General features: G+C 27.9%; 2 protein-coding genes across 5 annotated transcripts; one reads left to right on the top strand and one right to left on the bottom strand.

Moving 5' to 3' along the window:
- The first annotated feature begins 2,637 nt into the window (after positions 1–2,637).
- Positions 2,638–26,687, top strand: LOC122713776 (G protein-coupled receptor kinase 2). 2 transcript variants are annotated; one of them, XM_043934535.1, is made up of 8 exons: positions 2,638–2,884; positions 6,727–8,209; positions 18,945–19,040; positions 22,259–22,616; positions 23,125–24,031; positions 24,241–24,378; positions 24,685–24,813; positions 25,139–26,687. In XM_043934535.1, the coding sequence occupies exons 2-8, from the start codon at positions 8,158–8,160 to the stop codon at positions 25,232–25,234; spliced, it is 1,776 nt and encodes a 591-aa protein (XP_043790470.1). In that variant the 5' UTR covers positions 2,638–2,884; positions 6,727–8,157; the 3' UTR covers positions 25,235–26,687. The 2 variants fall into 2 exon arrangements, with proteins under 2 accessions (XP_043790470.1, XP_043790471.1); XM_043934536.1 differs by having other exon boundaries at positions 5,706–8,209.
- Positions 26,688–35,199: 8,512 nt separating this feature from the next.
- On the bottom strand, positions 35,200–63,881 carry LOC122713784 (Y+L amino acid transporter 2). Of its 3 annotated transcripts, XM_043934552.1 has the most exons (12): positions 63,491–63,881; positions 54,118–54,365; positions 52,579–52,825; positions 41,608–41,733; positions 39,660–39,798; positions 38,836–38,959; positions 38,275–38,475; positions 37,859–37,933; positions 36,806–36,965; positions 36,632–36,724; positions 36,217–36,272; positions 35,200–35,433 (listed from the first exon to the last, which is right to left on the bottom strand). In XM_043934552.1, the coding sequence occupies exons 2-12, from the start codon at positions 54,358–54,360 to the stop codon at positions 35,431–35,433; spliced, it is 1,467 nt and encodes a 488-aa protein (XP_043790487.1). In that variant the 5' UTR covers positions 54,361–54,365; positions 63,491–63,881; the 3' UTR covers positions 35,200–35,430. The 3 variants fall into 3 exon arrangements, with proteins under 3 accessions (XP_043790487.1, XP_043790486.1, XP_043790485.1); XM_043934551.1 differs by lacking the exon at positions 36,217–36,272; XM_043934550.1 differs by lacking the exon at positions 35,200–35,433 and having other exon boundaries at positions 36,190–36,272.
- Between the last annotated feature and the right edge of the window lie 1,729 nt (positions 63,882–65,610).

The raw sequence follows: 65,610 nt of genomic DNA, 5'->3' as shown, positions 1-65,610 counted from the left end.
TCGAGAGAAAAAGATCCGCAGCTTAGAAAGCCTCTGCGGCCTGTGGAACGTGGTCCACGTTATTCGATACACCGGTCTCGTATGATTGACTCGTTGCACAATACTCACTCTGATCGTTTATGACCCGAAAAATCTAGTTCGATATCGTACACGGAACGATTTAACGAGGGCCGATTTTTTTTAAAAAAAACGAGTTTTAACGATATCACTTTTGAGAAAATCCAAAGTTTATTTTGTAATTTTGTAAAAATTACGAGAAAAAACGAGGATCGAATTGTACAATTGTATACTAAAAATATATACTTGGAAAAATTAAACTACTTTACTCGAACAATTTTATTTCTCGTATTTTACAAAATTTGCTCACGATTGCTCAACAATTCCTTCCATTGCTCCGCTCTACTAAAAAAATTGAATTGATTGAAAAAAAAGAGAGAGAGAAAAAAGAGGAAAGACCTTGAATAGATTGAAATTAATCCGAAAAGTCAACAGAGGTCGGCAATTAAATTACCGGAATCAATGGACGCGTGAATGGTTCGAGGACGTTGCTGATAAATTCAGAAATTTCCATCGCGGAGAAACGAAGAAACGAGAGCTCTGAATTGAAGGAAGCGTGGGGAAGCGCCTCTTTTTCGCCGTTCTCCACTTGATCATGACCTCACCGCCGCCGTCACGAGGATGCTGGCAAAAAAAAAAAAAAAAGGAAAAGAAATCGTATAATTCGAGTAACAGGCAGCTTTTGACACGGTTCATTTACGTGGCGTAATCGTGGCAAATACGAACGAGCAATTATCGTATGAGCTATTAGTGAAAATGGCCCAGGCCTAAATTCTTGACATACTTCCGATACGAGCCACCCATCCGCCGAAGGCGGGGACGGGATGGGAGAAGAGGGACTTAATTCGCTGGCTCGATCTCGCGGCCAAATTTCCACGATATTCCCCCTCCCCTCCCCCTCCCCCGAAAGTTCAACACTTCACGATATTTTACGCGAGAGGAATTTCCTACTTGAGAAATTTCCACTGATCAACGTTTAATTAACAACTTTGGCAATTTGGCGAAACTATCACGCCGTTTCGAGTACACGGTCTGATCATTCCATTTCACGCTTTCCTGATACCTCTATAAAAATCGCGTAGAAATGGTGATTTATTTTACTCGAAATTAAACAATATTTTAAAATTGATCAGAATTATTTGAATTAAATTTCCGTATTATTATTCGTCGTTATATTTGTTATTTTATCTAATAATTATAAAATAATATTTTATCGAATAATTATAAAATCATTTAAAAAATTTACTATTCGTATTTTGCGAGAAATATGAACGAACCGATGTCGAAATAACCAGGGCTGAATTCGTGGTAAAGACACGGTAAAGTTGCATAAGATAGATTAGGAAATAATTGATCTACATCACCGAATAAAATGTAGAGCTGTGTCACGATCATCTTCGAGAACTTTGTCTGTTTCGAATATTTTCCACTTGTAACTTATAAAAATCTCTCCTCGAATTCCATTTCCCTTTTTACTGCGTGGAAGGATTATAGCGAACAGAGATTTTCTTATCACGATGATAAATTACAAAATTGCAGTAGAACGAAGACCGACAGGTTCGTGCAAAAATGAAACGGTCTTTTTTTGTATCGTCGGCGACAATGGACATCGTAAATCGCGTTTCGCCACGTAATGCGCTGTATCACGGGTACACCGACCCGCCTGAATTATAGTTCTCGATGCCTTGTAACCGCAACCGCAACCATTAATGACATACGTGATTGATACTCCAGATGCATTGTTGCAAGCGACGTCTGGTCGGATTGCTCGTTTTATTTAGTTTCTTTCTCTTTTTTTCGTCGGCCTGCCAAGGGGGTAATTTTCGAGGGCTCTGAAAGAATCGAAATTAGAGTCGGTCCGTAAAGGCGTGAAAAATACCAAGCATCTTTCTCGCCCGGTAATAGACGCCGCGTCATCGCACCTTGGAGATTTCAACGAAAAGCCGATTACGCTAGTATATTATGATTCGATCATCATTTGTTATTTCTTTTTCGAATCGCGTCTCGATCGATTGCATTCACAGAACAGTCGCATTTCAAAGGATCATAAAGACAAAGAGTAGCGCCGTAATGACGTTGGTTTTCGCGCGAAATCACTTTACCGACCTGTATCCATGTGCAATGATAAATACAATTTTTATTTCTATTATTATTATTGTATAACATTATTAAATAATTCCTGATTGATTAAGTATATCGTATTATTTATAATAATTTCGATTAATATTTTTGTTTTACAAAATATCAAATACGAAAATTTGAAATTAATGAAACACGTGTTTAAAATTGCCGCGCGAGCGATTAAATCAATATGGCGTCCGCGAGGATCGCACCCGCAGTCGGTATTCAAAGACGAGCCTAGGGACTCTACCACGCCCAATCGGAGTCGTCCGCGCGTCTATCTGCGTCTCTGTCACACCTCCGGGTGGAGGCGTCGTCCTCGGTGCCCAACCATGTCCCCTCCACCTAACCTTCTCATCCGTGGCGGTGCATCGCGGCTCGAGAAGGAGCATGCCAGTCAGTCGGTTTTTATCCAGCGGACGGGACGGTGCGTGGCGGTCTGGTGCGAGTGGCAGCGGGTTCATACGATCGGACAGTACGAACCGTCCCTGGCTGCGTTCGTGAAACGGAAAAAAAACATCCACGGATTTTAACGGTCTCAGGGACTCGGAGAAGGCGTATCGTGCGCGCGTGACGATCCCTGAACGATCAAGTGTGTACGAAGTCCTCGTGGCCAGGAAGGATCGAAGCTACCAGCAGAGGTGCAGCGGTCGGCCATTGCGCTTTCTTCGTGTCGCCGTTACGACCGCACGGTGCTCTGCTATCGGTGTGTGTTACATTATATCGGGTGTACCAAAACCATACGTGTCTTTCTTCTTCGCTCAACCGGCCTATCCCCATGAAAAACATCGTAAGATCGTTTTCGCCCGTCTCGTGTTTCGCGAAATGATATTGTACTGACTCGTGCCCATGACGTGCGAGACACGATACGCTCCGTCGGTAACGGCGTCTCTCATTCCCATCTTTCTTCTTCTCTACTTTCTTCTTTTTCCTTTTTCGTATTCACGAAAATTTTAATTGTACATTACACACCCATGTGCACATTGCATGCTATATTTTTGTCATAAATTCGTCTATTCCGAGATTTTATATACCGTTCTGCATGTGTTACCTCGTGTGATAGATTTTGAAAGCCGGCATCTCGTGATTGTTCGTAGTAAAGTCACGTTTCAATCACGAGAATATTTAGGCGGGCTTTTGTGTGTCATCTAGAATATTTCTTATCGTCTATAAATATTTCCAAGTTTATAATCAACGACCTATTCTTATTTCCTTGATCGTTATGCATTAAATCCATCTCATTATTTATTTTGTCATTAATATCATCAAACTCTTCGGTCTTTATTATTCTCTCGTGAGTGGAACAACAATGAAAGAGAGATAGAAAAGGAAGAAAAACATACAGTAGTAATACCGACAGTGTCAAATTAAGTTGTTCGCTCGAAGTGCGGCGACGGAAAGTGTTTTCAGTCTGCGACGGACAAAGAGCCCCCTCTGTTTCTCCCTATTTGATTCTTCAATTTGATGCACGCGCACAAGAGGCATTTTGTGCACTGGGAAAACATGTGTCTGCCATTCTATAATACGTCTCGATTCGCGGGCAAAAGTTCCATCTCCCTTTCAATGAACTCGCCCGCGCTGCCATCGATGTTCATTGTCTTTTATTCAATCGCCCCTTTCATTGGCGAGTTACGAGCTTTCCGCGCCTTCTCGCGTTGTTACATTGCCGCGTGCTTTTTCATCGTGTCTCCTCTGTCGCATCTCCTCTCCAATTGTTCCTTTTTTTTCGTCTTAAAACAAGGATATTGTGAAAATTCACTTGTTCTTGGGAAAAAAAAACATTAAAATTATTACATTATTGTGATCTTTCCAATGGCTAGATATATAAGATTCTTGTCTGGAACGTATCGATAGTGTTGCATTGTTCGCTATTTATTTCTGCAAATTCTCTGACGCAAGCAACCATCAAATATAGGTAAACAATTTGCATCTTGACAATGGTAATTCGCGATTAAAATTTTCCATTAAATCATTTTTTTATATGTTATTATATTATTCGTAATTCGAACATAAAAAAATATATAGATATAAATCAGTGACATAATTATTGTTTCTCTTTCTTAAATACAATTAAATTTCGTTTTAATTAAAGAAACGTGTGTTTTTTCATTTTCTGATTTTTAAATATACATGTGCGATAAGAAATTAAATTTACACTTGAAAAAACCTTTGTTTCCATAATTGTATATTTTCTGTGTATGTGCCATTGATATTTTTGTTACGTTGTTGATAACTTTTTTCTATTCTTTTTATTCTTTCAAATCATTTATATATATATTTTTTGTAAATTTCTTATTTATTCTTTCCTTATTTTTCTCTTCAAAGATTTCTTATTAGTCTTTTTTGAATTTTCTCTTTCTCAATTTTCTCTTTTCTCTTTGCTCTTTTTGCTTTTCTTAATTTCCTGTGTTATGTCTGTGGTATAATCGTTACGTATAAAACGCATTACTGACACGTCGTAGATGTTTTTAACAGATATCAATGTTTCCCACGTATATGAAAGAGACATATATACGTATATATATATGTGCAACGGTGCCCACCACGATTGATCGATTATTGGCAGTTTCTATTTCCACATATAATCCCCTGCGAATCAATCGACAGAAAACAAATATCCCTTCGTAGCTTTCTTTCTCATATTCATAACTATATCTAACCATACATGACAACAAGTATTTTATTTTCTTTTAACACAACGATGATAGTTTCAATAGTTAGTAAGGGAGAGTGATAGAGAAGTAAAACGTTATGTGAATACATCATTTTGGAAGGATATATAAAATTCGGAATAGAGAAAATTTATTATTTATAAAATGCGTGGGCAATTTCTATGTTTCACGGTTAGAAATACCAGTTTCATTCTTCATCGTTCAAACGATCAAGCAAGAATAATCTGTTCGATGATTAATGCGATCGAAGTTTTTTCTGAGACACCTGCATTGGGTAGTTGTGTGATATAGGACATGTGACATCATTTATAGGAAAGGAATATTAATATTATATCTAATTCAAATAATCAAATTGTCGATTCACTATTTAGTATTAGAATTTTATTCTAATACTAAAATAATACTTCTAATACTAAAATGTTATTGGTAATTGTGTTATTTTTCTAGAAAATATACTATATGTATACAGATATCATATTAATTTGTTTGAAATTCATTAATTATTGATTAATAGTAATAATAATAGATTTTAATAATAAATTAAAAAAAAATAAAGAAAGGAGAAAAAAATTTTAATTAATCAAAAAAGATAGGAAAATCAGGAAACTGATTATCGTTATTTCTCTCACAATAATATTATTATTATTAGTGTTTTTTTTTCTTCGTTATCATCATTGTTTACCGCTTCCTAATCCGGTTCTATAGTACCGGAATCGCGTCATCGAGAAAAAGCGTTTAAAACCTTTAACGATCTTCGTCGTTCCTCTTCCGCCGCCACCTTCTGCCTATTCCCCACTTCCCCTTTTTTCGCCTGTTACTTAATTTAGAGTCCGTGTCGGGTTACCCATTCGTTAGCTGTTGCAGTTTAATAGGATTTACCGGTGTAATGCAGCAAGCCATAAGAGCCACTTTGATGAGAATCCATCTAGTTTGAATCTAATTCCACTGGAACTCCATTCGATGACTATGATCATGACTGGGTTATATCAAGTAGTGTGGGGATATACAGGATATGATAATGAAGTTTGTTTTTATTAGAATCTTTATATTCTATATTTTTACATTTTTAATATCGCATATTTTTTTGATATTTTATCTCTTCAATGTTGTGATTAACAATCAATGATCAAAAATATTATGTACAATAAATAAAAGATTTTTCAATCGTAAAAATTCTGAACATTTATATCCTAAGATTAAATTCTTGTATAAGAAAAATGTCTATTATATCCTCGATTTAAATTTCCTTCTCCATGTACTTACATATTTCTATCATCGTGATGTACAAAAGAGACGTGTAAAGAGAAAGGATGAGAGAGATGATCGGTGGGAATCGAGCTCTGGAAAAAGTTATTAGATTACCGCGTAGAATATTACGCCGACGATGCGGTTAGTCTCGTCGTTATCTTTATCCCCGTAGCGCACCTGCTGCGCAAAGTGTTCACGCACATGTGCGCGCCTATAGTTTCGCATGCAGAACGCGCAACGATAAGTGCGTGTGTCTGTTGCGCGTTGTAGATAAATCGGCAGAGGCGCGAGGAGCATAGTGATTTTTTAAAATTCACTCACGCCACGCAAAGAAACGAACGACCGGCGCAGACGATCGAGATATCCTCTCATTCCTGTCGCAAGGAAGCAGTGGCGTAGCAAACATTTTAAATAGTAATCATCTTTTGATCATCGTATACAGTCGGCCATGTCTGTTTGAGAGGTTAGGAATATTTCGGCAGGAATGAGGATTATTATTCTTAAGATTCAATTCATGTTATAAATTAATAAAAATTTCTAATTTTGTAATAATGTTGTTGGCTACGCCACTGTGAACGCCCGCAAATCCTTTCACACTAATAACGGCCAATCTGAAATCTCATTCTAGAATGTACATCAGGGATCGATGTAAAGAGGAATACATTAAACGCTTCACGGAGCGGCATTCACACGAAAGGAAACTGGAAATTTACAAATAGAAAGGTATTCGTCAAAAGCACCTTGTATACAGAACATAAAATCTCGATCCGTTTGCTAGAGCGAAGATTAAATTCGTGTTTTCAATACACGGAATTACAACAGTTTTTCTGTATTCCATTGTACTTCGATATCGGTAATATCACTGTGAGATTCAATGGAGAGAAAGGAAGAAATCTGTGGGTGATCAGTCTTTCGACATTCACGAATCGACAATCGAAGACACGATCTGTAAAGAGGAATCTAGCGGATGCGCAGGCATCTCCCGCGCCGTCGTTAAAGTGAAAGGCGCCTTGCTACGTGCATACGAGTGTCGTGTTTGTACGTGAATCCGCAGAATACACGTGACATTTTTATGATGGCATGCTAACGTGTCACTAGGACCTGCTGTGGTAACGATTATTGGAAGCAATCGTTAGCGTGTCTTGTGCACGATCTCCTCTGCTATTTAAAGAGGACAACACGAAGTATTGTCAATTCAAAGAAAGAAATAGACGAATAACGACGAATCATAACGACATTTGTGATTACAACTATAGTCTTTCTTCTCTTAACGTGAATGCGTATTACAATTGTGTATCATCTTCAGTCACGGGATAAGAAAAAGAGTAAGATAGAAAGGTTACACAACATATAAAACAAGACGAGCGCTGAGCATTCTGATTGTTTGGTTCCGTAACGACTTACCGATTGCCGCATCTCCATGAAGCTTCATTTAATACGTTTCTTTTTTGTGGATTAGAGAGAGTTACGGTGCGAACACACGTAAATGCAACGATCCACCATTGATACGGAAGAAGTTCGCTGGCACAAGTGTTTTTCGAGAAACCTGCTCCTTGACCCTGGGATTACCGTGGATCAAGGAAATCAAGATAAAGTGTGACAAGTGAAAAGTCCGGTTTCGTGTAACTCGTTTGCGTGCTTGCTATATATATATTCCGTGGCGCGCGGGAAACGTCGGCTTTTGACCGACAGAGGGGGCCAACGAACTCGAGTTCGACCGATAGGTGGTTCCTACGGTGTCAGCGCGAAACGGCGGGACTTACGCCGGACAATCTCGAACCTCAAACTCGAGTTGAGTCGATCAAGCCGTCCAACAGCTTGTCGGCGTCCTTCCTGTTGTCCTTGGTCCTCGGTGAAGGGGGACTGATCGGCCCTGGTGGTGTCCTGGGGCCGCAGATGGGAGCTGGTCTACTGGAGCCCGACAGGGTGATCAACCCCGTAAAACGACATCAGCCATTCCAACTTCCGCTCGAGGCCTACGCTCTTCCCCTTCTTGCTCGTCGCTCACTAGGTTTCTCCCCGTTGATTCGGCCGCATAAACTCGATCAAGCTGGAATTGATGGAGTTGGAGAACATTGTAGCAAACACTGTATATCTCAAAGCGAGAGAAGGTAAGTGATGTATCATTATTTCCCGTATAGATAATTATATGTATTTAGAAATGTTATTCATATTATTTATTTGTCTCTTTCTTTCGCCATGTTTTTCTTTTCACATCGTGTGAATACTAACCTACCTTTACTACGAGCGAATAGCACCTGTGATACTTGATTGGCAGTACTGTTATTACCGGAACTACTATTTGCGTATACACTATCTTTCCAATGAGGTTCTTCGTCGATTTAAGCGTCGTATGTGTTTGCTTTTAGATGAACTTACGTTTATTTATAGCCTTCTGCAACTTTCAGGAAGCAATTCATATAAAAGTTCTATTATTCTCGATATCTAATCTTTAGTTCAACTTGGAGGTTAGCTTTTGTTAGTTTAAGTAAAGTTAGTTTAATATAAAGAAGGATTAATTTTTTTTTATTATTCAATATAGAAATTAAAATCTTAATATTTATTCAATTAAAATCTAATTTATTATCATTACAATTTTGATTATCGACGTAGATATATCAATTTTTAAAAAGTTAACAAACATTGAGAATTTTTATAGTCGTGTAAGAAAAAATATTGGTTAAACATCGCATTGAAAGTTACATAGATAGGGTTTCACTGTATGAAATCCACGTTCCATATCATCAGCACAGACATTAAATTTCCGGTTCTTGTTCCATACATAACTTGTTCCATATTATCTTATGTAATTGTTTTGTTATGTTGCGAATATTGTTCTCTTGTGCACTGTGTTCCTTGTTATACTAAACACCATAATATCTTTTATGTACTATTGAAATAGCGAGCAATTATCATATGTAAATACAATCAAAAATATTTTATAACGAAATAAAAGAATTATTAAATAGAACTATAAATTATTAAATAGCATAAATTTAATGATGTTAAAAATATATTTTGAAATTTTATTCGATATTAAAAGTTTATAATAACGTAAATTATAAAAATTCAATGTAAATAAAAAATATACAAATGATATTTTATTCTAAATGAAATAAGTTGAAATATTTTTTTATTTTTATTATTTAAAAGTATCAGTTCTATCTGTTGCAGTAAGTTTCACAGGCGGATAGCTAAATTTTCATAACATAGCGTTTCAAATTATCTTTAAATCAGGAGATGATTCTAGGATAATAAATTCTAGAATAGCTTTGTAGAATTTTATGAATTGTTTTGGAATTATTTTACACTAGGCGCTTTTAATAAATCTTTATTATTCAAATTTAAAATTTTTTAGTGTCAATGATATGTAATTAATTAAAAAATCTTTATTTAAAAAATTCTTATTCGATGATTCATGAAAATGAATTCATATTTTAAATTAACTTAACTATAATAAAAATTTCAATAAAAAATAACGATCGTTTCTTGGTCGCGAATTTTCAATAGAGCAATAAAGTAATACGCTTTCAAACTTTGAACATAAACCGTGAATAAGCAACCAAAAGAAAACGAAACAAAAATATATGGTAAAACTTTATATGAAAACTCATTTGTTTTATTCGCGACAAACAGACCAAGTCGATGTTCCCACGGATATTTATTCGCCACACTCGAAATTACGTTACTATTAGAGAGGCTACTCCACGATGAATGGTTTACATGCAAATGGCTTAATGGGAACCCGCGCTGGCACAGGATCCTAATTAAACTGTATACTTTACCTTATTATGCTTTTGCCCTTTGTATCGCGTGCAATAAAGTGCATCGAGGATTGACACGAGTTCACGAGCGTGCTCGCGCCCGTGCACTGTCGGTAATTGTAGATTTCATGCGGGAGCCTCGAGGCGGCGTTGTTAAGGAAGCTAAATTTTCCTTTACCTAAAGCGTCTTACGATATCGTCGCGGAATACTAATTAGACTAACACGGCCGCGCGAACTGATTACAAAAGTTTTCTTTTGTCGGTGTGACGAAACTGTTTTGAACGAATTCTACGTCTGTTTTGGATTAAAAAAGATTTTAGATTTGTGTTTATGATAATCAAATATAGTAGAAATATTTTTGGTTAATACGGTTAGATTAGATTTTTATTGTTAAAAATATAAACTATTAATTGGACGTTTATATTATACTGTGAAATTGAATATTAGTGTAGTAGAATTTATTTTTTTCTCATAGATCAAATAAATGTGTTTCTGATTGTTACCGATCAAATATGGCGGTAGAAATGTTTTTGGTTAATCCACATGATTAGGTTAGATTTTTATTATATAGATATTTGTACAGTGAATTATATTGAAGCATAATTGATTATCATTTTATTTTAGAATTTATTTTTCGTTTTAAATTCAATGGATGAATTTGAATAATCAATCATGATTATTAATCAAATATAGTATATTTGATCATTGATTTAGATGATATTGTTAAGAAATGTTTTTACATTTTTTCATTTTTATCGTTACATATATTTTTATTTCATATTCTTTATTATAATTGTATAATTATTTTCAGAGTTAAGTTATCATTGTTTATATATTCTACTTTAAAGTCATTCGCATATCATTCATTAGTCAAATTTCTTAAAATTGATAACACATAGCAATTTTTCAAAAATTTCAACGTGAAGTTTGTTCAGTTTAAAAATTTCATAAATTTTTCATGTAAGATCAATATCAATTTTCGTTCATGCAATTATCGATAAATTATTCTTTTCAAATATTGTATGAAATTATCATTTATTTACATCATAATATTTTTTTCTCATAATAAAATTCAAACATTTAGATATAATTTTTAAATTATCAAAACATTATGAATAGATTAAAAATACAAAAAGAAGAAAAAAAAAACTTAATGAAAGACAGAATTCTCTAAACCAGAAATCATGTTTTCATTATACGAGCAAGCAATCCCTTACAAGCAAGAATCCTATCAGAATCTCGAGTCAAATTATCAAACCTCGATCCAATCCCATCAAACCTCTTTCACCGTGAAGGAATCTCCGCGAAGGGGAAGTGTGTTCCACCTTTCATCCGATTGAAATGCGATAAACCGCAGGCAAGGACGGGAATAGCGAGGATTCCATCGATTCGTTCGCGGGGAATGGGCGTGTTGCGTGGCTGCAGACTCGAAGAAGTGGCGAATTTTAATTAGCGTAGTGCCAGCCGCTTTCTCACATCCTGTGACAAGGCTTTTTGAACGGAAAGGGAAAGAAAGAGAGAAATCGTAATAGATAGAAATAAATGTATATTCTATAGTTGTCAATTGAATTTTGAATAACACAATTTTTTTCTCTCTTTTTTTTATTTAGTATATTTTAAAAATGTGCTATTTTCAATGTGTCTATATTTTCTATCACAATAAATAATTTATAAATTATTAATGGCTATAGTAGTATTTATATCTATCTAATTATTCATTGAAAAAGTAATAATAGTATAATAAAATCAAATCTTAGATTTTTCAGTTATTATATTACAATTTTTATCATTCATATATGAATATTGAAAAAATCAACTAAAAAAATAAGGACATATATCTACGTCAATGAATTTGAATTCTACTTAACATTGCAAATAATGTATGCTAATCTTAAAATAAGGTTTTTTTTATTTTATCTTATATTATTCTAGATCATATAAGAAAAACGCAATAAAACTTATTAAGTTACTTTTTTTAATTTTTACCATTTTAAAGAGCAATATTAAAACTATGGCTATAAGGTTCAAGGTATGAACCTTGATAGCCTATCATGTTCATCTTTTTAACTTTGAAATATTGAACCACTCCCAGTTAATTACTGGAAGAGATAAAAAAAAAAAACCATAAAATCAACAAAATGAACATATTTATGTGCTTTTTATATGATAAAGTAACAGAATGAGATTTTCGGTTAATAGTAGGATATTGTCGTTAAATCTTTGAGAAATAAAATATTATAGACAAATGTACATGTGTACAATATGAAAGAGAAAAAGAGCTTGTTGCGTGGCCAAGGCAAAAGTAGGTAAATGGGCTCGCGTGATGCGCCAACGACGTCAATGGGCCTATAATCGCATCGTCTCACTGAACTTTATAAATATTATACATGTGTTTGTTCGTGCACGAAGGAGTGGAGTGAACGTTTGGGAGAATTACGTAAGAAATGCGCTCGGGTTAATTGCTAGCCGCGAGGGTGTCATTTTCGCAGTACTAGTAATCTCTGTGGGACGATAGATTGGGTTGTTGAAAATTGAGGTCAGAGAGTTGAAAAATGTAAAGATTTTGCTTTAGGGTGATTTCTTACGGTATTTTATGTGAAAAAAGGAAAATGAATGGTGCTATTCTGATTAGAAAGCTGATTTAAGATTTTTATAAAATTGGTATCTAGGGAAGAATTAAGAATTATTTTATATGGAAAAAAGAAGAATGAATAATTGATTAGAAGAATAATTAAAATTTTAAAATTTAAATTTTTCTGAAATTAATATCTAGAAAATTTTTAGGATTTGAAAAGATTTTATTTTAAGGTTCGTTTGCTGAGATATTGATGATGTGCAAAAAAAAAAAAAAATAATGAGAAATGTTTATATTTCTTTGAAGAATTGATATTTGGAAAATTTTTAAAACATTCAATTAATGGGGCAATTCATTTAATGAAGATTAAATGGAATAAGAAGAATTGCACTGTGTGGAAAACAATGACGTTAAAATTTATAAATAAGAAGTTATGAAAGAAGTTATTTTCTAAAGGAAATCTTGTATCCTTGTATATTGAATATAAAAGAGAATTTTTAAAATACAAGGAAAAATGAATTTGATGAAGATTGAATAGGATAAAAGAAAATAGTATATAGTTGTGCATGTGAAAAAGAATATATATACAAGATACAAGGAAAAACTTTATTTTTTAAAAAAGATTTTGTGTCTAGGGAATTTTTAGGTCACAGGAATGTTTGTTTGATACAAAAGATGAACAAGCGTATCTATCAGATAAATTTAATAATATTGAAAATAATTGCATTATGTAAAGAAAAAATAATAATAGAAAAAAATATGAAAAAAGTTTTTTAAAGAATTTTTGAAACTCTATAAGTATAAAACTTGCCTTCAATAATTCTGTTTGTGTAATTTCTCCAATATATACAGATATATATATTTATAAATGATGACTATTGCAATAATTGGTAATAATCCGTTATCTTTCGCGAAACTTTTCTCCTTATTTAGACCTCTTCTCAGAGTTGGTCTCGAATTTTTTTAAATATACTCTGCAAGATATAGTGCTCATGATGATAAACTTGAAATGTGAAGTTTGAAGTAATATTCCGTGCTTCCTTTCCTGTAAAAATACAAGGCCAATTAATATGTTGATAATGAATTGAAAGCTTCCTGTTGGCACCGAGTTTTAATAATTTAATTAACTTTCTAGTTGCATTATTTATAATAGGAACTCGTGGAAATGGTAATTAATTTTCAAATAATATGTTTCAAGAATTTCAAGATCTCTCTAATTTACAATATACATAATTGCAATTTTAAGAATTTGTTATAAAATAATAAGTTCATTATACATTGAGTCGTAGAGAAAATATATATATTTTTTACAAAATATACATAAAATTCATATTCATGAATTTTTAATTCTTTTTGAAAATAAGTCGGATAACTAAAAAATTTGAAATTCGTAATTTCTATTAATTTACTAGTTCAGTATCTTATAATTATTACACATTAATTGTAAAAATAGATATTAATTATATTTTTATATTCATTAAACTCTTGAAGTTACAATTCTTTTTTTTTTCTTTTTATTTTATTTTTCCTATTTTCCGCTTTTATTTTTATATGTTATATAAAAATGATCAGAGAGAGAAACAGAGATAAACGATAAATTTCTTTGTACCGTTAGTTACAAACGTGATATGATTGCATTTGCAGATCCGAAAAGGGACAACGATTATTTTGAAACGTCACGTCGTTTCTCGTTGACGCACGTTGAGTTGTACGAGAAATATTAAATCTACGTAATTATACTGTTTGCTACCATTCAATATCATTACCATTCATATCATGACTATATACTTGACTATATTCTTTCATTTCTTTACTTTTATAATTAGACGTTACTTTGTTTAATAATTTTATAAAATAAAATTTGTATCTATATCTGTATTAAATTAAATCACTTATTCATATCATATTTCGTTTATAATATGCCAAAAATAATTGTCACATAATTTTTTTTTCAATCAATTAACCACCATTTTATAAAATTTACAAAAATTATCAAATTCAAAATAGGAAAAAAAATCATGAAATAATATAGTTACAATTTTTCCAAATATTAAATTAAAGTAATCTAATTGCAGTTTTTTTTTTAAATTTGATTACATATAAAGAAAGTTTCACAGAATATTCTAATTATCTTTTAATATTTTAAATCTCATAAATATAATATGAATTTATAATAAAATATTTAATACACACCAGCTTAACTAACACTATACTTTACTAATACATTACTTATACATTATACTTTATTCAATTCAAAAAGATTGCAATAAATACATTATATCTTATAATTCAAAAGTGATAAGAATTGGAATCTTTTATTCAAAAGCTTAACATCAATGATGTTCCCTTTCCACTGAGAAAGAATATCAAATTCATCCTATCCAATACTCCAAGAATCGAAAAGAAAGGGTAAGGTATTTCACAATGGGAGGGTCTCCTGCTAATTACCATCGTTATACGCAATACCCCATTCACCGACCTTCATCAATGAAATTCACCGAAAAAGAAGAAATCCCCTCCCCTCTCCACTGTACAAAATCACTATGCGATCATTAATCATAACAACGAATTTCATCGCGTTCGAACAACGAAGTTCCTCTGCTTTCTGGCTCGCAACGTGGGCCACGAAATTTAGTTCCACTTTCATTAATTTGCAAATGTATTCCGCCGGTGCGTTATTAACCGCGACGTTGTAACGCGTTTATGACAGTTTTGAGATGAATGAACCGCTCGACCTTGCCTCGATTATTTTCTGAAATTTACTTAACCGTTTCCCAAGCTTTGTACCGAAAATTGAAAACCGACCAAAATGTCGGAAATGCATTATCATTCGTTAAAGTGAGATGTTGAAGATTGATCGAAAAAAAAAAAAAAGAAAAAAAAAAGATAATAAAGAGTTATGAAATATCGAAAATTAATAATAAAGAATATCGGAATATTGAAAAGTGATGGAAATTTTAAATATTGGGAAATATAAATAAAAATATTGGAACATAATAGTAAGAAATTGAAATATCGGAAAATGATAATAAACTGAAATATTGGAAATATTGGTATAAAAAATTTAAATATTGAGAAAATTAATGGAGATTCCATTTCGTTTTCATCGCGTTTTATTTGATTTTTATGTATCGATTATTAAATTCTATATATTTTTACGCAAATTCTTATATTGTATGTATTATAATAATAATAATAATCATCGAAGAAATGAAGATCACTTGTTATATCGTGTATCATTTTGCGATTTAAATTTTCAACGAATGCGTAAACATTCTGGATTTATATTAAACATCCCATTTTTTCAATAGTACATTTACATTACATAACACATGGAATGTTTATTCATATTCTCGATTTGTTTGTTTACGATCTCTTGTTTTCATTATTGTTAAATAATTTCTTCGCTAATTTCAATTTGATCATGGATCAAATATCCGATCTCTTCTACAAAATGAAAACATATTATATATATATATATATATATATATATATATATGTATCTTGTTTTCAACGTTTGTTTCACGTTGATCAAATCGTTCTTGGAAAAGTGGGGATCGTGTTATCGCTGTTTTATTGAAGCCAATAACGAGGCAAATACAATAATAATTCTGGCACGATAATAATACAGAGATAGCGAAAACAAAACAAAAGAAAAAAAAAAAAAACGAGGAAGGCTGCAGCTTGTCTTGCTTTATCCGCTTTAATGGCCAACTGTGATGATAATTATATCATAGACGATATGATTTTAACGTAATAAATTAATGAAAGAACACGCGAATTATTTCCATTATCCCTAGATTTCATTTCTGATTAATTAAAATAAATAAATAAATAAATAAGTCTAATCGAAGGAAAAATTTTTAACGATAAAAATAAATCTCTGCAAATCGTTTACTACTTTGATAGCAATTAATCTTTAATAAATTAACATTAAAAATTCGAATCTATATATTGCATATAGAGGAGATCTAAATATTTCCCCAATAATTACTCAATCTAGATGCGATCCAAAATTCGAATTTCGTCTTTCGAATCGAAAAAAAAAAAAACAATCGTGGAAATAACACGTGGAGAAATTCGATGGAGGAGGGGGGAAGAGAAATTCTCTGTCGATGGAAGCAGTCCTCTTTGATTTATCGCACGGCGTATATCTTACGAGTTCTCCGATCCCGCGACTCGACTCCTCCACTTCCGCCTCCACGAGACCCTCGAGTGCACGGTGGCGGAAACACGATCGGATCCCGGTCGCAAAAACCACCCTCGATTCAACCCCTATTCGAAGTCTTTTCACCGAAGATCGATTCGACTGAATTTCCTTCGCCCCCTTTTCTTCGATTGCAGGAAGAAGAGGTTCCTTTTGAAAGTCGAAAGTCGATTGGAGGACGCCACGGTTGAATTATTGTCGAGAAGAGGATGGTTAATTTCTTGGTTTATCAAATTTCTTCCATTTTTTTTTTTTTTATTTTTTGTTTTTGTTTCGTGTTGTGTATAGGGGAGATTGATGATGGTATCAAGTAGTAAAAATATTTAATTCAACAGATAGGTAATAAAATGTGATAGAAGATGTGAATATATATTATTTTAATAAATACATATTGGTAGAGGTATTCGTTAATTTTATGTTTCTTTCGTAGAATCTCGTTCGTTTGAAAAATATTTCATTATATTTTAACAAGTTTAATCATTTTTACCCACTCTCTTATGAATATTTATTAGAAACAGTTTTATCCTGGATGAGTAAATTAAATTCATTTCTTCGAAAAAGAATATTTTAAATTGATTACTTAGTAGTATTGGAATACTACTATTAAATTTTTCCATTAATGAAAATTGATTTTTTTTAATTTATTACCTGTTGATTCTAATAATGATTTAATCATTTCTCTTACAAGATGCAATTACCAATATGATTAAACTATCTTTTGTTGATATTGTATAATTATAATGCGTATAAATTCACTGCTTTTCCCCAGAAAAAAAAGGAATTTTTTTCGTTGGAAAACTATTAATTACCGACTGGTAAAACGGAATTGTCCCACTTGAATCGCGGTTTTCCAGCGGAAACTCTATCTCTGCGCTCTCGCGTATCGATTATCCGCGAAATGGTTCCACCAGCATTCTTGAAAAATGTTCGAGAATTTCCGAATTTCATCTCGATATATACCTTTATTTCTTTAAAAACAATTTTTAAATTTAGAATTTTTATTCCAATAATATTTTTCAAAATTTCCAAGCAATCAGAAAATTAAAAATATAAATATTGTTAAGTCTTTGAATCTGGTAGATTCGCTTTTTTTTTTTTTTCCTTTATCTTTTTATGCGCATTTTTTACATTTTTCACGCTCAGAGATCGATCGATCGAGTAGAATTATCGAGTAGCTGTTTACAATTTACATTTCTTCATTATTACGCGTAAAATTTCATGAATAAAATATCTCGTCAAAGTTTGCCGAGGAACGTGAAGGAATTTCCCTGACGTCTATTCGCGAGATACGTAGAATTTCTACAAATTACCAACGACAGGTTCAATCTGATATCATCGTTGATATGCATGATAGAATATGGTACATCGGTCGAAAAAAGGGGGAAGGGGGCTGTTCGAAATAGGACGTGTGGAGCAGGGTAAAAGAGACACGCGAGTGACACGAGAGGGATGGAAATTTAAAAAGATTGTGGACGTCAGAAACATAATTGCACGGTAGAGAAATTTTTCCATGAAATCTTTCCATCGATTCCTCTTATGGACGTAACGCCATACGTACAACCGAGCATAATTGAATCTTTTCCAATTTAGAAAGGAGACGAAAAAGATTATAGAGAGAGAGAGAGAGAGAGAGAGAGAGAGAAAAGAGATAAAAAAATATGATATCGTAGAATTCTCCAATCTTATTTTTATAAATCTTTCAAAATATTATTATTTCCAATTTTTCGCGGGTAATTTCGTGGATAATATTTAAAAAAGAAAAAATTGAAAAAAATAAATACTATCATTGAGCAATTTTATTTTCGCAATTTTATTTTTATTTATTGATTTTTGATCCATTTGTGTACATTTTCTTTTCTCTTTTTTTTTTTTTTTTTTATTCGAAATACCTTTTCACAAGATTTCGAAATTGTTTTCCACGGTTAAAGTCAAATTATCTAGCAACGTTCGCCAATTACCAACGCTTAACTTTGTAAAGTTGAATCGCAGAAACGGATCCTCTATTGCAGTTTTAATTAGCGATCGTTGCAAGACAGGAATCGTTGCATAATTGAAACGTTTCGAGCCAGGAAAATCGCTGCTCGCCTCGCCAATTTATTTTTCCTTATGTAGTGGTAATCATTGATAAAATAACAGATCTCTTAATTCTTCTGAATTATTATACAAGATTTATTTCTTGATTCATTGACTTATCTGATTAAAAAAAAAAAAAATTATACACACATATATCGTATTTCAAAATTTTTAATCTTAATTTATTAATCTTAATTTTGTTGTTATTATTCTTTTTTTTTTTCAGGCGGTGGTGACAGCAACAAGGGTAAGAGTAAAAAATGGCGGAAGATACTCCAATTCCCGCACATTTCCCAATGCATAGGCCTAAAAGATAAATTGGGTGAGTATTTCTCTCATGAATATGTTACATTATAAGCGATAAATTTGATTTATTGGGGCAGAATTTTTAATTGACGTATTATCGCTGATTGTAAATTTGACTTGTATGGATATGGAATTTCTATTATGCGTTTAAAACGAAAAATGGAATAATATCTTCAATTTATTTATTTATTGGAAAATAATTCTATTTTTTACATTTAAATTTATTAAAAAGAATTATATTTTTTATTGCTTTGTTTTTTTTTAAATAATAAGTAAATCTTCGATAGAATTCTACTTGACTTTCATTTATTAGAACAGTATTCTATACATCAATGATTTCTACATCAATAAACAATAGAATTCCATTAGAATTTCGAGATGTCAAATCAATAATTTACATACTATCGATTCCATTAGATTTTAAACAAAAACAAAATTTAAATTTTACTGTAATAAAATAATAATATTGTGGCATCAAAAAAAAATTTGTCGATCAAATTTTAACATCTTAAATATTATTACAATCTCTTTCACTCGGTTAAACTTTTTTCACTCACTTAATCTTACATTTCCCTTTTTTTTCTCCCGCCATTACTGCCAAAAGCTGGTTTTTGAATTGTTGCCGCCATTATTATATTTCGATCCTGATGAACACTTATTGCTCGAGCAAAGAAGTCGTAAAGTAACGAAGAAAATCAATGAACTCTTATTACATGAACATTACATTAGGTTAATTAGACCTTCATAGAGTCGGATACTAAATGGAGTTTCACTGTATCCTCTCCTCCTCTCCTTTGTCTATATTCATTCGAAACGATCGGTGAACCTTCAATCCTCTTATTCTAATCCGGCAACCGATAACGATAATAAGATGACGCCGATAAGAGGGATAAAGGAGCAAGATAGAGATGGATAGTTTTATATATATATATATATAAAGAGAGAGAAAGAGGAGAGATCTGGAATAGACGCGCCAATTAAAATCTTTGACTCCTCTTTGTGTGTTTGTCGCGGGTTCACGAACTTTCGATCTCTCGATCGTTCCAGTTTCGATCTCGCTCTCGATTGTAGAATGTTGTGATCGAGAGTAAAAAAAAAAATATACATTGCATCAATTATAAATAATAGGATGTATATAACGTAATTTATACGAGTGTTTTTCGAAAAGAGAAATATTCTCTTTTAAGAAATAGGGATAATACAAAAATTATTATATATATTCTTTCCTTCCACTAAATTTTGAAATTCTGAAAGCAAATAAAAATATTCTCATAAAGTCTCTAACTATGTAATAATCTTTTTGAGGGTCGAGAGATGTGAATAAATTCAAAAATTATTATTTTATTATTCGCTTATATCATTTTATGTTAAACAATCAAAAATATTTTCATAAAAGTGTCAACTCGTTCAATATTCAATCTGGATTTTTTTTTAGGAACTAGAACACGATATATGTCGTATACTTCTTCCCTGGGCTTTTCCCCCCCCATGAATCTCATGATTAATCAACGCGTAACCCTCCGGCGACCTCGCGCCGGATTATTGAATCTCAGGCGAAAAAAACGTCACGACGAAGAGAGAGGTTATATAGGAAGATAAGAAAGTGTTCTAGCCACGTTGTCGCCGGTTAATTAAGCCGTGATGAGTGCCCAAGGCGGTGAAAGTGTCTCTTTTCATGGCACAAGTGCCCCACGCTTCGAATTACATGGTCTTAGGGGGTGAGATATTACGGTTGATTGATGAGCCATGGTTGATTGATCGTGGAACAACGAGTTTCGTGGGGTGTTTTGTGATTGAAATTGGATGGATCGCTAAAGGATTTGGGGGAGGGATTGCTGGAAGAGTTTCCTGGTTATTGAGCAGAAGATTTGTTGGATTAGGTGTAATCCTGTAGATTGTGGTTTCGTTGGTGTATGATATAGAGATGGATTTCATCTCTTTTTATTGATAGATTAGGGATTTTTGTTTCTTCAAATTTATTTCTCTTGTGAAATTGATGAGTTTCTTGAATTAATTAAGATATAAGTTGAATAGCTATATATTTGTTGTTATATTTTATTATATTTGTTATTTGAGAATTTTTATTTTTATAGATAATTTGATAATAAATAATAATTGTAAAAATATATTTGATAATTAATTAAGTCATATTTAACAATAATGAATTTTAATTTATATTTATATGATTTAATAATCAGCAAGTCAATTTATAAAATATCATGCTTAATATGTTATAATATTTTAATATATTATAATATAATATATATAATATTTTAACCATTGAGAAATAAATTGCAAATAAATAATTAAAAAATTATTTACTTTAGTTATGAATAATTTAATCGATAAATATATATTTTTTCTTTAAAAATTAAAAAAGTATCATTATAAAGAATTAATCAATTTGTAAAGGTAAATACTTGCATATATTTCTAGTAACATTAAATTCCCTAAAATTAATCGACCACGAAAACGCGAATCGATACATCGCTTCGCGAGGAATCGAAGTGAATTCTCTGCAGTCAAGTCCAATCCGTTAAGAGCAAAATGGCGGGATTTCAGAGCTGTCGATAATCGGTGGAATCGCGTCAAAATTGGCTATGGATTATCAGGGACCACGCGTCAAGAATATTCCGCGCAACTCGATTAATCCCACGCGGATTCGAGATGCGCCGTTTCATAATTGAGAACCGAAGGGAGCCCGTCGAGTGCTCGTAAAAAAATTAACACGAAGTGTAATTGAGTGATTGATGCTTGAGAAACCGTTTAGACTCGCCGTTCGCTTCCGGCTGATTATAGAGATCGTTTCATGAAGTATGGTAAAAAAGAATTTTATGCGTCGATTTTTTTTTTAATAGAAGTGCTTTATTCTTATCTTTCCAAGATGTTCCACGTAAATTTATATATATATATATATATATATATAAAATATATATATGAAAGAGGTGATAGAAAGCGCTTCAAATTTAAATGAATAAATTATGCATGATAATATGCGTATATAAAAATATATGACTATGATGATATAGAAATAAAATATAATGTTCTTTAATATATCTTTCATAATATAGACAAATATAAATATAATAAAGTGATAAAGATTTAAATTTTTTTCTTAAGAAATTATAACAAAAAAAAAATTGAAAATTGAAATTTCTATTTCTATTTCTCTCCAAAGAATTTGGAAAGGAATTATAAACATTAATTAATCATTTATCCGTTTCATTGATATAGATATCAGGTACAGCTATGTGGTGGATCAGCAACCGATTGGTAGGCTGTTGTTCAGGCAATTCTGCCAGGACAAGAAACCATCCTACCATCGGTACAATCTCTTTCTGGACGCCATCGAGAAATACGAGATCGAGATGGATGAGAATCGGACTGAGCTGGCCAAGGACCTGTTCGAGCAATACCTGAAGAGAGAGGGCTCAGAGGTCGTCGACATCCTAAACGATTCTTTGATCGCCCAGTGTGAGGAGAGGCTCAGCACTGGCGGCAAGGAGCTCTTTGTGGAGATCGCGCAGACCGTGAAAAACTTCCTCGCTGGCGAGCCTTTTTCAGCTTTCCAAACCAGCTTTTATTTCTATAGGTAATTTAACTCAAACTGAAGTTTTTTCTTTTAAAAGACGGTTGGTTTTTCGTTGAGATTTATTCATTTGAGGAATTATTTTTTTCAGAGATTCAGCAGAATATTATTTTCCATTAGCATTAAATAAAAAGTATAATTTATTTTTAATGTTTGATAATAAATTTTTAAATGAAATATGGTAATGAAAAATTATCAGTTTAAATATCTCAAATTTTAATATAGTTTTAGATGAAGAAAAAAATAATTTATTGCTAATACTAAAATCAAAAGTTAAATTAATAAATTATTTTATATGAATAATTATTGAACGTAATATTATAATATGATTTATTAAAATAACCATTCCAGTCTTCCATTTAGAGTTCTAATGAAACCTGTCAATCTTTATCTCGCCGACAAAGCATCCCATTAAAAGCTCTCTAATCAGCAAATATTTGTCTTCAATACTATTGTAGTGTTTTATCAATGCCATTTCGCATATCCTAACAATCGCTCTCTCTTTTCTCAGGTATCTTCAATGGAAATGGTTAGAGGCTCAACCAGTCACGTACAAGACCTTCCGTATGTACAGAGTGCTGGGAAAGGGTGGGTTTGGTGAGGTATGCGCTTGTCAAGTACGAGCAACAGGAAAAATGTATGCGTGCAAGAAATTGGAAAAGAAACGGATCAAAAAACGAAAAGGAGAAGCCATGGTACTCATAGAGAAGAATATATTGCAAAAGATCAACTCTAAATTCGTCGTGTCCCTAGCGTATGCCTATGAGACCAAGGATGCATTGTGTCTAGTTCTGACAATTATGAACGGTGGAGACTTGAAGTTTCATATTTATAACATGGGCGGTGAGCCTGGTTTCGACATCAATCGTGCCAGGTTCTATGCAGCCGAGGTGGTCTGTGGCCTGGAGCATTTGCATTTACAAGGAATAGTTTATAGAGATTGTAAACCAGAAAATATTCTGCTAGATGATCATGGCCATGTAAGAATATCTGATCTTGGTTTGGCTGTGGAGATCACAGAGGGAGACATGGTGACAGGAAGAGTTGGTACAGTTGGATATATGGCACCAGAAGTGATTGACAATGAGAAGTATACATTTTCACCTGATTGGTTCAGTTTTGGATGTCTTCTGTACGAGATGATAGAGGGTCAAGCTCCGTTTCGTGCAAGAAAGGAAAAGGTGAAGCGGGAAGAAGTGGACAGGAGGGTAAAAGAAGATCAAGAAAGGTATTCTGCCAAGTTTACCGAGGAGGCGAAGAGTTTGTGTCAGCAATTATTAAAAAAGAGCCCGAAGAACAGACTGGGTTGCAAGTGCGGTAGACATGGCGCCAAGGAAGTAAAGTTGCATAACTTCTTTCAGTGTTTAAACTGGAAGAGGGTCGAGGCCGGTATGTGGGAACCACCGTTTGTGCCGGATGTGAGTAGGTGTCGTTCAAATTTTAATTTGCCTTTTATACTTTCCTTATTATGGGAATAATGGCATTTTTTATTAAATAATTATTATGATGTAAAATCATAAAATTACAGCAAATATAATTAACTTTAATATGAATAGTTATTAAAAATAAGTTAAAAATATCAAAATTTTATATAACACTTTATTACATTTACTTATGTTATTTACAGCCTCATGCGGTGTATGCTAAAGATGTATTGGACATTGAGCAATTCTCTACAGTGAAAGGTGTCAATTTGGACGCCACTGATGATACCTTCTATAGCAAATTCAATACTGGTAGCGTGTCTATCCCATGGCAAAACGAGGTAAATCTTTTAACGTACTTTCAATATTTATATCGGTTTTCAGAGAGAGAGAGAAATAGAGGGGAGGGGGACATCTTGATATGGTTATAGTATCGAAATATATATTGATTCTCTACTTACATCGAAAAATATAGCGCACCAAAAGTGTTCCTTGTACGTCATAGGCAGTCTGCTATCGTTCCAGTGAACCAGTTTTAGCATTCAAAGCAATCTATATTGCAGTTGCGTTTATCATAAAGATTTATGTTTCATTCGATCAAAGAGATTCTATTTTCTGCGCAGTAAAACTGGTCCTCTTTGTTCCAGATGATAGAGACTGAGTGTTTTAAGGAACTGAACGTGTTAGGTCCTAACAACACACCTACTCCTGATCTATTGATCAATCATCCACCACCAAATAACGAAAATAGAGGCTGCTTTCCATTTCGAAGACAGGTGAATCTTTTTCTTTTATTTTGGCTTATATATTTATTAGAATACTTAGATGTTTAAACTATAAAAAGAAATTAAAAAAAGAAATATTATCCATTTCATAATTAACAAGCTAGATAGTTTATTTTATAGTGTATATATTCAAATTAAAATTCGAATAATCAATTAAGTTAATAAAAATGATGCTTATAAAATTTTAGAACTCTTAGAGTATTTATAGTATATTAAAACACTATAATTAATATAGTATATTAAAACACTAAAATTATTCCATTAATTAATCATAATCATAATGATTCGTTTCTTTTTTTTTTTTTCTTTACTCTAGAAAAAGCAAAGTGCTCGTACAAGACAAATACCATTATCAGAGTGTCATCTACTGGAGTTGTCGCAGAGCCAAAACTCGGAGATGCCAGCTAGCTGATCCAAGGTGAACACAAATAGTGTAAATCAACCGACATCGTCGTCTATGCGACGTCGTCGTTGCGGACGACGTCGACGAGCTCTCAGATGCTGCCCAAAGCTGCTTTGAAACAGGAAAAACAACAAAAAATGATGCCTGAGTAAGCTCTGCAACTTTGGCGCCGATTTTTGGTGTGTTATCTTATGAGATTCACACTCATCTGTAAGAGGGCTAGCTGAGAAGAGGCACTTTCAGCACTACAAGCACATGACACATGTTTTCTCAGGTTTCTCGGAGCAAGAAGCGACGAATACGTTGATACTTGCGAGAATGATACGTTCAAATACGTTTGTAATAAGAGTAACATAGAAGCAACGCCTCGTAATCTTAAAAATCCAAGAGAAATGTTGCTCTTGTTGCAAAGAAATAGTGGATGCAACTATGTAGTTATTACATCGAAATATGAAATTCTTTATGAATGAAATTGATCGTAAAATATTATTTATTTTTGCGTGTGCAGCGCTTGATATTTATTTTCTATCGAATGAAAATGCAATAGTAGGTATTTATGGAGAATGACGTTTGGAATATTGAATTCTCATTACGTATTATCTCATTATATATGTTTTACGGCCATTACTGAACGGTATTCTTTATTCAATTGGTCTATGTACACTTAATGCACATGAATATGAGCGTGATTTCGAGCATTCACACGTTGGCATATATGCAATGTTCGCGTAAATATGTTTACGAATGGCGCAATTACATATCGGTAATTGGGGTCGCGTGCATATAATTTTGTATGTGTACTTAGAGCAGTCGATAGGCGCGTGCACATGCGATAATGATAGTAAGAATGTTATTAACGGATAAAGAAAATATACGCGTGAAAATTGCAATATGATAAAAATATACTGTGAAAAAAATGCTCCGATGGAACCGAAAAAATTTTCTTTCGTTTCTTGGAGCAAGTTCCAGAGGCATTCTAATTTTTTAACTAATTTTTTTAGTTGAAATTAATTGTATTCGCTGCTTAAAATAATCACAGGGTCGTTTGTGTTAGAATAATATGACTAGAGATATTTTTTTTTACTATTATATTACTTTTAAAGATCCTAGTATTTAATTTTTTTTTTTTTTTTTTTGAGTACACGATCCTCTGATTATTTTGAGTATAGAAAAACATAATCTAAAATTCAATCGAAATTTATTTTATAATCAGAGTGTTCTTTCTTGATTGACAATCTTCCAATCTTCATTTTGGAATGTACATTGCATTGCTCAAAATAGTCACTGAATCCTATACTCAAATTATATCTTGAAAACTCCAGATTATGATATAAATTACAATTTAAGTTCATTATTTTGTGAGCAGTGTAATCATCGACTGCCTAATTAGTTCAATTTTCTTCTCAAGTGAAACTCGAACCGAGTAGATGCATTTAAAGAGCGTTAAAAGTCTGTGTTTTGATACTTTTACTTTTTGACGGATGTTTGCGTGTATATATATATATGTATATATATATATATATATAAAATTCTTTTTAAGTACGAATAGTTTTCAACGAGGAGAAACCCGTCCTGAGATACGCACAAATTGATATGCGATTCAATTTTCTTTTTTACAAATGATTCAGTTTGTAGTATATTAAAACGTATTCTTTAATCGAATATTTCCAAGATCTTTTCAAGAAAAAATCGATGAATCGCACAGATAACGAAGCATATAAATGCTATCAAACGCATACACTAAGATTTATTTATATAATAATGTTGAGGAGAATTTGTTATGCTATTGAAAAGAAGAATTGGCTATAAGTATGTAAACGAGAACATGAGGCTGATAGCGAACCAAGAAAAAGTAATCTCTTTCAAGATTATTGATAAATCGTTACAATTACGTGGCTCGTTTTATTAGTCTTTGATTCTTGTAATTTTTTTTTTTTTTTTTTTTTTTTTTTTTTTAATGTATTATACATAAGGCCGAGATAAATTATGAATGGACTGATAAGTAATTAATTTTTATGGATTTATATATATATATGCATACATATGTATATGTATATATGATATATAATTTGATATAATTATTTTATCATGATAATTTATGTATGATTTTTATTGAATAATTTGTTCATTTACTTAACAGCCCATTCACTAGAAATATTTATATACTATTACGTATTTAAGATAAACAAATGTGTATGTCTCAGCGGTATCGATTTAGTAATTTAAAAAAAAAATATGTATTATTAATTAATCCACGAATAACGGTGCGACCTCCTATTCATCATATCTATCATTCAACTCGATTTGATCGATAAACGATTTTTTCGTATCGATTTCACAAGTCGAGAAAAAATTAATAAAAATGTTTATTGGTCGAATCGCGAGTTTGTAATCGCTCACAATGCAACACCGTGTCTCTCGTACAAATTGCGGTAGAATTTTCATTATTTAACCATCTACGATAATATCGAGAATCATTTAATCTTATTTCCAGATTATTTCGACGAGTAAAGTTAAAAAATTCGCACAATATGTAATGAATTATTGAGAAATTCAGAAAAGTGACTTGTCCATCACTTGTCTAAATTAATTTAGAAAATTTATAACTTATATTTAAAAATTAAAAAAATTACTAAAAGATCATTGAAGATTAGATTAATTCTCGAATTGTCGAGATGGTTCTAAATTAGTTACGTAATTTTGCATTACTCTTAATATCGTAAGTTAGTATGTAAACAATTAATTACCGGGAAAAAAGAATATCGCATAAGCAAAAATACCGGTAGTTCGATTTCCATTCGTGGGATATCACCGTATCGTCCAGATATTTCCGATTATAAAAGGAATCTCTCAGTGCTTTCAACTGTGATTTTGTCTGATGTCCTCCATTTATTAATTTATTAATCTTTTTGCGAGCTACCGGGCGTTTGAGGAAAAATATCGATCGTGTCTAACGAAGAAAGACGATGTTACTCGTATCAAAACAGACAAAGAAATATTCTCGTATATAAGTACCTCGAATTCTGACAGACAATTGCCGTAGAATCTCGTTTAACGTCCATCAGATAATGTTTTTTTTTTTCTTTTAGAAGATGTATATCTTCGTATCTTATTTGCTAATTTTTTTTTTTCTTTTTTTACTTCATGTATAAATTATATAGAAATTTAATATTTTTCTTCTTTTCTTTTTTTCTTTTTAATCATTTTTCTGTATCATATTATATTGATAGAACAAGGAACGAGATGTTCTTTTATTGGTCAATTATAGAGAGGGAAAGTGATGACGCAAATATTAAATCATTCCACTTTTTCGTGCAAATATCGTATATTGCTGTTTCATTTTTTCGTTTATGATGATTTAAGTGCAAGTTGGACATTCTGAGAGACGTTTGTAGTTACTAAATTGCATAGGAATAACTATTAGTTATAAAATCTAATTAGCTCTCTATATTTTTTACTTATAACTATATTACTTTCCAGTGCATAAATAATATGTTGATTTAATTGTTTCTATTAATCGAACGAAATTTTTTTTTTCAGAACAAATTTAAATGAAATTTACAATTCTTTTTTTTTTTTAATAAAAAATATTATTTTACATATGATTGCCAAATCGCTTATTGTTATTCCTTTGTAATTGGTGCAACGATTAATGTGATGACTCTTGTCATCGGAGAATAATTGCATTTCCTCGAAAAGGAGCCTCGATATTCTCGAGAAAAAAGAGTCGGCAATCAGAGGCTCCGTGCAAGCACGTGAAAGTTCTCCTTTGTACATAATATATACGATAGCGATATTAAACGATAGCTATATAATTCTATACGAATAGGAAGCGACTAATTAGTAGTAGATATGCGTGTTTGTATAGGTGCAAGAAAGAAATAAGCGTTAGCAAAGAAGAAACCCCATTGTTATGGGGAATTTTTCTCGAGACGGCGGAAATATCCGCGTGAGATTATCATTGTATTTATATCGTATACCTTCTTCCACACTCCTTTTTATCCGCTGCCACGTGCAACTGCGTAAAATAAAAGACTAAAATGCAATGGAATGACGTGTATAGATATAATGTTTTTCGCCATGGAATTCTTGAAACGGATTTCCTATGAAATGAGCGAAATAGAGGTTAAAATAGTATTTGAAATAAATTAATTTATTTTTTTTTTTTTATAGAAAATAAAAAATTGATTTTTATATGATTTAATAACAATGATTATTTTTTAATGTGGTAATTTTCTTAATTTGTAATTATATAGAAAAAATTATGATTTATTTTAAATGATAATTTATTTAATTTGATTTACTTTATGCTGTTTATTACAAATACTATTGCCTCCAGATTTGTATGAATCCTCGTTGGATCGAGGCCAGTTTAAAAAAGCAACTTAGCTATTTAGATTATGCGATTAATTGCCGATTTAATTTCCCATGTTTTTTGCCTGCGTCTCATCGACGATATCTTCGGTTTCTTTTTGTAAATTTTTTTTCATTTAAATCTCGATTCTAATGAATCGTATATCGCTCAAAAATATTTTTTGATAAATTAAATTATTGTCAAAAAAAAGAGAGAGAGAAATAGTAATCTTATTGTTTCGATGAAAGTTGATGGAATTATATGAATCTTCTTGACCTAAGGAGACTAAATTTGATGTTTGATGGCAATTTTAATGAATAAAATATAAAAACGGCACTATTAAAAAAAATGGCACTATCTTTTTAAAACGAGTTGTGCAATTAAATTAAAATAACTTTTTAACACAATTTTAACACAAAATTATGATTCTCTTTTTGGAAACAAATCATATTAAAAGTATTAACCGAAATCGTCTTAGAAAATTGATATTTGTAGAATTGATTTTTTTTTTTTTTTTGATACTTCCATTCTTCTTGTTATATGGTTTCTAATATAAATTAATGTATCTATTGAAACAGGAAGAAGCAAATTTTTGTTCCTGACGCATCGACGAAACCAAATGAAATTTTTCTTTTGTAATCTATATGTTGTACAACTATTGTGGACAAAGTTATAAATATTATAAATATATATATTGTATATAAGTTATAAATATGTAAGTTTTATGTATTTATAACTTATATGTTTATACATACAAATATAGACCGCGCATATAACCAAAATCTTTTTACTTATTTGAAGCCCATCATAAAATTATTCCTAATATATTTTCAATTGAAAATACACTTCATATATGCATATTTCAAGGCCTTTCATCATGATACAAGTGTATTCCCTTTTTTTTTTTTTGTAAAAAAAATGTTTCTAATATTTTTGCAACATTTAATATTTTTATATTACATTTACATTTACTAATTTATTTATATATTTATTTATTTTGTACTCATAAATTTTTTTCAACATTTTTTATTGCAGAAGCTTATTAATCATATCTTATTTTTTGTACGATATCATTTTTTTTTTCACAAAGCTGATATTATTTATTTTAACAAGAAATTATGTTACAGGATGAAAGGGATTGGCGGAAGTAACACACGTATTATACAATATAATATATTGTCACAATTTGCTTGTCTCATAAGATTTCCAATTTCCATTTTCTCGTCTAGATCCTAAGCTACTGCCAGATTTTCACACTTTTTTTTCTCATTTCATTTTAATCATTTCAACAAGAATTCATATATTTTATATATTCGCAAACATGATTGCAATGTTTTCATTTTTTAATATCACTCTCTTTGCCTAAGCAATCTTCCATTTACTTTCATCTTTATCAATAATCATTTAATCATAATTTATAATTCTTTTTTTTTTTTTACAGAAGATTTTTTGATTTTTAAAAATTAATTTCACTTACGATCCTCAACATCCATTCTCTTTTCACGATACATTCTATTTTGCTTCTACGTTGTTATATTATTATTATATATACAATATAAAAATAATACAACTTTTCTTTTTTATTTAAATATTTAATCTCGATTTTCAATATCGAAGATTTTGGAAATTTTTAACAAATGAAAACAACGCAATCACGAGAGAATAAATTGTTTAAACATGTTTTCTCTTCTTCGCAAACTATTTCAAATACACGCTGGTATTTTTCAACGTAAAAATAATACAAATATCGAATGTTCTGGCGAATGTTTCCACTCTTCATTTTCTTTGTCTTTTTTTTTTTTTTCGTTATTTTTTTTATCTTACTTACTGCTGACTAATTAATTAATAAATGCTTATTGTCACGTGTGTCTGAGTGGCCATCGACGCTTGTAAAAAAATACAATTCGTTTTCTAACTATAACTTATTTAAAAAATTGCTATCGCTAGTGTCAGTCATAGCACTGGTTCTCCCTTTCTTTTTTTTTCAAAATTTTTTTTAAAATATAACTTATAGTTGTTATAATCAAACGAATTAAATTAATTAATTGATTCAGAATTGAATCTTTGAAAGAAAAAATTATCTTAAATTGAGTGATATACTTAAGTGTAATTAATTATGTATGCAAAAATTTGTGATTGTTAAAAGTTTCGATTTTTTCTGTTTATTTAGATTTTTTTTCTTTAATGTTTAATATTTTTTTTTCTTCGAAAGAGATTCACCTAGCTTTTTTACAACTATTCTTGGTTTATTAAATACTCTGATCTAGATCTGAGATTTAGATCCAACATCAGAAATACTGAAATGTCGAGGATTGACTAGGCCACGCGTCGATAGACACCCTGATGAGTTTTCATGCAAATTTGCTATCGAAATGTATCCCGTAAAAAAAAAAAAAAAAAATACATAGATAAATCACGGGAAACTAAATTTAATTGTAATCAAGAACATCAACGATTCGTTTTTCTATGCAACTAACATTTTTCAATGGAAATATTTATATAGAAATTAATTTTTTATTTATGAGAATATTTTCTATTTATTTTTCAAATAAAAAATAAATTTATTTAAAAATTATATTGAGCATTAGACATTTTGATTATCAGATATATTTTTTGAAAAAAAGATTTGAAATAAGCGAATCGTCGAGTTTTGATAAAATTAAATTACTTTAAAATCTTATGCATGGACGCAACAAGACGTTTCTTTCATTAGGCGAGTTTTGGTTCCAAGAGAACATTTTTTAGAAAAAACTTGGTCCTAGAATAATTTTATTATAGATATGTTGAAATTTTATCATTTCTCTTGACTTTGATAAAAGTAATTTTTATCATTTCTCGCATTGTTCCTTTTTTTTTCAAATAATCCTCTTGATTAAAAATTTTAATGGATTTTTGTTCATTAAAAAACTTTAAAATTTTAAAAACTATCAAAATTTGTAAAAATTTTCAGAAGATAAATAAAATCACTGGTCATATATTCTTTCTTCATTTCTTTTAAAAAAAATCAAAAACTGTTGAAAAAAATGCAACGACATGATAACTTTTTTTAGATCAGCAAAAAGCAATATGTATATAAGAAACAATTTGTATCTAATATGTCATTTTTTTTTTTTTTTTTTGGATATATTAAAATACTAAAATAAGTTACATAATCGTCGCATTTTTAAATTTTATCTGTGAAGAAAGAAATTTTCCTAAATTTTACTTGAAATGTCCGTGCGTCGTTTCAAAGAATTAATATTTACAAAAATAAAAATATTCATGTATATATGCACATGATACATAAAAATCACAATACATAAACAATGACATTCATGAATGATGGAAGATGTGATAAAGCATTAAGTAGTTTGACTAAATGAGACTCGTTAATTGGACAGGACAATCTTACGAGCTATCTGATAGTTTCTTCTTTCAATATTTTGTCTGATATTTAATAAAAATTAAAGGAAAGTTTTTCGACATTTATATTCTGCAATTTTTTCGTTGTATCAACGGTTAAATATAAGCAGAATCATCAATCCTCAACTGGCTGAGGTCTCTTTCATTTTAATTAATTCAATTCATTATTTCTTTTTTTTTTTTTTTACAAATCAATTTTTTTATAGTACGTTTCATGTTTCGAGGTAAATTAAAGATAAAATAATACAAAATAGTAAATAATTATTATTATATAGATGGAAGAAATGCAGTGGAATTACTATTGAATTATAATATTTAATAAAGCAAATTGATGATTATATATTTTGTATTATATTTTATATATTATATTATATTTCATATAGTAGATTTGTAACATTCTTATTTACTATATTTCTTCCATCAAGTACAAAAAATAAACTTTCATTTATGGAATAAATTCACATTTTGTACATATTTCTAATATTATCTAACGTAATACAATATATGCATAATACAATTATATATATCTACACATAAGATTTTAAAAACTTTATTTTGAGCCTATCCTACCAGTTGAAGATTAAAACTCACATTATATCTAATACAATCTTTCACAATTCTTTACAAAGTATTTCTTATACATTCATACTGCATGCATTCATTATATAAAAAAAAAGGAAATAAAAGGAATCATTAAAAACATATGAATTCTAGGTGATCAACTAAAAACTTTCTTAAGGATTTCAATTTATGCTTAAAAAAGTATAAAAATCCTAAAATTCGTATGCTCGTAAGTTTGCTCTGTTCTTTAAACAGATGCAAAACTAGATTTTCGATTAAACACATGATCTAATAAAAGTAAATTAAAAGGAATTCAAATAGTCAGAGTAACTCGAGTGGTTGTCTGGTTTTCTTATTGAAGATTGAAATTTTTCTCGCAAAATTAGAGCTTCATAAATCTATGATGTGTTTATAATGTACTTACAATGTACGCGCCAACAATAGTGGCAGTAAAACATGATTATTATATTATGCGATCGAGTGCCAGCGCGTTAAAATATTCCCATCCTTCGTTTCACTATTTTTTTTTTTTTTTTTTTAATTAAAAAGTATAATTGTGACTGATATTCATACTGTATATAAAATACATAAATATAATATAAAACCATATAATTAATCCTCTGTAGTCCAACATAGAATTGTCTTTCGTATTTTGTTTTATTTTTTATTTTTTTTTCTAATTTTAATATCTTATATAATTATAAATATGCATAAAATAGACATAACATACATATAATAAAAATAATTTGAAACAAGTTGGTATCTATTATTTGGACTACAAAAAATTAATGTCCTTAAATATTTATAAAAAGTGAAAAGAAGAAAGAAATAAATTAATTACAGTCAAAGATGAATTAAAAAACTACTATTCAGTAATGTAAGATTTGAAACGAAGGCTGGAATTACAAAAAATGATGATACAATGTGCAATGAAATGGTATATAATAACAATAAAATGTCTCTTTCAAATCGTATCCACGTTTTCAATGAAGGAGTAAATCATATTTCCTTTTGACAATTATTTGTCAATGTTTTTTTATGTTAAAATACAATATTGTGGTCATTAGTTATTTATGATGTTATGCCTTCCTTGGAAACGCGTCAATGATAAATTACTGCGGAAATCTTCATACCAGTTTAGCAAAGATGACAACCAGACGAGAGAACCAGTCTTTAAGATTATTTATTAACAGGCGTCCTGATTTGATATGGCTGCCTCTAGTCAGGACACCTTTCTATGCTCAGAGAAACAAATATTATTTAAATTGATATTAGATTTTGAGATATAATTAGTAACGTTGGAATGTATTTATTCTGAAATTTATATCTTTTTTATTAAATCTGTCATAAATTTGAGAATTTATTGTAGAACTTGTTATAGAATATTAGACTCTAAATTCTATAATACATAATTTTTAAAATATGATTTTTCACTATGCTTTTTATTTTCTTTTTAAATAATCAAAGTCTCATCATAGAATAAAATAATAAATATATGAAAAATTGATATCAAGTTATTTTTTTTATAAAAAAAATAAAATAAAATATTTTTATAAAAAAATAAAATTTTCATAAAATATTAATAAAAAATAGATATCTAATCTAATCAAATATTTTTGGACTCAATTATATGATAAAAAAATATGATAATATATGAACTTGGAGTCTTATTTCAAATTCTACATAGATTTTTCAAATTTTTTTCTCCAGATAAATATGAAAAAATATTTTTGAAATAAAAAACATTGCTTTCTGAGCAATGTTTGGTTCTCTTGGAATAAGAAGTCATCGTTGTGAAGACTGAGGATCCGTTTTAGATGCGGTTAAACCTGAGCGGGTTTCGACTTGCCAACGACCAATATTATTTTCTGCAGGAACTTTGTGGTGCTTACTGAAAACAACAATTATAATTATTTAGTTTTTTAATTCATATTAAATTGTGCGTTCTAGAAAAAGATGGTTAGTAAAAATCCTAATGTGGTATCGTCAAATATTGAAAATAATTTTAATTTTCTTTTTTTAAATTTAATAATTTTTATTTTCAAGAATTTCAACTTATTGTTTTAAATAAGAGATAATTTAAGATTAATTCGAAATTGTAACTCAATAGATTTCAAAATCAATTGATTGACGACACTACGACCGAAAAATTAAAAAAATCTGCAGTCGGACTTCGTTATACCAATTTCATAATCAATAATTAGTCATAATTAGTAACGATACTCTGTATAAGAGCACTGTACGAGTAGTGTGCGTGATACTGATTATGTGAGTGCAACATGCAAACATAAAAGAGAATAATGTTGAGCAAATTGAGACGAAATACAATTTAAAAAATTTTGCTGAAAATTTCAACATTTGAAGAAAACCATATTATAAAGATTTATTATTAAAAAAAAAATATTGATAAAATATTTTTTTCTTAAACAATTAAACATTATGAATATGAAAATTATAATACACTAAAAAAACTACATAAGATGATAAGACTGATATTTAAAAATATATACATTAAAATTATACTTATAAAATAAAATAATAATAATAATAAACATGCATGATAATTGAAGAACAATAAGCTTAGGCGAATCGATGTTAAAAATTAATAAATGCTAAACATGCGTGACATGAAGAGAATTAAATTATGTTAAAGTGTATCTTTTCTTTTTTGAACCTTAGTCTTTGGTCCGACGACTACCATCATCTTCTGCAATGTTTTGGTAACGGCGCCTGCGGGAATAGATTGCAATTAAACAGAAACGGAACAAAAAATCCTATTTTTTTTTTCAATAACTTAACATAAAGATAACTTAAGAAGAACTATAAAAACTCAACTATAACTATCAAACTAATTCAGTTTATCAAAATAACCAATTAGATATTTTTCTTTGTTAATAGAACCACAAACTACGTATAAAACAGATCTATCATCAGTGCTAATATAAAAAGAATTATGCATATATAAAAATCTCTGATTTTTCACACGATCCAAATTTGAAATACAAAATTCCATAAGATATTAGGTCTATTCTGTATCTTATTTGTAATGGAATTTTTTCTTCTAATAAATTTATTTAACTTATACTTACCGACTCCTTTCTGGAAGAATTTTGGTTTATTTTTCCACGCGATAAATATAAAATATACAGGTATGGATGAGAAGATCATCAAGCAACCATATCCTAAAAGAAATCAAATTTATTTTAAATTTAATATATCCATCGAATAAAGTATTATAAAAAATCTTTCCAGATGAAATATACCTGTTTCCACAGGACTGGCGTACATGGGTACAATAGTTACAAAGAGAGTTGCAAGGATGTAGATTATGGGGAAGAAAAGATTCACTTTGATAGGTCTAGACAAATTCGGCTGAGACCATCTCAACCATGGTAGGCACAAAACAGAGACACCTATACTTAACTGCAATAAAAAAAAGTATTCCATTTTTTATATTTTTTTACATTTTTTATTATTTATTAAATAAAATTCAAAATATTTTAATATCATCAATTTTTTATTCTATTGTATTTTTCCTTATTTTTCTAGTTTCATTAAATTTTTGTTTGCATCTCAATTTTTATAATCATAAGAATTAAAACAAAGAATGATAACAAACGATCACATTTTAGCAAATGAGCAAAATAAATGTGTGTTTATAAGTATTTTAAAGCAACAGTCAGACGATATGACAAAGTATATTTTATATCCCGCTATAAAGTCGGACAATATTGTCAATTATACTGAGCACTATGAGCCAATTAGAAAATTGTCACTCGTCCGGTTGTTAATAATTTTCGCTTTGTAGTGAGACAGGTATTAGTGTTCTACATGTGGCCTATGTTCAATGCAATTTCTTGGAATATAATGAGAAACAATTATGATTTTATTAGAATTGTTGCGAACTGTGCAAACGGTTTCGTATTATAGTTTCAATAACCATTCGAATAAAAAAATTTTTTGTCAAAATAATATTATGAAGTTTCTTGAAGAGATCTTAATAATTTCTAATTTTTTTATAATTTTGATATAGTAGTATTTTTTCATTTTTTTTTTGTCCAAAATAAATATGAAATTTATTTTTATGAGAAATGGATGAAGAATGAAAAATTCTAAATAAACAATATCTTAAATAAATTTTTAATAGATAACATTTTGTGAAAATTTAATTCTAAAAAAAAATAAATAAAAAAAGATATTATATTGTAATAAATTTCTTTAGAATTTATATAATTTTTTAAATGCTTTTAGAATATTATATAGAATAAAATAAAATGAAATTTGTTCTTTAATTTCTTATAGTAAATCTTACATACCCAAGTAGCAAAGCCAACATAATTGATGAGGGCGAAAATGTCTGAAGAACAAAGGTATAGCATTGACAACAAAGTCTGCAACAGATTAAACAAGATTTCAATCATCCTTCACATTGATAAGTTTCTTCAATCTTAGTAGATTATTGTCAATATTTTTAAAAAACCTCATTTCTCTCAAGAGATAAAAAAAATAATTTTAATTAAAAAATTTAAATATTTTTCTATATAATTTAAGAATTATTATCTTTGATATCTAATAGTTTAATAAAATATAAAAGAAAATACAAAAATAAAATTCTCAATCAAATATAAAGAAGAATAAAAAAAAATTTATTATTATATTTTTAAATAATGATTATCATATTTGTCTTAAAAATTTTTTTCTAATTTGAGAAATAATAGAAAAGATGATATACCATGCAAAGAACAGCAGGAGTAGGTGTGAGCCTCGAAATTTGAATCATTGTCAATATTTCAGGCATTTGACCCTCGCAAGCGCCAGCATAAAAAAGTCTGGAGGAAGTAAGAAGAATTCCATTTACGGCACCAAACGTGGAAAGAGCGACAAATACTGGTATCGTCCAAGCAAACATTCCGAATAAACGATTCGCAAAGGTCTGAAAAAAATAAATAAAATCACTGTTTTTTATGTAATAAAGTTTTATTTTATAATTCTTTTTTCTTTTTATTTCATTGCAATAAAGAATTAATTTTTTTATTAATAATTTTTTAATTTTTTGTTCTCACTTTTTTAAGTAATATAATATTATTTATAAAATATATTAATAATTCTCCTGTCTACTAACATTATTTGAAATTAATTTATTATATAAATAAAATAATCATAATTTTTTTTTCTAAATTATTGTTTAAATTTTTATATATCCAAAATCAATTTTTTAATAATTATATATATATAATAGTATATAATAATGAAATAAGAATTTAATTTCATTCTATTTTTTGTATAAACTTACAACAGCGACAGCTTCACTGCCAAGAACTTCCACCGGACTCAGTGTCGTATAAAATGCCATGTTTGCAAAAACATAGACTGTGGTAACAAGGACACACGAGATTGCAATAGCTTTTGGTAAATTCCTGAAAAGAAAAAAGAAGAAAATATAAAAAAATCTAAAAATCATTTTCAATTAATTGTTTATGAGAATCGAAAATATTTAATTTTGTGCAACGTAGGATAAAAATTTTCAATTTGATCTCGTGCAAATCGATTAAAACCCCCTATTTTAATTAATAGATACACGAAATTGTTGCAATAGCATCTATTAATTATTGCATGAAACTGTGGTCAAAACTTTTAGATACTCAAATAATTGTTTAGATGAATCTATTATTTAGTGTTGATTTGTGTAAAAAGAAGTTAGTTTAATAAATTAAAATCTTTGCAATAAGTAATAGAAATATTATATATTATAAATAAAATATTATATCTTTCTAAAAATAAAAAAGAAAAAGATTTTTCTTTAAAAAAAGAGAAAAAAAATCATTCTACGTAAGAAATCAATAAGTGTAGTTTTGTTTTTAATTTTTCTCTATTTTGTAATTTAAAAATAATTGAAAAATATATTTATCTATTTTAATAAATTTATCAATCATCTTGTAATTTATTTCCAAATAAATTTAGAAAATGTTACCAATATTATACTATGTATATATGTATATATTATTATATTTCCTCAAATAAATTGCAAAATTATTTTTTAATCTTGCATTGTTAGTTTTTAACAAAGATTGCTTTTTTTTTTTAAGCATTCAACGAAATGACTTATCAGTCACTTACTTTACAGGATCCTTCAATTCCTCAATGATGAAATTCAAGTAGTTCCAGCCATTATAAGCGAACAATCCCGAATAAAAGCTAAGTGCTATCGATGTCACTTCTGTCTTCGTGTTGTCGAACGTAAAATATTCTGTATGTCCTATAAAATATGAATAAAATTGATTAATCATCATTCAATCATCAATTGATGATATTATTCTATAATATGTATCCATATTCGTTTCTTTTAAAAAATATACAAGAAAAAAATAAAAAAAAAAAAATATACAAAGAAAAATATTTTTTCATATTGCTTTTGACAATTGAACAATAAAGAATTTAAAATGTATTTTTAAATAAAAATAAAAAATAAAAAAAAATTTTAAAACTTTTGATTGAAATTTAATGTCGTGAATATTTTTACACATATTATAATAATTTATTTTTTCAATAGTTCCATGATTAATTTTTCTATTCATTTGTTTTGAACGTAACATATCGAAAGAAAAAGTTTCTCACGTCGATAATACTCAATTATATGTAAATACATATATATATATACTGTCCATTCGAACGCAATGAATAAGTCAATTTAAAACGAATCCTTGCACGCACCTCAAATTGTCCGCATCTTTAACCCACCTTTTTGATTGGGTAAATTGTCTCGTCCGGCAAATGAAAAGACACCTAACACCGTTTTATACACTAGTTTCTTAAGGGTTGGCGTAGGTGGTGAAACATTAACGCGAACTTCCTCATTCTTGCTTAAGAAATTGCCAACACGTTATTTAATCGCGAGAAAACAATACAGATATTGATTTAATTTTTTACTCTCGACAAATTCTTGTTATTAAATTAAGATGATTAAAAGTTAGATACAATTTTTTGGATTACTTATTTTTAATTATGGAATTATTTTTAATCAATCTAATTTTTATTAATACATTTTTTCGGTGAATAATTGTTATAATTTTATTTAATATTTTTACAAAAAAAACTTTGAATTAACTCTTGCAATAAAAAATATATTCCTAAAAATAATTTTCCTATTATTATTTTTAAGAAAAAAAAAATCACATTAATTTTAAGATTCAATAAAAAAATTAAATTACAATTCTCAAATTATATTCTTTCTTATAGATTTAAATTGAAACTTTTCATTTACAGAATCTTCTATTAACACAATTTTTATTTCTTTCTAAAAATAAGATTCTTCATCCATTGATTTTTGTGTAAAAAGAATTCTTCTCTAAAAGAAACCAGCGACCGTTTAAATTTAGTTACGATCACAATTTTTATTTCTTTCTAAAAATATAATTCTCTCCTTCTCTAATAGTTAGGTTTATCTATCTCAAAAAAAAATTTTCTAATAATTTGCTTTTTCTAAAAAAATAAATTTCGTTTTTCGTTTCTTTCTAAAAATAAAATTTTATTAATCTATAAAAAAAGTATTCTAGATGAAAAATCAACAATCATTGCATTTTTTATTTTTATAATTAATCTTTATGAAATCAAAAACCGTGAAAAATTCAAGTCAAGTCTTCCTCTGAAAAAAAGATTGACAGTGCTAACCTGTTTTTTCTTTCCAACAATATTTCCAACGTTAAAAATCCAACGTGAAATATCGATCCAGTTTCGAATGAATCGCTCGAAGGAATTCTTGGTTTCATATTTTCTTGCCAGGTTTAGAAAGAATGACGAGACAAAAATTGAACGTATATAAATTCCAATGATCGAGCACAAAAGAAACTCAATTTACGCGCGGGAGAAAGTCGATCTGATGCAATGGCATCGGTTGTTTCCTTCGTAGTATAAGTATAGCCGAAACAAGGGATTGAGTAATAATGACATGTGGTAACAAAGAAAAATTGCCTTCGTTTTTATTCTGTCAAATTACGAAAGTTAGTCTTAAATTATGGATAAATGAAAAATTATAAAAATTGAATTTATAGCGAATTGATAAACTTACCGGTGAATAATTGATAAGCTCCAGTGAAGATAATGATAAAAAGCGCGAGTAATTTTGCATATGTAAAGATGTCTTGCACTCTCGTTGCCCATTTTACATCCCAACAATTAATAAACGCCAAAATACCTGGAAAATAAATATTTAGAGAAAATTAATAAAGTCTATAGATATAACTAATAATATTAATGATATAATAAAAAGATAGTAAAAATTTAGTTTTAGAAACACAATTAATTATTAATAAAATTACTTATTTTTATTATATAAAAATTTTTATTTAACAAGAAAACGAAATGATTTATTAATGATAAATAAAATTGTATCATTTCTACTTAAATGAACATTAATTACATTTCATTAAAAGATAATTATTAAGGTCATGATATATATTAAAACCATATATTATATTCACATGATTATTTATTAAATCAATGATCATTAAAAAATAACACACTTTCATTTAATCTTATTTAAAAAGAAAAATAAATCTTGTTATTCCATAAAGAAAATTACCTCAACATGACAATGCGAATCTATAACCTTTGATCAGCTTTTTATGTTTGTTAATAAATCGAATTAAAATGAAAAAAATTGTATCAATATTACGACTTTTCAAGATGTGAATGCATAAAATGATGACACGCGATTAACCGATTATCGAGGAAACTTACAATCATTATAATTGTTAAAAGGTTACCAAATGTTAATGAACACGCGATTATACAAAACACGTATAACGAGTTCCGTTTCTCGGCGATTGGAGATTGCGATTGCAATCGAGCTATTGCAATCGAATTTTTATTAGGTTAGTTTGCTACTGTTATCGATAGCTCTGAATATACATGAAGATATATGTATATAATATTCAAATATTATTCTATTATTTTATATTGTATTGAATAAAGTAAATTTAAGAGTATAATTTTGTTAAATATAATTTTATTAATAGTTATATATTGTAATATACATATACAATGTATTAATATATTCGTGACATACACCTTTCAAAGATTGATACTAGAATAAAAAAAAACAAATGTAATATATGAAAATATAGATTATAATTATTTATTAATTTTTATTTATTTATAAGTAATTTAAATTAAATGAAGCAAAACAGAGATAAATCTATTGCACTCATTTTATTTAATGCAAATTTACATTGCTTAATTTAATACGTTTAAGCCTTAACCTATATTTTTATATATTAACTTACGTATTTATTTTAATTTTTAAAATCGATTCTTTAAAGATCGATAAAATATATAAATATATTATATATGTATAAGTATAACAAAAGTTCTATTTTTTGAAATATTTAAAACTATTGCTATTTAATTAATTTATTTTAAAAATCATGCTTCTATTTTACGATCTTATTGTTTTTAAAATTAATATATATATTCCTTAATTATTACCTTATCGATTTTGATCTCTTATAAGATTATTTTTTGTTTTAATCCTTTCAATATATATTGAATATATAATATGAAATATCTATAATAATAACAACTTTTATTTTCAGCATGTATTGTCCTCGAAAATAGCACGTATCGATAATACTGAAGATTAATAAGTAACTTTTTTTTTTGTATCTGTTTGATCATTATCATTCTTCGTAATTATGCAGTTATTGAACTGTTTATTTATTTAGAGAATTACTCCAGATAACATTACTATGAAATAGGATTTTACTTGCATACATTAGTCAAACGTATTCAGGCTAATTGGCATCAGTCTAACCAACCATGACAGTGTCAGGGATGAAATCAGCCATGAATATTATAGATCTATTTTTTGATAAATAAAAAAAAAAAGTAGTACTTTCGATAAACAGATACATTATGATAATCCTTTAAAATTATATAAATATCTCATTTGTTATATAGTTCTCTTTTTTATTAAAAATGACATGTTATATTTATTTTTTTACTCTAATCTGTTTACTTTTTTCAGTGTTTTAAAATTCATATAGGTAAGAATTTTTAAAATTGAGAATGTAAAAAATGTTTAATTTGTTAGATAAATTGTTCTTTTTTTATTTAGTTATTCTTGTTTTTCCTTAATTATCTTATCTTTTCTTTATTTTTATTTTTTTAAAAGTTCAAAATTTGTATATATTTTTATATTTTTATATAGTGTATTTTGATTATTTTAGATATTAAAATTTATATTAAAATTAAAAATTATATTAGTATGATATTCATCAAACAAATAATCTTTTTTTTTATTATTTAAAATAATATATGAATTATGTTATATAAATTATCTTTCTTATAAATTATTAATTTTTTCTAATTTTATTATATTGTAGAATTTAATCTATTTAAATTAATTTAAATTTGAATTTAAAAATATGTAAAAATATTTTATTTATTCAAGAATAAAGTCATAATATCTAAAATAATAATGTGATAATATGATAATTGATAGAAATTGTTTAATAGCAGTAATTCTTGACTGAAAGGATAGGATAATTTAGTTTTATATAATAGTCAATGCATTTCCAGTGTCATGGCCTCGAGGGTCAAAATTCTGATGCAATCAGTTATAGGTCTTACGTTTTCAACGTGTACGAACCTCCTTTCTTAAACTTGATAAATTTTCAGCAATATTAAACATGTTTCAACTTCTTTCCAAATTTTTTAAATATCTAATTTTAAATATTTTTTTATCAAATTCAATTCCATAAATTTCTAAGATGAAAAAAATAAATGAATAAATGAAATATTTTTCTAATAGCTTTTCAAATTTTTTCTGATTATCTTAAACTAACTATTTAAATAATTTTCTGAAAAAAATCTAAATTTAGATTAATCTCCAATAATATCAATTAATTAAAATAGTTAGAAAAATAATATTTCAATGAATTTTTATGTAAGTCAATGAATTTTAAACTTTCAATCTTTGACTGAATCAGTGGATAGACAATAAACTTTGAAATAGGAACGAAAGGAAGGTCATTGATCGCAATGGTGAAAATTAGGTGTACGAATGCGAAAAAGATTCCGCAATTTGATTCTTGCAATTTGAGACCGGACTCCTCGTCCTTGATGGATTCGTTAGCGAAAAAAAATAAGAAATGCAGACTGATGCAACATCTCGAAGAATATCGCGAGACTTTCCGCCCTGTTCCCCTTCGTCCCCGACTATTCTTTCTTTATATTGCATTCGCCAGTGCTGTCCTCCATGATTCGAGTCCCTCGTATTGCTCTGATTGTTGCATTTTTTTGTTTAGAATGAATAGAAATGTAAATATAAAATTTATGTTATGATTAAAAATTAATTATTCTATACTTCTATATAAATTAATTATTCTATATTAACTATTCTATACTATAATAATAAAAGAATTTTGCAAATTAAAATTGCAATTATATTGCAAATTATAATGTAGCAATATAATTATTCAATTATTTTTAGAATTTGATTGTTTAATTATTGAAATTGGATTAAAGTTAGATGAATAAAATCAATTTTTGAAATCATGATAAAGTTAGAGAAAGAATTTATAAATTAATGAGATTATAACAATATAACAATTCAATTTGATTATTTAACTATTTTTGAAATTAGAAAAGAAGTTTTGAGTTTGAAGTTTTATAATGAATATACTAATTCAGGATAATCAAATTAGAATAAAAGAATTATACATATTATATAGATTTATAAGATAATTTTGTATACTATGACTGTTAACATATGTAAATTAATTCTTGCAAATTTTCTAATAGTCCCTTTTAACTCCCCTATTCTTTCCATTATTAAATCAATGAATCAACCATTATGAATCATTTACTTTCTAACAATTATCAAATCAACTTGTAGAATATTGGTCAAACAGCTCATATCAAAATTAAGTTTAATAATCAAAATAGACTAATAGTATATAATAATTTTAACTTGTGTGCGGTTTACAATATTGAATCAAATTTTTCTCTTATTATTACAACTAATAACAAATATCAATTACCATCTCAAACATTAAAAGTTATTAAATCACTCTATACAATGTACCAATATAATATCTCCATTCTGTAAAATATAATACAGAATAAAACAATAATTCCAAAGAAAGAAGATAAGATCTAGCTACTTCGGTGCAAAGTCTCTCTACACATCACTGGTCTTCCACTTCTTCCGTCTGTCCGTTCTCTTCGCGTCTCGGTTCCTCTTGGCTCTCCCCGGGAGTCCCCTTTCGGTGCATTATGCTGTTGCGGCTGCCAGTTGACACGTTATTAGAAGATTACGTTTAATCGCAATGAGACGTGATTGCTAGCACAACCTTTTCACTCGATACTACCATCGTCTGGTCTTTGGCGACGATCGAATCGTCCGCTTCCACTGGACGATATATCGAACCTCCGAGTGTATGTATGGTGTCAATGCCTCCGTTTCATGACGCCATTAACTTTTTCTACGACTTAACAAGTAGCAGGAAACGCGGTGTGTTTTACGTCTTTCTACTTTAGTTGTGTATTATGATACATAGGGGATAAAAAGTAATGTCTAAGGGAAAAAAGTTAAAAATGCAAAGAACAAGATTTTCTTCTATTATTTGGCTTGGTAATTGTACGTAATGCAATATGAAAGATAAATTTTAATAATCATAATCTTGATAGAAATAATTTTTCCTGTTCTATAATTATTTGCAATAGGAAATATTGATATACTTCTACTGTGAATTTGAGGTTATAATACTTTCTTTTTGAAAATAAAGATTTGCGTAAATATAAGATTAGAACTGCAAGAGATATGTTTTCTTGACGACTATAATTTGTCAGTGTGGAATGTGGAAGCAAATGTTTCTATGAGTAATTGCACATTAGACCGACTAGATTTCCCTTGGACTTAATTATTGATCTTCATCACTAGAGTTCCATTCTAAGAATTAATTTTCCTCTGCACTACACGTAATAGGAACATATGATCGGGCATAATCTTGATGAAACAATGATAAAAATCAGGTTAATTATTGTGACAAGAATTCTTCTACATATGTATATGTATATTTATAAAATTTATACTTCTCAAAAATATAAGTTTCAATTAAAATTTCAAATTAAAAAAAATCTTTCTTAAATATCGATACCATATATCATTTAATTAAAAATAATGCTTTTTATTAATTATATATCTTCAAAAAAAGATTAAAAGAAAAGAAAAGAAATTAATTTTGTAAAATTTTGAAAATAAAATTTTCGCATTATAGATATCTTTGTTCCTTTCTATTTCAATATTTAAATTTTAAATAAAAATCTCTGCAACAACGCTAAAAAAAATAAAAATAAAAAAACATTAAAAAGAGAAACGAATTCTCGAAACAAAAGAGAAAGAAAAGATTAAATAAAATTCTCACGTTATTTCTTTGCTCTACTCTTTTCATTATTTGAATTTGAAATTCCTGCAACCAGTCTGTAAGAAATAAAATAATATAGAAAAAAAAAAAAAAAGAAAGAAAACAAGAATAAAAGAAAACAAAACAAAAGTAGATAAAAATCTATTTCGATGGAAAGAAATCACCACAAAAGGATAGAACGAACACACAAGAAACATAAAGCTTTCAAAGAATTCATTCATTGTAAAGTCGATAACAAAAGCCACCGTTCGTTTTCCTCAGGTACTCGGAAATTAAACGAAACTCGTTTCCTTTGAAACCTCGAGACTTTCGCGCGCTATCGGGAAATCCTTTTCAAGTTCCGCGACATTTAACGTGTTATTACATTCAACGTAAAATAGGCGCGATTCCGGCGCAACTTACTTCCGGCCTCCAGGAAATTATCGTACTACTATCTATAATTAACGTCGACTGATCGACAAGATGAATTGGAAAAAAAATGTAAGAAGATTGCATTAGAAATAGGATTAAGCGATTATTGATTAGCTGATAATTGTGTGGATTGATAAATAAATTCTTCATATAATGAAAAGGGAGTAGATTATTAAGTTGATAATTTGATTCAATATTTGAAATTGTTATTTTAATATATTTAATATTGTTCAGATAAAATATTGAGATATTAATACGAGGTATTATAATAATGTAAATTTTAAAATTGATATTAATATTGATGAAGCTATTAATAATGGTATTGATATTGATATTTATGAAGAAATTGATAATGATAGTAATTGTGCATGTTATAATGCATGTTAAGTGGTTATAAATATGATTAATACTATTAGAATCATGTAATTATTTGATATTAGTTGTACTGTTAAATTTATGGCTATTCTACTTCACAGATAAGTAACATTTCTTACTGATAATATTTCAGAGAATATCTTTAATGTGATTTATGATACAATTAATTTTATGAAATTTATATGTAAGTGGTGGTATAAATTAAATAGAAAATTTAAAAAATAATAAGTTGATATTCAAAATATTAATTGAAGCATGTTTTTTAATTTATAAAGAATTTAATTTTACATTAGATGAAACAAAACAGATAGAATATGTTCAATTATTTGTTAAAAATAATTCAAATTAAAAATACCTGTAAATAATAAAATCTATAAAATAAACCAAAATTTCTAACCTCAAATATTCAATTAGATTTCAAAAAAAACGACAAAAATTAATTATTCAATAAAAATTCTATTAAAATGAATATATTTCATCAATTAAAATTCTGCCGAAATTAAAAATTTTCTAACCTCTACTATTTTATCAAATAAACAAAAACAAAAAAAATAAATTAACAAGAATGAAAATACACTTAATTTAAATTCCACCATGATTAAACCTAAGCAACAAATTTTTTAACTTCAAATATTCTATTAAGATAAAAAAAGAAATGAAAGAAAATTAATAATAATTAATTATTAAAAAGAATTCCACCAACTGAATATACATCTACTAATTAAAATTCCTTCATAATGAAATCAATATCGAAACTCTTCTAATCTCGAATATTCCCTTATAATCGATCGTTATTATCCTTATTAAACACAGAACGCAAAAACTAGCTAAATAATTATTCCAAGAGATAAGGACATTGTGAAACCTCGACAATCGAATCAGCCTCGATTCTTGTACCTTTCGCTGCGCGAATGAGTGGGAAGCACGTTTCACTAACAAAGTCGTGTATATTTTTCCCTTAAACGCAATCTAATGCAGTTTCTTTTTTCGGAACGTTTTGTCCGCAGAAAGAGAAGGAGGAAGAAGGAAGAAGAAAATATTTTTTTCGGGCACGTGTTGGGCATTTGTAAAGTGATACATAAGATGGAAATCTAAAGGAGGAAGACACCAGTGACCACAGGAACTCGATATCTTCTCTGCGGTATTTCATTCGGAAGGATTCCCGAAAAATATATACTTTTTCCGCCTTTACCACGGAATAAGTAATGTGATTTATTTTTTTCATTCACGGATTAAAAAATGAAATTGTTGGTTGGCAAGTTGATTATTGATTTTTCTCGATGATTTTACTTTGATTGATTGATGATGACAAATTACGTGTTTTATATTTGTTATTACCATTTGCTTAAAAACAAAAAAATATTATTTTATATTTCACATGCACAAAAATTTGAAAAATGTAATAAATGCAAAATAGTCATAATTTATGCATGACTATCTTAAATACAAAAAAAAAAAATTTCATAAATATTAATAAGCGGGACGCGTGGTGGCGAACATGATGTAAAAGAATTGCAAAATATTTGAAAAATAAAAACGTTGGAAAGGAAAAATAGAAAACAATCATAAAATCAATTAAATATCTATCAAATACTCATGCATATATGCATGTCACAATTTTACTATCTTATTAATCACACGAAGAATTTTCTATCAAAGAGAATTTCTCCATCGAGTATCTAATTATCTAATCATTCATATACGTATAATATTAAAAGTATTATCAAAATATTACGTCTTAATCAATTGATCATGACAATCAACTAATTTTAAGAATAACTTTCATGCTTAGTATTAAAAAAAAATAAATAAATATATATGTTATATCTAATAAGAATTTTGAACAAGATAATATCAACATTTATAAAGAAATAATTATTTTTTGAAATAAATGAAATTCTTTTTATTCTTTAAATAAGAATTTACATGATTAATAAGATTATGAAACTATATTAAACTATATACTACGTGCATGATTAAATAATTACTCAATGGAGAAATTCCATGATAAAAATTTGTATGATTAATGGAAAAATTCGACTAAAGTAATTGTGTATATTACGAACTGATTTCTGCAATTGGAAATCACCATGGACACGGCATTGAACACGGAAATTCCATCTAGCACGATTCTCGAAAGCGTTCTCTTCGGTTTAATGAATGCTCCGGAGGAAGGAGATCACTCGAGATTATTCCTATTGTAATTCGAAAAAACATTAAGTGTTCACGGAATGTTTCTTATGTAGTACATGATACCGGCATGCAACGTTTTGTCTCATTATTACACATGCTATACTTGCTCGTTAAAAAAGGAAACAACGGTCTCGAAGGCCGTCATTACTCGATCGTCGTGAATTCCAGCACGAATCGGAATTTTTTCAATTCGATCGATTAATCAACCAATGATTTAATCCTTTCGTAATCAAAATATTGTATTTATCTTGACTTATTTCATTATGATTAAGATTACTTCTTATGACTATAACTCTTTGAATACCGGTTCTATTTGAAAAAGATTTTCACATATGATTTAATTTTTTTTTTATGCACGTGATAGTATATTGTATATTTAAAAATAAATCACCAGATTTGAACAAGAGATGTAAAAATTTATTATTAATTTTATTATTATTATTAATTATATCTATATGATAATTATATCTATATGATGAATACTATTAAGATGATTTCAAGTTATTATAATACTTTGCAAAAAAAAAAAAATAAATAAATAAATAAATACAATTTAAATTCCAAAAATAATTGGAATAAATTATATTAATTCTGAAAAATACTTTTCAAAACATTTGAAGATAAATATAATGATATTTTTATTAGTACTTAGTATTATTTGCATTGTCAAGCAATCATTTTGATGCATTTTGATGCATGGTATGGTGCATACACTTTTGATAAAGTTAATCATTCGGTGATAAGAAGTTTAAATTTGTTAAATTTTAACTTAGTTCAACTTACTATTGTACATGCATAACGAATCATAAAAAGTTGTTAAAGTAACTTAAGGGATTCATATAATTTGAATATATATGAGTAATAAAAATTAATGCTTATCTATAACAGTTCTGAAATGTTTATATCATTATCAATATATAAAAAATCAATATAAAAAAAAACTCTTAGTTTTAATTCAAAAATATCTGATTATATTTTCCATTAATTCGAAAGCAAGGAACGAGAAACTATGATTTCTCCAGAGTATTCATTAAACCGGAAGAGCAACATTCATCAAGTCTCCAAGGAACATCCGTCTATTTAAGAGAAAACAGGAAAGTAGACGATCTCAAGGATGGAAATTAAAGGAATTACAAATTGTTCGTGTAACGAGACGCAGCATTATCTTTGAAAACTTTCCGAAGGACGTCACAATAAGAAACGATTCAATTCTTTTCTGGTAAAAAAAAAAAAAAAATGATTAAGAATGAGGATATAATCTTATGGACCATTAGAATATCATCGATCTCTGTGAACAAAAGGATTCTAGAGGAATCAGGAATATTTTCATTCTTGGTATTTCGATCCTTGGAGAACGTGTTTGGAGAATGCACTTACATTGAAATTTCTCTCTAGATTCTTTAAGCCTCTTACATTGCTTCATAGGTCTTTTTGAGAAATTAAAATACCTGAGAAATATTTTTAATATTATTGATATTTAATTTCGATTGCTTAAATATATTTTCAAAGTAGTTTACAAGAAGTTTTATAAAAAATTATAAAGAAAATTTTAATATAAGTTTGGAAAAAAGTTTCATGATATATGATAATAATTGCGATTTTATAAAATATAATAAAGTAATTTTTTCAAGTCTTGATAAATACCTTTCCAATTGCATTGCAACAATTTTGAATTGCATTACAATTGCATACGAAGAAGTATGTAGAAACAAATTTATCCTATTCGAAGCTTTTATGAAGAATAAACGATTGATCGTTGAAATTAATAGAGATGAATCCGATGAAAAGAAGTTGGAGTTAAAAGTCGGCTAGAAAGATGAATAAAGCAGTGAAAGTAATTCGATTAATCATGGTTGATAGTTATGAATGATGATGAAACGTATCCAATTGCGTGGACAGTGGTATGGTGCTCTTGGAACGAAGAAAATCCGACGGTTCAATTAGAAGGCCCCACTATTCTGAGGGGGGGTCTTCTGATAGAACGAATCACATCGATTAAACGATCAAGGCCAAGAGCTTAATTTCCGTGAGAATAAACAAACCTAATTTCTTCTTGTGGATTTAACTTCTTCTATTGAGGGTCAATTTTCAGCATGTAATTGATTGCATTGTGTGCAATTGGGTTATTTACTTTTTATTTCTTCTTATTTTTCTTATTGTTTTTAAAATATTTCACTTATTAAATATATAATCACAAAACTGTTCCTAAAATTATTAAATATTTTTAGTCTTATTAAAAAAATATTTAAAACATTTTTTTAATAAGTAAATAAATAACAAAGTAATTTATAAAATTATTGATTGAAATAAAAATTTTTCAACAAATTCATTCTAATATTCAAATTCTCCTCAAAGAAATAATTCATTTAATCATAAAATGAATTATTGAAATACCTATAAATCTAACAATAAAATTATTTGATCTTAATTTTTAATTTAAAATTTAATTTTCTTTTGCAGTTTATGAAACATAAATATAAGATTAAATAAATTTTCAAATAATTATTATTTCTTATTCACTTAATTAATCAATTCACTTTTTTCAATTCACTCAAGGCTTAATAATAGCAATTAAATATCATTAGAAATGATAATTATTTTTAATATTTAAAAAAAAAGAATAATTTACTCACAGATGCAACAGGCTGCAAGTATTCTCGTAGCATCATCTGGTGGAGCACAATCTGGAAACACCGGCTTCAGCACATAAACGCTGAAAGTCAAGGCCACGATGGCTTGACTGCAAGGCCGCACTATCATACACTCAACCCAGAGCCTGATGAACGCGAGGAAAGGTCCGAAAGTTTCCATAATATATGCGTAATCGGCGCCTGACTTCCTGATCATGCATCCAAGTTCCGCGTAACAGTATGCCCCTACCTGTAGTGCAATAAATATTTTAAAATATATTGTATATATATATATTACAATGATATTTAAAATTGTAAAGAAGAATATGATAAGAGCTTAACAAAATTACAGGTAAATTTTATTCAATTACAATGTGTATATAATACAATAAGTACAAAAAGTATTATCATTTATTATAATATTTATTATAGTATTTACATATTAATAATTGAGTATATTATATTTTATTTAATTTAATAATGTTTTTATAAAAGTCTGATATGGAAAGTGAAATTTAGATGAAAAAAAGCTTAATTAAAGATGTATACAAATACTTTTTATAACATGCATAAAAAATTATAAGAAGTTTTATCATGTATAAAATATTTACATATATATGATTCACGTATCGAATCATTTTATTTGAATTAATTTTAAAATTATAGGAAGTTTAAATTATAGGAAGTTAAAAGTAGAAAGAGAAAGTGGATGTTTGTAAAAAAGGTTCTATTGAGAGAGTGAGTTATTTTATGATGTTATTGAACTGAATCTTCAATGTTTTTCACTTTTTATCATTTTATTTCTAATAACGTTGTACCAGAATCAATATTATAATTTATCATAAATATGTAAAAACCTCTCTAAGTCATGATTAATCCATTAACATATCAATCAAATTTCTTCTGGAATAAACTAAAATATATAGAACCATGATCTTAGATGAATAATTAAAAGATGATTAAGATAATTCAATATATTATTAATATCAAAATATTATTTATTTTCAAATATTTCATAATTAATCTATAAAATGTGATTTAAATAGTGAAAATATAAAAATCTTATAAAAATAAATAAAAGCAAATAGATATATATATTAACAGATTAAAAAATTTCATTTTAAATATATTAAAAATAATTTTAAAAAATTCTTTTCACAATTTCACTTATAGGAAAACCAAAAATAACAAAAATAATAGAATAAAATCATCATTCTAAATTATTCTGTCAAAAGTTAAATCCATAATTTCAGAATAATTTAAATTGAAATATATAATATAAATATGAAATATATAATATATAATAAAAATTACTTATAAAAAAAATTTAAAAAGCTCAGAAGTTTAAAAAAGCGTTGTTTCCAATATATTTCTATTTTTTTCTCCATATTTTATATTTCCAATTTCCTTTCAAAGAAAATCCAAGATTTAAATTTCAAATATAGTTTAGAGAAGTTCTTAATCTTCTTTTATTCCATCTATAAAGTGAAGAATTCTTGAGAAGCGAGCTATCGATTGGAAAGAGAGGAATGGTAAACGCACCGTGGAGAAAATACCGGAAGCTGTCCACACCAAAAGACTCGCGTTCACGCTTCCTGTATACTTGAGAACACCAGTCGGGCTAACGAATATGCCAGAACCAATAATGGAGCCGACGATCACGGTGATTCCATTCAACAAAGACATTTTTGCCTCGAGCTTGATCTCATCGTTGCCTTTGTCGGTGTTTGGAACCGGGTCGTACGGCCCTTTCTCGCCATCCTTGATACTTCCCGACTTCGACATCCTTCCTGCAACGGAACCAATAAACAAGGGTTAATTTTATTTTTATGGAAATTAATGCACTATAATTCTTTCTTCCTTGATTAAAATTTTTTAATATTTCGAAATGTTCAAGAAATTCGAAGTCTTATCATTTTTTTTTCTTATTCTTACTAATTATTTATTAAAGATCATTTCTAAATCTCTAAAAATTCATACGAGCTTCCAACTTTGTTTATTAGGCAAAAAGTATATAAAACTTTAAATACAGCAATTACAATATAGAAATTAAGAAAATAATAGATAAGAAGATGTTTTTTTAACTAAAAAGAACAAAATTTATTTACAAAATTATATTCTTATTATAATTATAATATAATAATATAAACTTAAATATAAATAAATTTAAATATAAATAAGCAAAAAAATTTCATTGTACAAATTTCTATGTAAATAATTATAAAAATAAAAATAATTGCAATAAAAAACTTTTAAGTCTTTTGACTTTCTTAAAGGTTTATATATTATTACCTAATATCATTAAAAAATCGAAAAACTACAAAGAAATTCTATGCCAAACTTCTATTATTATTCTATTCTATTATTTATATTCTATATTCTATTATATCATTTATCCTATTCGAATTTCGATCATTCAATGAAAGAAAAATTCCAGCTGTTTTTCCATTTTTATCAACCATTCTCTTAAAATAAAAAACACTTGTTGATCAAATTTGATAATGTGAAAAAAGCATCGTATGAAATATCATAATCAAGAGAGTGAATTTTTATTCCCAATTCATTAGATAAAAAGCATGGAGAAAAAGAATTGGAAAAATCTCAACTCATTGCTACTCTACTTTTATCAGTAGAATTTCCATCTAGTTTTATTTTCTTTGCTCTGAATAATGCATTTGATACAAAGTAAGTTACTGCGGCTTTTACTTTGTAACCCAAATAACCAATTCATTTTTTTAATTTTCCATGTGAAAAGATACTTATCAGCTAGAAAAAAAAACATATAAATAAATGAACACTTTTTTATCTTTTGAATAGAAAATATATCATATAGCTTTAATTTTTTATTAATTTTATTTAATAAATATTTTGAAATATTTTTTTTATAAATAATTATAATTTATTATAATTATAATTTATTATAATAATAATTTTTATAAATAATTTTTTTTATAAATAAATTGAAATTTCATTTATTAAAAAAATGTCACAAAAAATTTGAAAAAAAAATTTTTAGGAAATTTGATTTAAAATTTAAGAATAGAACAATTTTTTTCTTTTATAAAATATATAATAATTTGCAATATATTATATTATGCAATATATATTATACAATATATTGATTCAATCAACTTTTTCATTAATGTGTTGCTTTTTTTTGATGTTATTATAATAATAAGAAGTTAGTTATGTTTTCCAAGATACGAATTAGTTTCAAATAAATATATGCCATCAATAATTGCTTTAATTAACAGGAAATGTTATTAATCGAAAAAATAAAGAATAAATTAATCTTTCTTGTCATTATACTTATTTAATTGATTATTTTATTATCTAATCTAATTTATCTAATCTAATTTCATTATGTTATCTTTAGTGCATATGAAATGTTGTTTTTCTAAATTTAAATTTTCACAAATGGAATAAAACTAATTAGACAAACAATATTAAAATTCAACAAAATTAAAATTTTTAATTTTTCAATGCAGTTACAGTTCTATTTAAACATTTTTTAAGGAAATGTATTCAAAAATAATCTAAATAAAAAAAATATTCTTATTTTTTTCTATCCATGATCTATTCAATATAGTATTTATTAATTTTTATAATATTTTCTTTAAAAGTCTTATTTGCATATTGTTTGCATATTATTAGCATTTAATATTTTTGATTTATATGATATATTTTTTTATTTAAAATAGTTATAAGGAGAGAAAATTGAATATTTTATAATGATAATTTAAAAAAATTTCCACTTGTAAAAATTATAATTTTAAATAAAATATATACCAATATTAAGATATTGTATTTGCATGATTAATCAATTACAGGCATGAATAGATTGTTATCAAACAGGATCGGTTAGCGAACAGCATATGAAACGTGACTTTTGCCAGCTGATCGTGTCATAATTATTTCTTTTTTTTTTTTTTTAATAGAAACACTCCTTCGCGAACATGGAATTAGCCAATGGTATCTATGAACGTTAACACACACCTTTCTATCATCTGATCGGTCTTTATAATATTATTTATGCGCTGAATTCCAAAAATTTCTGAAATATTTAATATTAATTGGAAGATTATACAAACTTTATACAAACTTTATGATTCTGAAATATATTTTATTGACTTTTTTTTGAATTTTCTTCGATGTCATTTTTATTTTAAATAAATTTTTTTTATATAATTGAAAAGATAAATTTTTTTTTCGATCTAATATCTGCTACATATTATACTCAATACATATCATTATTGTAATCATCATATTATACTTTGTAACACAATTGTGCACATTTTTAATTAGCATGATCATATATGTTTATGTATGAAAAATTTCTTGCAACCTCTAATAAATATGTTCTTATCTTCTTCATTTAAAAAAAGCCAAAAAATAAATGTAATTACTAAAATGAAATAAAATTATTCATGATTTACTTCAAACATTATATTATATATTTATATTATTTTACATAGAATAACAACATACATAAACATTATTCCAAAATTAAATATCACGCTATTTGTACTATTGAAAAATCATAAATGTCAATTTTCTATAATTTCATATCATCTTAATTTTAGAAAAAATTATAACACTTTTCTCATTTATAAAATAAAAAATTAAAATCTCTTAATAAATCCAAAAATTATTTATATTAAATTTAATCTCGCACGTCATTTCTTGCAATAATAAAATTAAAATTGAAAACGAATGTTAAATTCGGTAATCGAGAAAATGTACGTTTAAATTTATTGATTGATTAATTTATCTGCACATACCTCATCTATATTGAATTACATCCAAGATTCAATCATAAATACATTGATCAATATACATTTTTTGACTAATATCATTTAAAGTAGACAAAATACTCTGCAATATACTTAAATTACAAAAACTGAACGCTTCTCATATTAATTTTATTCTCGAATCGATATCGATCGACCAATCGCGTCTGCGAACGTCGATACACGCCTTTCTATTACCTCGATGAAGGTAACAAACCAGTTCTTAACCCGGTATCTGTTTAACCCGCGCTATTTATCATTTTTAAATTAGCAATTTAACTGTATTACGAGTTTCCTAATTATTTTCGTAATTATGAATAATATAAGTAATATTTGAGTAAAAATTAACTTCATCTCGCTTTTTCTTTTTTTCATTTGCATTTTATGATGTTCTTTATGATTTATTTTAATTTTTCAGAATGATTGAATAATAAATTTTTAATTAAATAATTGTAAGAAACCTTTTTATAAAAATCAATTTTAATCTTTCGAATTGAATTCTGATTAATGACTATAGTTATTAAATTTTTTTTATAGGCCATATAAAAATGTGTATTAAATAAAAAATACATGAATATCGATAAAGGAGGAAAAACAAGACAAAGAAAAAACATCGAAATCAACACATGTTGTCATTCTTGTACATAAATAACTAAGATATTTACGTTCTATCACAGATTTCATCGGCAAATATTTCACATTAATTCTCCTGCTGACAATGACGCTATACAAGTCAATCAATCACAAGTCTCGAAAGAAAATTCCTGGCTCTTGACAAATAGTCACGAAAAGAAATATATTAATTTTAAATCATTAACGAAGAAAATAATTTCAAACAGATAAACAATTTTATTCATTAATCTAAATTAGAATCTTTTAGAATATTATGAAATTTTACAATCTCAAAAAGGAATATAATAAAATGAATTCTAATCGTTTTACAAATTTTTAAATTAGTGTTAATCCAAACATAACCTCTGGTACTGATTTGTTTCATTTTTACTTTAAATAATAAAGAGCAAAAACTATCGATAAAATACGAAATTAATCCATTTGACATACCAAAGGTTCCATATGTGTTTCGCATCTTGCTTCTCTGTTGATCCACAAAATCCTTTCTTATTGGATATGCATGGATGAGCTGATGGAAACCGACCTTTACACTATGGGTCAATAAACGAGAAATATACACACGTGATTGAATGAAATAGGCAAGATCAACGTAAATCGTCAGCAAAGCGGGATGGAAAAGAAACGAATAATAAGATAACACGTATATAAGAAGATATCGTATGTACTATCGACAAGGAAATGGCTGGAATCGATAGTCGATCCTGCTGCGCTCGCCATTTACATGGACGATCGAAAGGCGAATTGTAATTGCATCTATATGACCGCAACGCGCAATTCATAACCTAACCACAAAAAAAGAACCGATTTATTGATTAAGTTACAGTTTTTTATTTTTCAAAATTTTCTATTGATTCACCAATAGTTTATCAATTAAAAAGGAAAGTTTAAGAATTTGTTATAATGATGTATTATTTTGCGTGTCACTTCATTGATTACATCGGAAATAGTTACATCGATATTTTTGATATCGATTGATATAGAATAATTTCTATATTAAAGTATCGAAATATCGTACGTAAGTTCGCAACGCCGTAAAATTATCAAAATAATTATTGATAATAAAATACGTGAAAGTCATAAAGACTTTATAATAAATTATATCATATAATATCAATGATTAAATATAACTATATATGAAAAATTACAACTGAATTCTTATAATTAATTAGGATAATTTAGACAATATTCAATAATCCAGTATAAATATTATGTATATGTATTTCTGAAATTGAACACGATTAGAATCAAATGTCAAATTATGTTGTATAATAAATCATAAAACAAAACAAATCACGATTTGAGGAGTATATTAAATTTCGATCAGTAATGAATTGAAAACTTATGAAGGATACTAAAGAACAATGATTTACTAATAATGATTATGCCATTAAATATTCAATAATATATAGTATTTCATTTTAATAACAAGATATATTTAAAAAATCCTATATCATAAAATCCTAATCATAAAATCCAGAAAGATAAAAAATTTCACTTTGAACTTTCTCTCTATATTTACCTTTTTTTTTCCTCGTATATGTATTTTGTTGCCTTATCTGTCAATATATGTAAATATAGATAAATAGCTTATTTGTATTGGAACAAGTGACAACTACTTGTTGAATCATAAAGTTGTAACTTAACTCGACATCCTTTAGGATATTTATAGTATAAAAACAAATCACACTAAATGAAAATTGCTTAAAGCTTACGATTATTTTTAATATTTCATCTCGAACAAATGACGTTATTATTAGAATTTTTTTTATTGTTTGTGCATTTCTCGTATTGTTTTTATCATCTGATGATTGCTTCTACGAATACAAATAAGGAAAAGAAAGAGATAATTAAAAATCTTGAACAAGTTAATTACATAATTGTATTGTGCGTGTCTTAAGAAATCTCGTGAGAAGATACAAATGATACTGCTCTTGATAAACGATGCTATATATATAATTTTACGTATTTGTATATGTAATTTATATGTATATATATATATTATATGTTTATTATCTATATATTATATTAAATATTTATTCAAAATAAAGTCGTATTTCTTTTACAGGACTAAGCATACACAATACAATATTCTTATACAATTAATATATTATAATTATTATCATTAAATTTATTTTATAAGAAAATTTAATTAATACAGCTAATAAATTTAAAAATTTTCAAAGATATTTTATTTTAAGTAAGGGAATTATTTATTTTATTTTAATCTTTTTTTCGAATTTTTTTAATGTGCATTTTTAAATATACTAAAATATCAATCATCAAAAACTGATTTCATAATTTATTTTCTAGCTTCTAATGAAAAGAAACTCACAAGTATCCTTTTTAATTCAATCTTCTAACAGTCTGGCACTTGTATTGCTTCAAGCCTGTCGTTGAACCACACACGCATACGTATCGATATATACACACGAAAACTAATTGTATCACACATTTGATACTCTATTCGGCTGTATATATGGAAAATTTGTTTCGAATTTGTTTATAGTCGATCTAGAAATCCTTTTCTTATATATTCAACGATTTCAATGTTTATCAATATCATATAGTATATAATATAATAATATATAACAATGTATTTTATCTAATCGAAATTATATTAAAAATAATTGTAAAACTATGATATATATATATAATATGAATTTTGTTATAGTTTTGTTATAATTTTTTAAAATTTAATATTTTTTCGAACCTTATAATTAAATATCATATATTACAATTATAAAATTCAAAATGACCTTCATATTTTGATAAGAAATAAAAAAACAAAATTAATTACTATATTTTACACTTAAATGACTCAGTATGAAATTATGAAAATATTTTTTTGATAAAAAACTTTATTATTTATAAGGTAATATATGTATAATGATAAAATGTAATGAATGAAAAAATATACAAAAACATTTTCAATTTTCTATAGATAAATAAAAGAAATTTTTTATATATTTTTTTTAAATCAAATTTTTATTTTTATTGAAAATAATCTATTAAAATAGATTTAAATTTTAAAAAAATTTTTAATTATTATTTTGAATTAATATTGTCGTTTTATTATAAATTAAAAATTTGAGGAACAAATAGAAAAAAACGTCCCGCTCAGGTCATAATAGTTTGATGCACGTGCATTCGAAAAGAATTCCGACCAGTTTGAAGGTTCCCGAAACATTCGTGGAACATTACATCAGTTTTTATTGATCTTACACCGACAACCATAACCCTGTTATTCCGTGTAACGGGAATGTAACTTCTATTTAAAAAAGTTTACTAAGAGATAACATCATATCAATCCCTTTGCATGACACGATAATTATTATAAAAATTCTGTTTCTTTCAACATCAATCATTCAACATTTAAAACCAAAGTCAATACAATATATGTACGAAATATTGCAGAAAAATCTATGAAATATCAAAAATGATTGATATGGATTATGAAATTTATCAATTTTTTATTATTATGATTAATGATAATCATTAATATACTTGTCATTAATTTTTTATTTTTTTAAATTTATCAAGTTTATTTAATTCATTACTATTTTTATATAATCTGTACTTTAATATATCAGATATGAAGAAACATTAATAAATATTATTAAACAATTTAGTTTAAATTTTATTTTAATTTTAATATTTCTTTTAAGTAAACAATTTATATTTTAATATAATAAATATGGAAATTTTATCATTTGTATTCTTTAATTTATAATACTTTATTTTATTCAAATTATTATATTCTCTTAAAATTTCAAAATTTGTATAGATAATATTTGTAAACCTGTGATTAAGAGATCTCTGTTCTCAGGTATCAGATTGTATGTTTACCATCGACACGCTATCGACCCTACATAGGTACCTGTCAGAAATGGTAACTAAACGTATATTCGAATCACGTTGGGGATGTGTTATCGATCCGTTTGCAAGTCGATTGTTGTGATAAGGGACGAGGAGTATTTTGTAATATTATATCACCCAACACGATTGCTTGATAACATATTCAGCTCGAAAATCTAGTTTATAATTAATTAACAACGAACATTTATCGCTATCTTTTGTAAATTATTAATTACGATCGTGAACAGAAGCTTCAAAATGAAAGTTAAATGAACTTGAAATGATATTTTATAATGAAAATAAAAGCTATATAAAACTCAATTAGCTGTACTATTAATAAAAAATCATAATTATTTATATAATTACATATAAGTTAATATTACATGTTAATTATTATTGAATATTAATTGTTATATACTATAATTATTATAGTTATTAAAATTGCAATTCAGAGGTATAATATAATAATTATGCATATAAAAAATAGTATTATTTTCAATATAATCTTTAAATCAATTAGATGAAAAAATTTCTTGATATACCGTTTTGAAGAAAATAATTTATATTTTTGTCATTTATTTTGTAATTTGTATTTTGTCTGCGAGAACTGAAACATGGGCTAAATAATAGCGCATAATTTGAAAATAAGAAAATAGTAAAAAAAAAAGTAAAAAAAAATGAGTAGAAAAAAGTAAGAAAAATTTTTAATAAAAAATAAATAATATATAGCTAGTATTAGAATAGGCTAATATTAAAATATAAACGATTAATGATTATTATAAGATATATGCTTGGATAAAAAATTAATCTTATGGTCTGATATTCGATAGTTTTTATATAAAATACTTACTAAAATTATTATTAAAAATATATAAATAATTTTAAAATAAATATTTGAATAAATTATATAAATTAAGTTCAACAAATATCATAAATTTGATTTTTATAAAAGAATTATATATGATATGAAAAAACAAAATTAATATAATATTTATAGGGTGCGCTAACCGATGATGGAAGAAAAGGCCAGTTTCCACTAGCGTGAATGTAGCGGCGTGGCGGGCGAAAAAATCAATAGACCACGTGGGTCGCCGACCGGGTTTTCCGAACCCAGTTTTCATCCTACGTTCTTATCACATCACAGAATCTGACGTCAAACAAAGAATCTTACGATTCAGCAAAAAAAAAAAAAGGGATCATTGCCAAAGAACTAGCGACATCTCTGCAAAGAGGGTTGTTTTCATTCAACCGACCACTGTATCCGAATGTTTTCCATCATAGCTTTTACATTAATCACAGAAACTGTCGTAATATTTTATAAAAGAACATTGATAACTTATTTTTAAAAAAAATTCAAAACATTTCAGTCAATAAACTCTTTAATTTCATTAATTTTCTTAAGAAATAATATATTATTTCTTGACTCCAATGGCGTCAGTGGCCATAACACAACTTGCATAATATAGCTCGTAACATTATCGACTAATCTAATGAGATTACTCAACGATTACTCAACTTTTATATATTTACAGTGATTCGCATTGAATTTTTGAGTTTTCATTCAATATTCATCACGTTTGTACAACTCTCCATATATATTAAACATCAACAATAAAAATTCATTGAAAATTACTCACCGAATATTCAGATGTATTCGGAGGAAACTATTTAACCCCTTAGAGATGTCTAGTGTTTCCAAATATCACTGGTCACTAATGTCTATTTTCTATTAGCGCATCATAGAGAAAAATCATCGGGAAATAAATGTCCGATGTGAACGCGATGATCACATTCAGAGCATCGTTCTTTCCTGTATTTTTAGTTCCTGTTTTGGTTAATTGACGGCTCTCAGGTAGTCTAATCGGCGATGCCGGGAACCGAGGGCGGATGTGAACGAACACGATGTAGCACGAGGATGAGAGGAGCCACGAAACGTACGGCACACTGGTCGAGCTCTGAATGACTGTCGTCCAACGTTCGTTCTGTTCGTGGGCTTCGAACATTATAACATGCAGCAACGAGGGCCGGCGCATGTCGTCTGCCCTCTCCCTTTCTCTCTCTCTGCCTCTCTTTTTCTGTCTCTCTTTCCCCATAGTGGTTCTGTGTGCTCGCGTATGGCGCGTGTATCGCAGCTTCGTGTGTATACGGAACACGAGTATGAACCACGCTATGCCACCCTAAGCTCTATCGACCAGTCTATCTATCGGTCGTTCCTTTCTGACAATTATTATCTTGAATGTTGTCGAAGACGATTTCGCGGCAAGTAACTAGCGACGTCTTTTGCGTTTAAAATGAATAGTGAATGGTTATTACATGTTATATGAATGTTGATCGAATAGTAGCCCAGTGTGAAGAGTTCAAAGGTTACTGATCCTTTACTGATGAATGAGTTTTTCTTTTGGGAAAATAAAACTGCAAATTTCTAGCCTGATTTATAGTAATTATCTGAAATAAAATAAACTGAATTAGTATTATATTGAAGATTCAGTAGATTATTGAATTAAGAAATAATTTATTAGATTTTAGAAAATTCAATTAAAATTTATAGAAATTGAAATTGGAAGCACGTTAAAGTAAAAATATATTTTAATTCTAATATTGAATGACGCTACATATATGACGTACGTACATGTGAATAAAAAATTTAAAATATTCAAGAAAAAATTACTTGCTGTTGCTATCACTTAATACATAAATCATTCATTTTTAATAAGCGTTAGTATAAACTCATCAGTATAATTTTTTGCTTATGTCATATTACGAATGATAAGAATTCATATATTATGATTAAAATTTATATATATATATGACTTTTAAACAAATATCCAAGTTATATATAATTTTATTAATGCAAATTACAATTATAGAAATCTACTCCATATGATCATGTTTTATAATTTTTAAGATACATCAGCTATATATTTTATAAAATATTATATAAATTTTATTTCCAATTAATATTATATATAGTAGATAAAAAAATCTTATATCATTAAAATCAAATAAACATTGATATATCAAAATACGTGCTCCAGAGGCTTACCAGATGAACTTCAATGCTTCACACGTCTATCATGTGGTACGTAAAAGTGGTACACCTGCACGATACCACGCCAATCAGTATCGACCGCTTTATCGACTATTAACCGTGGTATATGCTCACGTGCGAGCATGTGGTAAATTTACATTCTCAACCGCTCGTAAAATACCTTATGTCAGATACAGTAGGCAATAATTTACAAGATAATGCTGTCTGTTAATTCATGCATCATAATTACTATGTTTTTTTATTTAAATTTAAATTTTATTCGGTATAAACATATTAATATGGTAAATTATAGAGAGCGATTGATATAATAAAAACGGTTAAGTAAATTTCAAATATTATTTAATTGCTATTTCCGCTTCTTCGAATATCATAAGTGGTAACAGAGTAATTATATTTTGGAAGATGTAATGTTGTTTGTGGGATGAAAAATCGAAGATCGATCGAAATTGCATCGACCAATGGCATCAGCGTTCCATCCACCGACGAGTAATCAAATTACGCTTTGTCGTGGTCGAGCAATCCTGTTTTTGCTTGTCATGTAATTAAACTGCGTCATTGAACGTGTCAGGTTTATAAAATTTCGATAATCAACTTTAAACGTTCTCCATCGATGGATCATGAATTACAGTTTCTTGATCCAGATTTCTGATTAAAATTGTTATAATAAGAATTTTTTTGCATTTTTATTTTGATTTTGATTATGATTTT

The sequence above is a fragment of the Apis laboriosa genome, unplaced genomic scaffold, assembly GCF_014066325.1.
Source record: "Apis laboriosa isolate Shangri-la unplaced genomic scaffold, ASM1406632v1 scaffold26_cov146, whole genome shotgun sequence".
Classification (NCBI taxonomy): domain Eukaryota; kingdom Metazoa; phylum Arthropoda; class Insecta; order Hymenoptera; family Apidae; genus Apis; species Apis laboriosa.
The sequence above is the reverse complement of the archived record's forward strand: the minus strand, read 5'-3'. Positions and strand labels throughout refer to the sequence as shown.

Bases quoted from the DNA above. Each gene is read 5' to 3' on its own strand.
- LOC122713776 (XM_043934535.1), top strand. From the start codon at position 8,158: ATGGAGTTGGAGAACATTGTAGCAAACACTGTATATCTCAAAGCGAGA. The intron at 22,617-23,124 runs GTAATTTAACTC...CTCTTTTCTCAG, and splicing joins ACCAGCTTTTATTTCTATAG to GTATCTTCAATGGAAATGGT. The intron at 24,032-24,240 runs GTGAGTAGGTGT...TGTTATTTACAG, and splicing joins AACCACCGTTTGTGCCGGAT to CCTCATGCGGTGTATGCTAA.
- LOC122713784 (XM_043934550.1), bottom strand. From the start codon at position 54,360: ATGTCGAAGTCGGGAAGTATCAAGGATGGCGAGAAAGGGCCGTACGAC. The intron at 52,826-54,117 runs GTGCGTTTACCA...ATTGCACTACAG, and splicing joins CTTCCGGTATTTTCTCCACG to GTAGGGGCATACTGTTACGC. The intron at 36,725-36,805 runs GTATATTTCATC...GATTTCTTTTAG, and splicing joins CGCCAGTCCTGTGGAAACAG to GATATGGTTGCTTGATGATC.